Here is a 72089-nt window from a genome sequence, read left to right as displayed (position 1 = left end):
TTGGGACAACCCTTGTCACCTGTCTCTTATTGACAGTTTTTACATTCATTCATTTCAATTCAATAATGAAAAGTTAACTATATTAAAGTTAAGTCACTTGGGGCAACCTTTGTTACCTGTCTTAATAGCAGTTTTAAATTACCTCATTATTCTAATAAAAAAAAATAATGAATAATCATTACTTTTTCCTCTTTTCCTTGGCAATGTGTCAAAAATTTGACAATTACATCATGCCTCCCATTGTATTTGTTTTAGACCAATCAAATTGATCGATTGTATTTGCTGTGGGGTGATACACTTTGGCATATTTTTTGTAAGCGCTCTTTTTTAGTTCCACTCAAGCAAACGTGGGACAAGGATGGAACATTGTTCCAGCAACAATCAAGAACACTTGTGGAACTCACATTCAGCATATGAAGCATTTGCCCACCTCTAACCTTTGTCTCCTTAAGACTTCAATTTTAAACCTAAATAATTAGGCACACTTATTATTATTTGGGTCTCCTTGAGACTTATTTTTTAAGCCACACTAATTAGGCTCCATTATGTGTATCCAAGAGATTTTAAGGTCTGAATTGTCGACCTGTTATTAAGCACTTTCCTTCTAATGAACATTAAATATGAACTCTTGTATGGTCGACACGAGACAAGAATTGAATCCTTTCATAAGGAGGAATCATACCAACCCCCTTCAAACGGCTGTATTCACAGATCTTCAAAGACAGATGAACCTGCATCCAGTTGTTGTTGAAGATAGAAGACTATCACCTTTCGAGGTTGTTAACAGTTCTTTTTCAGAGACAAACAGACATTCCTTTTTTGCAACTGAAGAACTAATAAAATTTGTATTGAATTTTAAGGTAGGAGACAAACATCGAGATGCAGACGGTGTAAAAGAAAGGAAGAAAAGGTTTGAACTGTTAAATCTTTTAAAAGTTCAAAACAAAAACAAGATTGATAACAAAATGTTCTGTTTATTCTCAAGGATGGTCTTTTAGATATATTTCAGGCTATGACACCATGTGACCCCACTGACAGCTCACTGCCCCAAAGTTGTATGCCATATCCTTGTTCTCCATCTTCATTATTCTTATTCTGGTCATATCATCATCATCTTTTTCAAATTGGTGACCATCAATGTAGATGCACGGGTCCACAAGTAAGAAAATAAAACAAAACACAAGAAAAATATAAATAAAGAAAAATATAAATAAAGAAAAATATAAATAAAGAAAAATATAAATAAAGAAAAATATAAATAAAGAAAAATATAAATAAAGAAAAATATAAATAAAGAAAAATATAAATAAAGAAAAATATAAATAAAGAAAAATATAAATAAAGAAAAATATAAATAAAGAAAAATATAAATAAAAAAAATATAAATAAAGAAAAATATAAATAAAAAAAATATAAATAAAGAAAAATATAAATAAAAAAAAAATATAAATAAAAAAAATATAAATAAAGAAAAATATAAATAAAGAAAAATATAAATAAAAAAAATATAAATAAAGAAAAATATAAATAAAAAAAATATAAATAAAGAAAAATATAAATAAAAAAATATAAATAAAGAAAAATATAAATAAAGAAAAATATAAATAAAAAAAATATAAATAAAGAAAAATATAAATAAAAAAAAAATATAAATAAAGAAAAATATAAATAAAGAAAAATATAAATAAAGAAAAATATAAATAAAGAAAAATATAAATAAAGAAAAATATAAATAAAAAAAATATAAATAAAAAAAAAATATAAATAAAAAAAATATAAATAAAAAAAAATACAGATGCTGATGCTCCACATGTATGTCGATGTGACTGGCTGTTTTCTTCTATATGTTCAGGTTCACATCTATGTCCTGTCGAGGCTGGGTTCGTCTGTTGTCGTCAGTTCATTTTGATCTACCAAAGCTTTTCCGACCTGACACAAGCTACGGCCTATTTCCAACTGCACCCTCAACTCTGACCGTTGTAAAAAGTCTGACTCACATTGTCGGCAGTCGATTGTAAGTTGACCTTTGTCGTCTGTAAATCGTTTCTATCGTTGTTAAAAACTCATCGATTGTCACACTGCATGGCATTCCCTAGCGTCAGAAACCTAAATATCTCTATTCTTTTTTACTATCGTCATCCATCACACTCGAATTTAAATCTACCCTTACCTTTCTTTATCTACGTTAAGAATAAATTTCTTTCCTACTTTGTTTTCCCACTTCCTTCCTTAATAGCTGCAGGCCGAGTATAGTATCACAGAGCCATGAAAAAAATTGATTTGATAATAAATTCACTTTTCCTGGAGAATTGAGCAAATAAAATCGACTGACGTTTTGATAAAAAAACAATGGTTTTTTATCCAAGCTTATTAAACATTTCTCATCAAGGATGATCCTGTCAGAGAACCGTGTCCAAAGAACATTAGGATCTTGACCAATATCAGTTACAAAGGTAATCAATAGCATGTTATTTAGACAACATTGTTATGAGCAGACCACTTGGCATTGTTAATGCCACTGACCAAGTGCTAAAGTATGTCAAGAGGTGAATTGCTTGTTATCGCTGAGAGGGGGACCACACACATCCACGGCAATAATTTATATTTGAATTGCCTGGATCCTTCCTAATGGAAATTGAAATTGATAACAAGTTAAACAAAGGAGATTGTGATTATTGCAAATCTAGAAAACGCCTTTATAATTATGCCCCCCTCTTGTCAGAGTAACAGTAACAGATTGAGTCCCATGAAGAAAGGAAGAAAGAAAGAAAGAAGGGCGAACCAAAAGACCCATTGGCCCCTTATTAATCATTAATCAGGGTTTGTACTTGTAACTTAAGATGACAATGTGTTGTCAAATGCACACGGATTCTTGAGTGACTTGGCTCAGTTCAACTCCTCACTGGACCCCTTGGCTTAGGGTTGAAATTGCTAAACTCGAAAATCACCATGACTTTACTCTGCTCACTTGCTGACTCCACACCATTAAGAGACTAATCTTCGGACTTAGGATTGAAATGATAAACTCGAAAAATCACCCAGACTTCTCTTTGTTGGTCTACTGAATCCACACCATTAAGAATGACTCACTCTGTTCATATGTTGACCCCACATAATTAAGAGACTAATCCTCGGACTTAAGGTTGAAATTGCTAAACTCGAAAATTGCCCGGACTTAGCGTTGTCCAGACATAATTATTAAGAGTTTTATAGACTTGTGAATGATCACAGTTGTAAAGTTTTTCTACAAGTAATTATTGTTACTTTATCCAAAAAGACCAATTGTCGAAGTGTTATACAATCAGCGTTTGGCTTAAAATGACCTTTGCTCCCTAATGATACAGACTTTGTTGACTAATACTGGATAACAAAGACAGGATCTTTCAACACCCAAAACCGTTGCCAGATATTGAGTGACTAACCAGGACTCAGAATGGCTGAATCTGCTGACGCCACTCACTGGACATCAATGCAAGAGTAAAAGGAGTACAGTACGATTGAATTTCTCCACATTTGTTGTTGACATATGATGTTAATTTGGTATTTAAGAAATTTGAATATTCTGCCTTTTTTCTGTGAGGGTTCGTCCATCTTTGTGAAAATACAAAATTTATTTTTTTTTGTGTGTACTAACATGTCACCGTGTTCTTTTCACAACGTTTCAGTTAATGTAACCTCTGACGTTCTTTAGGTGTATCTTGTTAAACTCAGGAATCTTTCTATTGAACTTAAGCATCTGCAAAGAATTTTAAAAACGGTCAGAGATTACATCAACCCAAAGCTTTGTGAAAATAACATTCAAGATGAAAACAATAATCTGAAAAATCCAAATAATATGGATAAAAGTTTTATTAATACCCTTTTTTACTTTTCCATTTAAATTTTTGTTATTTATTCATGAAAAATAATATTATAGTTGTGAGTGGATTATTGTTGATCTGGCATATAGTATTCAACTATGCAGTTTTTTTTAGATTGTGTGATTCCATCGACTTCCAGAAAATCGTCCAGGTTTTCCATGATTGGTTGGATTTGATGCTAAAGCTTGGTCGGTCAATCTTGAGTGTTGTGCAGAGACGAGCCAATATTTTTAGACCCAACTGGCCATTACATATGATTTATATTTTTCATTAAATATTTTTGTATTTCTTCTACAGAAAATGGATAAAAAAATCATTGACATTTTAAAAACTATTGAGAATTAATAAATAATTTAAAAAGAAAACACACTTTGATATAAATATATATATATATATATATATATATATATATATATATATATAAAGTGAACATTTTGGTGTGTCTGTCTGTCTGTCTGTCTGTGTACATTTCCCTACGCAATAACTTTGTCAATTTTAAGTCTACAGACTTGAAATTTGATATACAGGGTACTGAGATTTGGGAAAATCTTTGTGATCGGTTTTCGGCCAGAAATTTGGCTGTAAAGGGGTCAAAGTTTGACCTTTGAGAACTCTATCAAACTCCTCCGACAATTTTGGGTCTAAACACTTGAAATTTTAGATAAAGGTTCCTTGGACATGGATCTAACTTTATAATTTGATTTGATCCTAAACGATAAATGATAAGGGGTCATAATTGGGGTCAAAGTTAAAAAAAATTGACCTCTGTGGTCTCTATGAAATTCCTCAGCTAATTTTTGGTCTAAACATTGGAAATTTTACATAAAGGATATTCAGACATGCAGCAAGCTTTTTAATCAGTTTTTGGGCGAAAATTTCGCTGCCAAGAGGTCAGAGTTGAAAGAGTTGACCTTTGCAGGCTCTACCAAATTCCTCCGTCAATTTTGGGTCTAAATACTTGAAATTTTAGGTTACTTGGACATGGGTCAAACATTTTAATTTGATTTGAGCACAAAACAATAAATGTTAAGAGGTAAAAATTGGGGTCGAAGTTAAAAAAATTTGACCTCTGCTGCCTCTACCAACTTTTCTCTATAGTAATTAAGGAAGCTTATATTATAAGAAATAATAATAGAAAGGCATTACAGTACATATTCACACTTTTTAATACATACATATGCACATAAAGTTATGAACAGTACATAAGGCCCGAGCAAAGCCGGGCTGAACTGTTAGTATATATAAAAGTGAAAATGTGTGTGTGTGTGTGTGTCTGTGTACATTTCCCTATCAAATAACTGTCAATTTTCGGTCTACAGACTCGATATTTGATGTTAGGGGTATTGAGATTTGGGAAGATCTTTTTAATCAGTTATCGGCCAGAAATTTGGCTGTCAAGAGGTCAAAGTTCAACGATTTGACCTTTGAAAACTCTACCAAACTTCTCCGCCAATTTTGGGTCTAAACACTTGAAATTTTAAATGTAGGTCACTTGGAAATGGATCAAACTTTTTAATTTGATTTGAGCCCAAAACAATAAATGTTAAAGGGTCAAAGTTTAAAAAATTTGACCTCTGCTGTCTCTATCAAATTACTCAGCCAATTTCTGGTCTAAACATTTGAGATTTTACATAAAGTGCATTCACATGTAGGGCAAGTTATGTACAGTACATATGGCCCGAGCAAAGCCGGGCTGAACTGCTAGTACAAGATTAGATCAACGCTTTCATACAATATACCCCTCACCCCAAAAAAAACTATGCTAACAATACATTCAATTTGTTCGGTGAAGTTTGTTAATGTTCGCCTGTCTTGGAAGTGATGTAGTACTGAAATTTTCATGGATACCTTTTTCCAAAAACGTATCATCATTAAACCTTAATAAATTCATATATGTTTTTGAATAACCTTTAAAAAAATTTTTAAAAGTAAAACAAAAAAAAAAAATCAAGCGAAAAAATGCTTTACAAAAAAACAAAACAAAAAAACAACAACTATATCCCCTGCCCTTCAAATACATCAGTTCAAACAAATAAAATGACTTCTTTTATTGCACTAATGTGTCACCATGTTATTTTCACAACGTTTCAGTCAATGTAACCTCTGACCGTCTTCCGATGTATCTTGTCAACCTCAGGAATCTTTCTGTTGAACTTGAGAATCTGCAAAGAATTTTAAAGAATGTCAGAGGTTACATCGACCGAAAGTTTTGTGAATTCAATCTTCTGAGTACATTATTAGTTTGCAACAAATCAGAGGATATGAGAGACCCTTCTTCTACAGATGGCAAGTACAAACTTAAAGAAAAAAAAAAAAGATTAAAAAGGAGAACGAATCTACCGATCAGTTTAAAGTTGCTAAATTCCAGATGTGCCAAATTTGAATTAACAACTTGAAACATGTCACTTATATTTCCTCAACATAAACCCCCCCCCCCCAAACCGACAAACCTGACTAGCAGCAAAATCCCACCTCTTCACTAGAAAGGTTCCCAGTTACTGGAAAACTTTCTACTCTAATAGCTTCTTTTTTTTTAATTACTTGCCTTTAGAATTCTGTCCTTGCTTGTACTAACATGCAGAAATTTAAATGTAATGTGAACAAACACCTTGCTGCACAAATCACTACTTTGGATATAGTATAAACTTGACCTCTAATCGTAGTAGCCCTTTGTCGTGTGGTAATATACCTTGTTTAAAGTAAATTAAAGAAAAGATTTTTTTTTACATTCTAAAACAGATTTAAGTATGAAAAAAAATTAAAATATCCAAGTAATGAACAGAGTTTAGATATGAATCCCATATGAGAACAATTAAGGAATTAAACTAAAAAACACAAAAGAATAAAAGAAATGCAGAAGTGTTTATTAATTAAAAGAGAGACGTAAAAAAAATTATCATTACATCATATTTAAGTCATATATCGGCCTTCCTTGAACAGAGGAATTTACACCGATTAGCACTATAAATAGTGCTAGTAATTCCAATACTGGTGAGAAAGATGCGACTGCACTTCAACTGCTAGCCGAGTGCCCAGCAGATATACACGCTTTCCTATCTTTGTACATTATTGTTAATACAATTGTTCCTTAACCGAATCTTGACTTGATTATTCTTATTTTCACTGATGTTCCACGACACAACATTAAGTAAGCAACAAAAACATATAAACATGAACATAAACCAAAGATGGAATTCTGTCGCCACATCTGGGGAGGTGCTGCACAGAGTAACCTTTCCTGCCTTGACACAGTATGAAACTGACCCTGAAATCTGGTGGGATGTTTCTTCTCTTTCCTACAGTCACCTTGTTTTGTATTTTTTTTTTTTTTACAGAAGAGCGGTTGCTAGTCTTTCTCTACTCAATCATCATTTTCATTGTAAATGCTCGACTGAGCTCCAATCTATTGTTCTTAAACTCGTTTACTAACAACTGTAAATAATTTCCCTTTCTCCCTCTATGTATGTAAAACTAAGCTGAACTTTATTGAGGAAAGTTTCTTTCCAAGAATAATTTGTCTCTGGAACACAATACCACAGGGCTACTTTCAAGCTGACTATAGCATGGTCATTTTCAAATCCAATGTTAACAAATTCTTATTGTATCGTCTTTTTAATTAATCTGATTTCTGGCCAGTCTCAGCCATTGTTAACAATCTTTATGTTGTAGTTTCACTGTTCTAACAAACTCATAAACTTTATCCTTGAGTGGCCTATGTGCTTTGATAAGTGATGAGTCATTAATATAGAATTAAAAAAATAAATAAATAATGAAAAAGTTATGAGACTCTATCTCCTCCTAACAATGTAAGGATGAACCAAGGTCTTGTATCAACATTGTATTTCCAAAGTATGCCATGGAAACACTTATAACTTAAAAACTATTTACGCGTTTGATGGTGGTTACTATTATCAAAGCGTATCACATTCATAAAACAAATTTCAAAGTTGAAATTCTGTTAAAATTTCGACTATAACGGAACTTTTCAAAAATCAAAATCATATAAGATGAAAGACATGAACTACAATATGAGCCAACTAGTAAATCACTATGATGAATCAAATCAAAGTTATTACCAAAAATATGACTTTCACTTTTTCTGTGATCTTAACTAATACATATAAATCAAACTAGTTTTAAGTTAAACAATGTCTGATGCTATGATAAAGTTTCATAACGATGGGTCAAATGAAGTGGATGCTTGGCTGTACATAAATAAATGTCCACAAGAAAGCTCGCAAACAGTTTGCTGAAGACATGTCAACAAAACCCATAGACTACTGGAACCATGTCCTATGGTCTGATGAGACGAAATTTAATTTGTTAGGTTTAAGCAGATGTGGCGGCGCCCAGGTGAGGAGTACATAGATAAGTTTGTCATGCCTACAGTCAAGCATAGCGGTGGGACTGTCATGGTCTGGGGCTGCATGAGTGCTGCAGGTATTGGAGAGTTACATTTCATTGAGGGAAACATGAACGCCAACATGTACTGTCAAATAATGCAGCAGAGTATGATCCCCTCTCTCCAGAAACTGAGTCGCAGAGCAGTGTTCCAGCATGACAATGACCCAAAACACACATCCAAGACAACCACTGCTTTACTGAAGAGGCTGAAGGTAAAGGTGATGGATTGGCCAAGCATGTCTCCAGACTTGAACCCAATAGAACATCTTTGGGGTATCCTCAAGCAGAAAGTCTCAAATATCTGGCAGCTCTGCGACGTCGTAATTGAAGGGCGGACGAGCATTCCAGTGACTACATGTGAAATTCAGGTAAACTCCATGCCCAAGAGATGAAAGGCAGTTTTGGATAATGATAGTGGCCACACAAAATATTGAGAGTTGACATGTTGTATGTTAATATTGACAACTTTTTGTAAGGAGTGTATTCACTTTTGTTGCCAGAGATTTAGCTTTTAATGGCTATATTTTGAGTTATTTGGAGGGGAAAATAAATTAACTCTATGCTGCAGACAGACTACTTTTCATTGTGTCAAAAAATCATTTTTTCAGTGTTTTCCCATGAAGTGATATACTTAAATATCTGAAAAAATGTGAGGGGTGTACTCACTGTTCTAGGCAACACGGTGAGTAATGTGGGCACATTTTTTTTTAGTTTTGTAAGTTTTTTGTCTCCTCCCAACTGCATCCTACTCCCCCACCAGAAAAAATATAAATAAATAAAAACGAATATTATGCATATTGCTTTCATTCTTTGCTTATATATATATATATGTATATATATATAAAAATATTGTAGGTAGAAGGACCTGAACGCTCAACGCTTCACTCGATTTATGCAGGCTTTTTCAAGAGGGATGGTCATTGACGAGGAGGTCGGAAAATTTGGGACTATATATAATGATGGGGGAAGAGGCCATCTTTCAAGTTACTATGCTATTTTATCCCAATTCAATTGTCTCTAATTTTTAAAAACTCCCTTCGTAATCTCGTTTCATTTTCTTATTTTTCTATTTATTTAATCTATCATGGTTATATTTCTAGACGCAATCTTTTAAATCCCTACAATATTTTAGCCCAATTAATTTTCTCATCTCATTTTATTAATTTATTTATTTTATTACTTGTTTTTATTTTTAGATGCAATCTTTCAAATCACTACGCTAGTTTACTCCAATTAATTATCATTAGTTTCTATAATCAAAAAATATATATAGGCATCTAATTTACATAAGAAAACATGCTGCTCTTCCCCCATCATAATATATAGCCCCAAACCTTCTGACCTCCCTGTCAATGACCATCCCTTTTGAAAAAGCCTGCATAAATCGGGTGGAACGTTGAGCGTCCAGGTCCTTCCACCTCCAATCATATCGTCGGATTTCATCCATCTTAACAATCATATATATATATTATATATAAGAAGTATATTTAGTTAAAAAAAAAAGGAAATATGTGCTCAATACGTTTGTAGAGCTAAACATGTTTTTGGTCCCCCAACAAAAGGATGGTGGACCTGTAAATTCACCCTTGTCCGTTCATCCGTTCGTCTATCTGAACTTTTCGTAATAACTACGCTTTGGAATTTTTTGAAATTTTGCACAAACATTAAACATGATACGAGTAAAAAAGTAACAGAACAGATTTTCCGAGAAAACTCCAGGGGTGCCTTTCAGGTTAAAATGGCTAAAATTGACACTTGTGCTTATTTAAAAAAAAAAAAAAAAATTGATGCCTTGGGTTTTTATAAAACTTTCTGAAAAATTGTAACTAACTGATTTCTATATAATTTTGTTTGTCTATATTTTGCAAAAACTCTTGGGTGTGCCCCAGGGCTCTTTTAGGGATAATAAAAACACTCCATTTTTTGGATTATTTTATTTTATTTATATAGTTGTGTTCGAAATTTTCTGTGTATGTCTTTTTAGCAGTTTTGCATGGTGCTGAATTCAAATTTAAACATATTAAGGCCTTGGGGACTCTTGGGGCTAAATGAAGGGGGGGGCAATCATCATGTCTTTTTTTGCATAGTGCAGAACTCAAATTTACATATGTTAAGGCCTAAAACTGCACAGTTTGTTCATTTTCACCAGGATTTGATGTCCCCTGGGGACTTTTGGGGCTAAATGGAAGTGGGGCAAATGCTGAAATTAGTCATTTTTTTATGCCTCGTTCACTGTGCACTCGCGGGGAACCATGCCTGTTTCATTTATTATTATTTTAACCTTGAGTGTATTAACCTCATTCATTGCAAGTTGTTTCAACAGACGGGATAAAAATTATCCATCTATATCATCAGATGATTTAAGTTAAAATAAATTAAAGGAAAGATAATGCTTTTTGATTATATATGAATATTAAAAACCAAAAGAGTAGGAGTAATGGATAGAGAGGGGAGGAGGAGGAAAAACTTGAGAAAAAAATATCAATAAAAATTAAAAAAGGAAAGAGAAAATAAAATAATAAAGAGAAAGAAAGGGGATTGATGATTGAGAGTTTTTAAGTAAATTAAAATTAAATAAAAATTAAAGTAAAATTAAAATTAAATTAAAATAAAATTAAAATTAAATTAAAATTAAATTAAAGTAAAACAAGAAAGAAAGAAAGGAAGGAAGAGATAGATGGGATTTATAATTTTGCATATCAAAAAGATATTATTGTCTTTTAAACGGTGACTTGCCTATGTCATGAAGTCAGAATTGGGTTAAATCATTGGCGATAATGGCAGTGGTAGGGAGGACAGAGAGAACCAAAATGCATCAAGTTCAGTTGGGCAAACAGATGCGTCCAATATAGCTTATATAGAATGTTTTTGGGTAGGAAATCATTGGGTATATTTTTTTTTTTTGTTAGGATTTGAGTCAAGGTAAGGGGAGAAAAATATGTTATGGAATTATTAGTGAAGAATATTGTGCCCAAATATAGGTGGAGGTGTAGAATTTGGAGGTTGGCCGTAATTTCCTATCTTAGAATTTTTTAGTAAATGGAAGGTGTGGTAATTAAAGGTATAAAGAGGATGAGATAATCTCAACTGAGTAACGTATATAATTATAAATTAAAGTTTAGAGTTAAGGTAATCTGCGTGGAGAATATAGTTATGAGTTTTGATGGGTAGTGTAGTAGTGTTGAGAGTGTGCAGTTATTTGGATGGGTTTATTTTGTATCAAATGAACTTCAATAGGGTGTGAAGTTGCTAAGGAGGTGGGATTTGTAATGTCTGCAAACAAGTGACATTTCATTTCTAATATTTAATAATTTATCTTTAAAGTTACTAATAAAAAATTTTTTCATGTAGACAAAGAAAGCAGGGGGAATATAGGGATTTAAAGGCATTGGATTTTTTTTTTAGAATTTCCCATTTAATGGTGTGTGTGAGATTATTATACCAAACAAAATCTATAATTGATTTCCTACTCAAAAAGATTCTATATAAGCTATATTGGACGCATGTTTACTCATTTGAACTGGCTGCATCTTGGCTCTCTCTACCCACCTTAACACCATCATCGTTGCCGATGATTGTCAATGTCTTAATCCAATTCTGACTTCATGGCATACGCAAGTCACCGTTTAAAAGATATCTTTTTGACACGCAAAATTATAAATCCATCCATCTATCTCTTCCTTCCTTTCTTTCTGGTTTTATTTTAATTTTTTAAAATTAAAAAATTTTTTTTTTTATTTTAATTTACTTAAAATCATCAATCCCTTCTTTTTTTTTTCTCTCTTTTTCATTTTCTTTCCCCTTTCCTATTTTAAGTTGAGGTGTATACTTTGTGAATGTGAGCAGTAGGGTTTTTTGGGAGGTGTGGTGAGTGGAAGGGGAAATACTGTGTTTAAGCTGTCAATAGTAAGGAGATGTTAGATGATTCTTTTAGCTTGGCGGTTATTAATTGCCCTTGATTTAAAATATCTTACTGTTTGTATAATAAACAGACAATATATATATGTGTGTGTGTGTATGTGGATACGAAATGAAATACTTCATGTCCAACTCTATTAAAAGACAAAACAGAAACATATCAAAACTATTTCCTATGGCTTTTTTATTAATGTCATTAGATTTAAATTATTTGAAGTTCAAAATTGATTCTTATCTCCGGCATTGTACACGTTAAAAGAAATCCGATTGTCCCAAATGTTTGTCCTATTTTCCATGATACAAGAGGGTGATGTCAATATTCAGTTGTGATATAAACAGCAGTTCATGATAAAATTCACACCTTTCTTCTAGGCCAAAGATTTATGTGTTTTTAAATCCTGATAGTAAAACTTAAGTCAAAATCTTATGCAATAAGTCAACATAATTTAGCTGTATTATCAACAGTTGAAAAAAACCCCCCAAAAAACTATGAAAATTATTTTTTTAGCAATTTCAAAAAGTTGAATTTTGTAAATATATTTTTTAACATAAAAAACATAACATGTTATTGATTACATAAAAACGAAATCAATATTCAAAAGTTTTCCATTTTATTAAAGTTTATTACAAATTGTTTTAAAAAGAAATTTCACATGTACAAAAAAATCTCAAAATATCTGAACATAATTTAGCTGTGTTATCAATAGCTGAAAAAAAAAAACAAAACAAAAAAAAACTATAGAAATTATTTTTTTCAAGCTATTTCAAAAAGTTGAATTTTGCAAATATATTTTTTAACATAAAAAAGCATAATATATTTTTGATTTCATAAAAATGAAATCAATATTCCAAATTTTTCGATTTTTTTTTTTTTTTTACAAACTAATAAAAGTAATCTCACCTGTACTGAAAAAAAAATCCCTCAAAATATCTGAATAAGTGAATACTTTTACTAATGATGTAAATCAAAATTATTATGTGAACTTATTTTGTAATTTAAATTGATAAGACTATAGAATTTTTTTGCTTATTTTTATTGAAATATGTGCAAAGTATTCAGCTTCAGTCATTAAGCATTATCAGCATTTGATGGAGATGTTATTTATGTAAAGGAAGAAAATATCAGAGGAAAGAAACTAAAAAGAAAGAATTTTGAAGAAGCATTTTAATTAAGACTTTTTTAAATTGCATTTCTATTGTATGTTGTTTTTTTCCATTGTTTTGTAGGTAAAAAAAAAAAAACAAGATGAATTCTCGTTTTTCTCCATTTTTGTGATAATTCATTCAAGTATTGTTTGTTTTTATTTAGAGAATCATTTTTTATGCATTTTAATTTTTATTCTTACTTAGGTTAACTTTGTTAACCATGCTTTGGGAAACAAAAGCAACAACTTATTTCTTTTGATAAACTTGGACTTGATTACTTTCTAGGTCTAGTTATTATTTGCTCCTTTTTATTGCTCCTTCGTTGTTCCTCACTTTTTTCATTTATTGATAAGGACCAATAAAATCTTGTCAAAATAAAATAGGAAAACTTATGAATATACTTATTAGCAAAAATAGTGCACGTCAAAAATTACGAAAAATAAGAGTAGAATTTTAACAAAAATTAAAATTAATTTACCATTTGAAATCAACAACTCCTGAGCAACAAAACAGCATGGCATCTTCATATTAAAAGAAGGGAGATAATCTTCTCCAACATTCTGGTTCGATGCGAATATCATTCAGAGTTAATTTTATTTTTTATAAAAAATTGTACTTGCATATTTTCCACAGGATTTTTGGTGAACACAAATATTTTTCACTAAGTAAATATTTGCACAAGTTTTCCTGTTATATAATTTTGAACTGCTATTTTTTATTCACATCTCAAACTAAGCACCAAACCTGAAATGGAAGACTTGTCCATGCAATATTTTTTTAAAACAAAAATAAATTTAACTACAATTTTTCGCAAAATTTGTAGTAATATTTGATTTTAAAAGAGTTAGCCTTCAAAACAAATTAAAACAGCTTTCTTGGCAGCTTTAAAAAAAAAGAAAAAAATTCTAAGTAGGTTATTATCATCTGATAGCATTCCAACTATCTTTCTTATTGGTGCTTTTCCATAATTACACTTCAATTAAATATCAATGTCTCAAAAAAAAATAGCAAGAAACGTGTGGTCTAAACTGTAAAGGCAAATAAAAATGCTGTGATAGAATAAACTACTCATAAGCGACATCATGTCTGTTTCAATTGTCAAGTGACAAGATCAAGCAAGGAAAAAGAAGAAAAGAAAAACGTTAGTTTGTGAATGCGGTATTAATTTGCACATGAGCGGGAATAACAGCTACAAGAATGAATTGGAGAGGACAAGGCGTGGGCTTTTTGACACCTGATAGAGAGAGCATAGACATGGAGAGTTAATGTTGAGAATTGACTTAAGAGGAGTTGGTACGAATTGTAAAGATGAGAAGTTCTGACCAGTTTTTTTTTTTTGTGTGTAACGAAACCATCATGATGTGACAGAAAATAAATAACGTTCACTAATAATTATGTAAATTCATTCAGTATTTTTGTTTTTGGAAAATAAATTCGACTAATAGTTGTACATAGAATATAGCCAATACTGTCATGATTCAAGGGAGATGATTCTTCTCATTTTTTGCATTTAAACAAAAAAAAAACAAAAAAGGTGGATTTCTCTTCCCACAAGTTTGAATGATCTCCCTTGACCTTCATAATAATGCTGATAATAGCAGCAATATTTTGCATGTGACTAAAGTTTGGAATTTATTTTATAAAAACAAAACTACGAGATAAATTGCTGTAAGTTTTAGTGAACTGAATTTACTTTTTCTCACAAGTTTCTTGCTATGTTTCTTTTTTTTTTTTTTTTTTACATCGATATTCAATCTAGGTGTAACCATGGAGAAGCACTTAACTGGTCATTAATGTGTAGCATCCATTCAAAAGCTCTTGTTGAAATATTTTTCATTATATTTCAAACACAATTTTTCATTAAAAAAAAACAAATCTGCTAATGATGTATCTATTTATTTATTTATTAAAATAATTTAAAATTTAATTACAAATTAAAACAAATTTATTTTATAAAAGATAATTTTACAATAAAATGGATGTTAGTATGGTTAATTCAAAATTTTTAAAAAGACATATCGTAGATGATATTTCTAATGTATTTTTTTTATAGATTTATCATTTTTTTTTTTTTTTTTCATAAATTTCAGGCTTTCTTTTTATTCTAAAGAAAATCTTAAAAGAACATGGTTTTGAATTTCTCATCAAATGCTTAATGTCTGTTTGTTTTCATCCAAAACTTTGATCATACCTAAGGTTTTTTTCTATTATTGTGGGCCTATATATATATACATATATATATAGGCCCACAATATATATATATTATAAATGAAACACAAAGATGTATAAATTTTCCTCCCTCAAACTTGTGTATGAAAAAAAAATGTCTTTATACAACTGATGCATTTTATTTTTGTTGGATATGAAGGTTTTAGATCAAATATTGTTACACATGATTTTTTTCAGAAAGTTAAAAACTGCAATTAAAAAAAACATTTGCTTTTTGTCCTTTTTCAAAAAATTTGATATGTAAAAAAAGTGTAAAATATTATGAAACAGCCTGCAAAATCAACAGTTTTGATATTTAACCAGCAGTGTAAGAAGATTCATAAAATAGTGATATAACCGTGACGGAATATGTAGCAATATACAGATTTTATAGACGAGTAAATATTGTGATAAAAGTTCCACTGCAGAGATCAAGGTCTAGAAATACAATGAAATTATAAAGGATTCATGAAATTTGAATAAAGTTTTTGTTCATGTGATTTGAGGGAAGTTTTAAGAGTTACTTCCCTTGTTTAACAATCTTACGTCATCATCATTAGCAGCAGTTTATAACTTGGAAGTTCAGCAAAACTTTAAAAAAAAAAAAAAAAAAAAGAAAAGAAAAAAAAAGGTTTTTAATTAGATTTCATATCTGATTATCAAAATTATTTATCAAACACATGAAAGATTTTATAAAAACATTTTTGGATCAAATGTATATTCAGCATCTCAATTAGGCTAATAGTTGAAAGGAACATATTTGACATCACTAAAACAGTACATTTTTCCAATTATTAGAAAAAAAAACAAAAAAAAAACATGCATATAAGGCTCCCAGAATCATACAATACTGAGTGCCATATATAGAGAAAACGAGTTATGTATACCACCGTGTTCCCCAAACTCCTCTACATGAAGTGCAGGGCTGAAGATACAGAATGTGTGATAACATAGTCAAAATCCAATGTTTATAAATGTGACTCAACACCACTTTGCCAAAAAAAGACAAACTGGCTGATGTGGAGATTCTGCTCATCTTTGTACTACTGGCACATGCCTCTTATCTCCGTGGTGTTTTAGATAAATAAAAAGTTCTTCATTAAGACATGATAGAAAACTGTGGCTGTCAGTGAAGAATCTGGTGAAGCTGATGATTCAAATGATAATGCATTCATGGACTATGTTGACACAAAACGTCAGTACAGCACGATTAAGAAGCAATGTAAGTGCAGTAAAACTTTATTTTGTTTCTTCAACTTCATTAAAGTTTATTATCATGTCTACAGGCAACATTTCATTGTCACCGTTCTCACAATAATCATCATTACAACTCATCATTGTTGAAATGACATAATAGCTAAAACAAACTCTCAAACTAAATATCTCTATTAGTTTCTATAATACACAGGTTACAAAGTCACAAAATTTGAACCTGTTTTCTGACATTTTTTAAAGGTGGCACTTTAAAAATTATATATATTATTTTTAAAGTGCCACCTACTGCCACCTTTAAAAAATGTCAGAAAATACATATTCTTTTGATTTTGTTTCTATTTGGAAGGTGTAACATTTGACATCCTAGTATGGCATGCATTCTAATTTATCTGGCTTCCTGCGAAGAAAGAATTTTCTAGAGGATATTAAATCCACAAGCAATCCCTAGTCACATATGCATCCCACTCAAATGAAACAATTTTACCAAGACTAGTTTTTGCAGGGAGGTTTCGCTGTCCTCCACATACAGCAACTAGCAAATAGTTATCCATCTGGTACTGACCAGGTTCAACATTGCTTAACTTGAGTGATCTAAGAGAATCAGTGTGTCAATGTAATAATGCCATACATGAGTAACATCAGATGGTGCGATGCCAAAATCATTTAATGTTAATTTCTAGCATAATTGGAGTGCTGTAAATACATTAGGTCAAAAGAAAGGAAAAAAAAAAAAGGGATGATTTGGTGCTTATTTAGAATTAAAATATTTTCAAAACAAAAATAAAGAAAAATCTTTAAAATAAAAATCATGTCATATTCCAAAAATCATATAACTTGTTCAATTAGTTTTTTTTAACTAAACGCATAGTTTATAAAGGGGGAGACAACTCAGTTTGAACTATTAAGATCAAAATAAACCTTGTAATGGATACAATTTACTATTAGAATCACTAAAAATAGTAAGAAAATGATTTTTAATATAAAAAAATACTTGATGAATTTACATGATTTTTCGAATATGACATTTTTGTTCCATGACACGTGTGTACATCAAAGATTTTTCTGCAATTTAGTTTTTTCAAACAGTTTTAATTCTAAAGAAGCAAATTTTGCTTTATTGCAATTTTTTCTTACTTTTTTCTTTAAAAAAAAATGATGATTTTTACTTTTTTCTGTATTTCATGCTTGCAGTTAGGAGCCGATATTTACAAACATAATTTGGATTTTCTTGGCATGAATTTCAAAAAAACATTAACAGACATTGTATAATATACCTTTCCTTTTCTTTAGCATCTGTTCTACTTTTAGAACATAGATTTTATTCACCAGGAAGAACACATACTTCCATCTTTTTTTTAGGGTAAAAAGATGGTCTCAGTTAAGCTTTTTTTTTTCTTAACACTCACTCTAACTGACTATTATTGCTTATTGATAACAATAATAATAAATTAAAAATCGTATAAAAATATCTCAGAAGAGGAAAAAAGATCTTTTTTTTTCTGAAAAAAGAAAAAACATCTCTTTTAGTATCGCACGAAAATCGGATACTATCGTAGACAGCTGACACTTTTGATCTGGGAATGATATGAGTTGAGGGGATGAATTAGAGAGATACAAACAAGATGGCGGATGAGAGGGTGGGTGTCTGTACATGTTTTGTAATGAGGGTAAAGGGACAGAGACATGGGAGGTGGGAAACATGGTGGGAGGGTGAGGTCTGCCATCAGAAAAGTTCAGTTTTTTTTTTTCTCATTGTCATCCTCAGTTGGATCTTTCGGATTTTGATTTTGGTCTTCTACATCACTTTCACGTTCAGCACATTTTCTTGGGAACCAGCCACGCACACGCGATTCTTCTACAAAAAAAAAAATAAAATAAATAAAATAAATTAATAAATGATCTATGTTTTTTTAAAATAATTCTAAAAAATTAAAATAACATGTTCATACTATATCAGTTTCGAAGAACATTTCACAAAATTTAAATTTAGTCTGATATGAAATATTAAAAATAAGATGAAAAGATAATGGTGTAGATTGGCCTTCCTTTGTTTACAAAGCCATTTGACAGAAGTGACGTCAGACATATTTTTATCTACGGATGGCCAAAACCGTATAGAATGAATCTTTTTTGTTTTTTTTTATAAGTTTTATTCAAACAGTCTTTATTTGAACTTAAAGGACTGTTTTTTTTTTTTTTTTTATTCTTTTTATCAAACAAAAAATAATGACAAATATATTATGGACTGTTTTTCAAACATCGAAATTTTAAAATTAAAGTTTTATTTAAAAAAAAAGACGAGGTGTTTTTTTTTTCAATTAAATTATAAATTTTATTTGAACTTTTCAACAAACTTTTACAGACATAAAAAATAGACTTTATAGATATTTCATAATATTTTTAAAAAAATATATTTAACGAAAAGTTTTTTTTTATCATTTCATTGTTGAATAAAATTTCAAAGTGATAAATGGTGAAAAAAAATATCTCAAAAAGAAAAAAACATTGTCTTTTTTTTTTTTAAATAAAACTTTAATTTTAAAATTTCGATGTTTGAAAAACAGTCCATAATATATATGAAGTTCTATTTTTGTTTGATAAAAAGAATAAAACAGGTAATAAATACAAATCAAAACAAAAAAAAAACAAAAAACAGTCCATTAAGTTCAAATAAAGACTGTTTGAATAAAACTTATAAAAAAAAAAAGGTTCATTCTATATAGTTTTGGCCATCCGTAGATAAAAATATGTCATGTCACTTCCGTCAAATGGCTTTGTAAACAAAGGAAGGCCAATCTACACCATTACTGATGAAAATTACAGATGGCATTGAAAAAGTAAAAAATTCATAACGTAAATTGATCAAAGTTTTATTTTTAAATAAGAAAATCAAATTTTATGGCTAAATGATGAGCAACGATCTTCTAGTGCCATTTTTAAAACAGTCTGAAAGAACAAGGGAGATAACTAAGTCAAACTTTGAGATATTTATTTTTTTAAATAACACGGTAGAAAGACAACATTATTCAAAATAATTAAAATTTTTGTGATTATATATATATATATATATATATATATATATATATATATATATATATATATGTGAAAGAGTCCTATAAGTCTTAATATTTAAAATTATAGAAAAAATTTTTTTTTAGTCATTCATTGGAAAATTATTTTACCAGTAAGTCAATTAATCTCCTGCAATCGCTGAATCAATTTGTGTTCATGAATTTACAATAATCCTAATGTTATTTCAAAGACCATCAATTGTTTACCATGAAACACTGTTTCATGGATTTAAAAACAAAACAGTATATTAAATCATAGTCACTAGCGGTGTAGATCAAACATCACCTCCCTTAAACACAAGAACAAAAATGTTCTGGATATTGGAACTAGATTTTTGTTCCAGAGTAATTAGGCTAGCCTATTCATATTATCATATATATATATATATATATATATATATATATTGAATACTATAAAAACTAAAATTCATCACTGTTTAACATTAACAAAAGCTCTTCAGAAATGAAAGCTCAGAAACAGCTATGTACATATTCATAATACCTACAAAGCCCATAATTTGCTTAAAATGAGTTTCTTTATAAAACTAAAGCTACTTGATCAATTTAAATGATTTTTGGTATTTATTCATTTATTTATTTGCGGACTGTTACACTCGTTTTCATAGTTCACAGTCTCCAAATAAAAAAATACACAAATTACTCATCTCAAAGATTAAAAAAACAAAATATTCTATAATGATTTTGGTGTATATTTTGTTTTCATCTTTTCATATAGAGTTTTATTTTTGTTTCTTGATGATAGGAGGGGGTGACAGTTCTGGGCAAGCATCGTCAATTCACTTTAAAAATTTATGTACATATTTATAAAAATGTGTAATCTTTTACAAACTGCCCAACTTTGAAAATAATTCTGACAGAACTTAATTGTAGCTCATTTTTCCCTATTGGATTCTTGATAGGCTTAATTTAAATCCATGGGATTCAACACTAGTAATTGTGTCTCTTTCAAGCTTAGTTTGTCCTGAAGTGATTCTGCTTTCCTTTTTATTATTATGATTAGCTTACATCAAGCAGCTTCATAGCTTGTTTGGAGTGACATAATAAAAAAAAAAATAAATTTCTAGCTATCATCCAAGGCAATACCATGTCCAGTATGATGTCAGCAACATCTAAGTCTTTATAAAAAAACAAAAAGAACTTTATCGTCATTTAAGAGTTTGTTATTTCTGGTTAGACCAGATAACGCACTGGCATGAACATTCTCATAACAGTTTTATAAGCCTTACTACTTCCAGGCTGACTCATGACAAATTGGAAGTGTGTGTTTTGTTTGTGACTAGAAGATTACCATACATGACTAATAGGCTCCCTGTGTGGTTTGCTTTTGCAACAGAGCCCTCCTACCTTAGATTTATTGCCTTCATCATGGCTGAAAAACTACCTGTATAGTAACCCTCCAAAATATCAGAAGAAAGCTAACAGGTGCTAGAGTTTGCTCAAGGTGACCTCGAAACTGTGCAAGGCATGAAGGTTTATCTCTCTGAAGTATTACACATATCTGTTTACCTGAATACATACAGCGCCTAATATCCCTAAATGGACACCCATCTGGTACAGGTCAGATTCAATGTTGCTTAATTTAAGTGATTTAATGAGAATTTACTTCTTTCTAATCATTTGTTTATCTACTACTACTACTACTACTACTACTACTACTCTCATCTTGATTGATTGACTGATGTAACCTTTGACCTTCTTTATGTACATACATTTCATACTAGTTTCCAAGTTTGAAAGGCCAGAGGTTACATTAGCTGAAAAGTTGTGAATATAACAGGTAAGATAAGAATAGCACAAATTAAAAATCCTTATCTAAAAAATTCTACAACTAATTTGTTTGTCCATAAGAAAGAAAATTAAAATGACAAAAATTATCTAAACATGCTTTTCTATAAATACTATTATGGCATGTGTTCTTTGCAATTGTCTGATAACATTCTTCCTTTGTTCCAGTTCATTTGATTCGTTCGTCTAATGGTCTCCACCAATTCACTGTTTTAATACCTCATTGTAATACAGTTTCCTATTCCAGTAGCTTCTTTCCAAGAACTGCAAACTTGTGAAACTCTTTCTGTTCAGTTTTCTTCCTACATAGACTTTTGGTTCTTACAAAACTAAGGCCAATAGGCATCTCCTGTCTTTGTGATAATCATCTTTCGCTTTTGTTAGCTTCTTACACCAAGTGGCTTCAGGCTTTGTCTAGAGCAGTTTCCATTTTCCATAAAAAAAAAAAAAAAAAAAACATGTTTCATGCTTACCTGGACTTCTATTTTCGGAAACTTTATTACCATATAACCAATGTCTGAAATGAAATTGAAAAAAAAAAAAAGATAGTATTTTAGCATTTAAAACGGAAGGGAATTTATATCAACACAATTGTTATGCATTTAAAGTCAACACACATTAAATTCCTGCAGGGGTAATCTATTTGAAGTCAGGGTTGTATAAGCAGCAGATATATCCGAAGATGGAGTATTGTTACTACACCTGGTGAGATGCTGCTCATCGCACACTTTTCTGCCTTGTATAAAAACAACTTTGGAATCTGTGCATTCATTCTTAATAGTTGTTGTTGTTTCACAACTTATCCTCTGGCCTTCTTATGCTGCCTGTGGTGCAGCGGATAGGGATGTTGAGTCTCTACAGTTCTAAATGAGCATTGTTTGACGCTAGCGGTTTCAATCCTACCTAACAAGGCCAGAAGATTAGTTGAGTTAGACAACAACTATGGAAGGCAGTAATTACAAAACTCAGCATTCCTATTCTGTCGCAGTTAATCATCTGAAAAAGGCCAGAGTAGGAGTTAGCCAAAACGTCATGAAACAACTATGAAGATGAGGATAACAATCCGCAAAAAAAAAAATGAATACCCAAATCATGAAACCTCATCTCAAAGGATTCAAAAAAAAAAAAAAAAAAAAAAATTGGAATTTAATGGAAAAAAAGATGTTGCTAGTTTTCTCTACTCTGTTACTTTCATGTTAGGTGCTCGACTGAGCTCCAATCTATGGTTCCCTCCTATAAAACATTCCCAACAAGAACCCATCTATCTACAACCAGTGTAAATAATTTTCCTTTTTTCCTCTACCTAGAGCTAAATATAACTTCCATAAGCAGAGTTTCTTTCAAAAACTACCTATCTGTTGAACACAATACCACAGCTGACTACAACATGGTCATTTTCAAGACCAATGTTAACAAATTCTTGTTGAGCGGTCACCTTTAGTAATAACATATTGCAGAGTTTCAACAATCATTACCAATTGTCAGTTTTGCCTCACTGCTCATCTGATGAACTCAATAATCTTTATCCTTGAGTAGATTTTGGGCCTTGATAAGTGCTGATGCATTAGTACAATAAAAAAAAAAAAAGGTTGTGAATATGTGTTGCATGGTGATATATGAGTATGATATGATGAATGTGTAATGTGAGTATGAAATCCCTAGATCTAAGAAAGCCTTCTACTTTAACAGTTTGTTCCCCAGAACTGCTAGACTTTGGAACTCCCTTCCGGGATCCTGATTTCCCAACTATACTGATATGCAGAAGTTCAAGTGTAATATGAACAGACATCTTGCTGCTCAACTCCCTACATAGTATCCTCGTAACTTATGTCCCCGATAGTAGCCTCCTACATCAAAGTGGCACTGTGCTTTGTTTGGGGTGAAAATGAAATTAAAAAGCTGGCATTTCATACAAAAGATGTGTTACATAAACGTAATCCTGTAGTGCATCACTACAACATCTACTTTTCCCCCTTTTACATCTGTTTCCTTCCTTAGATTAACTTCAATGCTTCACCGTATAAAATGTTGAGTTCTATTTAATAAAGCTCATTTTTCCAAATGAATATGATCAAACAAATCAACCAAAATATCTTGATTCAATTTTACTGATGTATTTGTGACCTTATTTCTACTAGCATTTTCTCCTGCTTATCCACTATTCCATAAACTAATTTTTCACATTAGGGTATAGTAACTTCATGAGTACAAGTAGTTAAGTTATTACTAACCATTCAGAAAATTAAATAGCGGGATCACCTGGTGTTGCCCAGTTGGACATAAAAATATGGATAGTTCAGAATATTGTATAGGATATAAATTAAACATTAATTCAAGTTCATGAAATCATGAAAGGAAAACTAACAAGGCTCCTCTTTATTTGAATCGAAATTTAACAACTCTCAACTTCAATATTTTCTCTCAGCTGTCGAGCACTCAACTCCCTATCCTACTCCAAAATTTAGTTTTGTTTTTGGATTTGCAGAACATGATTGAGTTTTGCAAAGAGAAAGGAAAAAGTAATCGCATCAATGTTGGGTGCATTTAAGTCAGTGAGCCAATATTGAGACCTGGGTTTTACATTGCAAGTGAAACAGTTACATTTGCAAGGTATTTTTTTCAAGTGGCAACTAGAAATAATAAAACATTTATCTTTTAGCGACTGTGTTTTTTACACTAACAATCTCCCAAAGCTCATTTCTGAGTAAAAAAGGTCTTTTCAACTTTTTTTGATTAAATAAAACGAACAAAGTCAAATTATTTAAACAATAAAAGTTTAATAGAACAATATACTTTTTTTTTTTTTCTTTTTTAAACAAAAGCTGTTTAAAAAAACATCTGGAGAAATTCAAATGTTTATATCGTCAAGTCTAAACATAACATTTGGTGCATATTTAGAATTACACTTATTAAAAAAAAATACAGAAAAATCTTTACAATGTATATACTTGTCACAGAACGAAGATGTCATATTCCAAAAATCACTTGGGTTTAGCTAGTAACTTTTCTATTTGACTAGGAAAAGAAAATATTTAGTTGTCAAAGGTTAACTAAAGATAAATTTGTAAAGCCATGCAGACAATAACACATAAGGCGTTTTTTTTGTTTTTGTTTTTGTTTTTTTATTTATTTATTTTTTTTTTTTAAGTATTACAGATTAAGAAAATATAAGCAACGATTTTTGAAACATTTTATGTGAAACCATTACCTTTTTCCTCTTGTTACTTCAATGTGGTCCCCTATACGGACAGGAATTCTGACCTCATCTGAACAGGGGGTGTTGTATACAACTTTACAACCTTTACTGATGGGTAACCAAGAACCGGAATAATCCTCAACGATCTGCACCAAAACAACATGTTCTCGTTTTAAAGCTTTTTGTTTCAACTGCTCAGCCTGGAAAATAGAGAGAGAAAAAAAAAGTGAGATTTGTAAAATTTTCTGTCACGATTAAAAACTAAACTAAGATTAAATTTTTTACATTTCCTTTCTTTTCATGTATTAATTTCTTCTTCCAAATTTACAGTGTTGGTAATGAGTTTGAAATTTTCCCATAATTTGAGACAAATCATTTAAATTGGAAATTGAAATAAATGTAACTATTTTTTTCCGTTTATCTAAACTATATTTATATCAAAAACTAGTTTTAGAATGATTCCAATAATTCCGTTCTAAATTTTAAACTGATTCTAAAATCGCCTAAAAAGGTAGAATTTCATTTTTAAGGGGGGGGGTATAGTAGTAGAGAGTCATCATCTACTTTTAATTTTTATTTCGAAAAACTTAAAGTTTTCGCTTGACTTATTTAATAAAAGACTTTGATGAATTCATTGTGAGATTTTCATCTATATTTTTCCCTATTTATTCTTTTGTGTCATTTTTACCTAAATTCATTATTTCTACTGTTATATAAAATGAACTTCATGTGTGTGGGTGTGTGAGTTCATTCCCTATGGACTTGAAAACGACTGTGCTGATTTTTATGAAATTTCCCACAAAGGTACATTATGTGCTTGGCAGTGTTCTTACATAGGTTTTGTATTGGAAATGTCTTTGATAAGTATCGATAATTGATAATCAAAATAATCTGATGAAAGAAGAAACTGACAATTTTGACCGAAGTTAACACCTTACAAAGTCTAACATCACAAGTGCATTTGAGGAGTTTTATTATCACACAAGCCAAAAAGTCCAACACATAAAATCAACAATAGGTTCTTTGATATGACAAGGATATGTCTGAAATTAATGTTTCTGTTTTCATTTTAAACTTAAATTGAAGCCATTATCACTGCACAAGCAGTAGGTTCTTTGATATGATAGGGGCGCATTCGAAATCAATGTTTCTGTTTAGTGCCCAACTGAAGCATGATACTTGACTTTTGCATTTTAAACTTTAATTCAAGCAATTATATATAAAAATAATTTTATAAAATCAACAGCAGGTTCTCTACAGTGCAATGTAAACTATAATGTATTGTGGACTAAGTCACTGCGAAGAGGCATGTGAAATTTCCTTCAGGTGCATCCCAAGATGGGTCCCCCACAGTAGCAGACAATCGATCAATTTGATTGAAAAGCGGGCGATTCTACTGATTTCAATAACAATAAAAATATGGGAGTGTGAAACATTCGTTAATCATCATTCAATGACAGGCAACATCAGGTCTCCTTACTAGTGATCTATAAGTTTTATTGGTAGTCTAAAATCAATAAATATTGATCATTTTATCATTAGTACAAGTAATGGAAAATTAAGTTTTAAACAAACAAAAAATTAAAAGAATCGATTTGAGAATAAAAAAATTAAGCTTATCTTTTTCTGCTTTCAATACTTCAAAAAGTCCCAATTTTTTCAATTCCTGATTTCAACTAGTCTAATCAAAACACAGACTTATTTAATTCAATGATACAAAATATTTGGAAATCTATTATAATAAAGTTGAATTTTTGTCTGTTTGCTTGTTTGTTAACAATTTGATTAATATGTACAAAAGACACACTGTTTCAAAAATTAATTTTAATACCGAAAACGGACTTTATACACTTTAATTCCAGCATTTCTCTCTCTATATATACACTATTTATTCAAAGGAAATATACATTAAAGAAAAGCTATTTTAATAATTAGCTCCATGTTATTAATTGTTTGTTGCAATAGAATTGTCTTCATTCTTCTATTTAGAAATATTATTTAAAGTTGATTGAATTCATTTATTTTTAATTTAATTTATATTTAATGCAACTTAATTTAAATTATTATTAGTCGACATCACTTGCATTTTAATTGGAAGTTTGTTTATTCAAGCTATGAGAATTACTTCTCCTTTAACCTATTAGAGTTATTTCCTGTTTGATTTTCATAGAGACAGATGGATGTGTTTTATGCTTCTCTAAATCCAATGTTCACTTTCAGGAAAATCATAAGTTATAATATTCAGGGTATCTTAAATAATATGTGACTAAACCCTTCGCACGACAATATATTTCAACCTGGCAATGCCGGGTGTATACATGTATACATACATACACACACACACATATATATATATATATATATATAGTGATCACTAAACCACAGTTGTATCTATTTCATTTATATATTTACAAAAGCATTTAAAAAGTTCGTAATCTATATAAATAAAACAGTAAATGTATATGTGTGTACATAAATATTTAACCAATAAACTCTTAAACTACTGATCACATAACACTGAAATTAACAGGAAATAGTAATCATACACCAAGGATGTTTTATAACGAGTAAAATCTTTGTTTGGATGGATGAATAACATGTACGGAAATATGTTGACAAGTTGAAATGCAAAATGTTCATTTCAACTTGCTGACATATTTTTCTAACTTTTGCACATGCAAAAATGCATTCATAGCTTGAAGTGGTTTAATTTTAAATCTTTATTATCTGTGTGCGTATATCTCAAATGGTAAGGAATGCGGCTGGAGTGCTAAATGTTTTCAAAGCTTGAAGTGGTTTTATTTTAAACCTTTCTTATCTGTCAAATAAATGCCAGGGAACACAGCTGGAATGCTAAATGTTTTGGTTTTGATTTTAGCTGATGACACCCAAGTCATTTTATTTTTAATCCTTTGAAATCAGTACTATATATATATAATATATATATATATATATATATATATATAATATTTAATAGAGCATTGACTATATAATAATAAATATGAAATTTGCATGCATTAAAATATATTTAAGCATATTTTATGATCAGGCAAGGCCGGACCCCCTGCTAGTTTAATAATTAAAACAAGAAGACATTTAAAAATAAGGAAAGAAGTGACCATATAAGGAAATGCATATTCATCAAATTTTATCATATTTATGACACGATTATTTACCAGAGAGAGTATCTTGGTTTAATAATAACACACACGCACATTATATATAATAAATATTAAACAATTTAATGACAAAAAAAGAATAACATTCTGAATGACAACTTTCAATACATTTACACATGAATACTTACATACGGATAAACTAGATTTCTTTGAAATAAATTAAAAAGAAAAATATACTCTGCATTAAACACAATGACTAACAAAGTTTTTATTTAATAATTAAATAGATAATAGAATGTGCTCTGATTAACTCATCACACTTGTACTCCCTTGACGTACATACTCCCAACAAACCCGTTTAGCAACAAAGTCCCACCATAGATGCAGGAAAGTCTTCTACTCTAATAGCTTCTTTCCTTGAACTACTAGATTTTGGAATTACTTCTCTGCTTTCCTAACTGTACCAACATGCAGAAGTTTAAATGTAATGTAAACCAACATCTTGCTCATCTTGCATCCTGTAAATAGTAGCCCATTATGTCCAAGTGGCAATATGCCTTGTTTGGAGTGAACAAGAGTTTAAAAAAAAAACATTGATTAACAAAATTTTTCTTTTAATAATGAAATAAATAGGTATATTTTTAAGCTAAATTTTTATTACATTTGTGAATTTTTGAGATTAGGATTAATTATTTGTATTATTTGAATTCTTTGGACGACTGTTCAGATCTTGAGTGTTATTTTCACAACATTTCAGTCAATGTAATCTCAAACTTTCTTCAAGTGTATTTTGTCAAACTCGGGAATGTTTCTGTTGAACTTGGAAATTTGAATGGAATTTTGAACAGAACCCTTCATTTACATCACAGGGGTAGCATGCTCTCGTTCCATCAACCATGACTAGATAGAGGTCCTAAGTAATTTGCAATTGTATTTTTCAGTCACCCACACTAAGAATTGAACCTTCATCCTTCAGGAGAATATCACTTTTACAATTAATTCTTCCAAGTAATTTAACAATTGCACCACGCATCCTTGTGTATTCCAATTCTTGAGTTTGAGTTTGTCTGAAGAAGATTGGAGGTTACATAGATCGCAATGTTGTGAAAATGATACTCAAAATGAGAACAGTAGTCCGAAGAATCCAAATGATACGAATAGATTTTTATTGTTTCTTTGTTTTTCTGTGAAGAAAATTAATCAACTAGATTAATTGCTTCCCAGAGATGAGAGTAGTATTTTTTCTAGAAACAGGAATAAGATTTGAGAAATAAAAATAAAAAAAAGATTTGAATTAATCATTAAAAACAAAACAAAAAGAAATTACTTTATAAAATCATTATACATGGTGGGGCATAAAGATCTCCCACATTAGTTATCGTCAAAATGTTGGGCAGGTCTCAATCAATTGGTGACAATCTATTATTTTTATTTTCTTCAATTAGTATAACAATTTCTTTATGAGGAAAACATGGTGACCCACAAGATCATCAGATTAAAACCCTTATGACTTTTTCATTTGAAGATACATAAAGTAAATGGTTTTCAACATTATTGTTGTAATCTTGACGATTTAAAGAATGGACAAGAAGGAACATAAATTTAAAAACTTCTAGTTCTTATCCAGAATTCTCCCTATATTAAAAAAACAAAAATAAAAAAAAATCTGTATGATATATGTACCCATCATAGAACAAAAATATCATGCTATAAAAAGAGATTTCCTAATGTTGCCATCTTGTGGAAACAAGGGCAGATAAATCAACAATAATTCAAAGTTGTGAGATTAGTCTAATATATCTACGATTTGCCATTAATGGCTTAAAATTGTTTAAAAATGATTTTTCTTTATAAAATAAAACTACTTGATCAATTTATGTATTTTTTTGAAAATGATCTTTTCATTCTGTCACGGAAGATTTTTCTGTATTTTTGGTTTTTAATAAAAGGGAAGTTTGGACAAACACCAAAATTCCACTTGAGATTAGATAGAAAACTCCTGGGAATTATTCTGTCATTACATTGTCACCATGTTGTCTGATAGCACTTTTAAATCTAATTAAAAGAAAACTGCACACACATGGATTTGATATGGATTCTGAAAAGGAGGCTTTACCCTTGGAATATTAGAAAAACGTAAACACACAATTAATTGGAGATAAAAAAACTGTCAGTAGAAAATAAAAGGAAATTATTACATTACGTATTGTCTTTTTATGTCTATTAGCATTTCATTTTTCACTCAGACCTTCTTTCAATTCACTCAGTGCCTTACAAACCTTACATCACATTACCACAGCTTCTAAACTTATGCAGTACTTCAAACAAACTATAACATCCTTCTAAAATTATTTTTGATAAAATTTTAGTAATATAAACCATTATTTCTTTTCTTTAATGGAAATTGCTGGAGACAAAGCATAGAGCCACTTGATGTAAGGGAGCTAACAAAAACAAAAGATGATTATCGCAAAAACAGGTGATGCCTATGGGTTATAGTTTTCAAAAGACCAAGTATGCAGGGTGGGGGAAAGCAGTTAACAGAATGAGAATTCCACAAGTCGGCAGTTGTTGGGAAGAAGTTATTGGAATAAGAAGCTGTATTATAACGAGGTATCAAAACAGTGGATTGATGAAGAACAGCAAGTCAAATAAGCTGGCATAAAAGAAGCAGGAAATAGATCAAACAATTCTGAAGAACACATGCCATAATACTATTTATAGAAAAGACTGAGACTAGCAACATCAAGTCTGTGAGAGAGAGGTTGCAGGGAATAAAAAAGGGTGGAGACAATCAAATTGTGAATACGTTTCTTCACCTTATTATTATCAAGAACCCTCAAAAGGGAGAGATATTCACCAGCACAAGTGTGACAAAATTTTCTTTTCTCAATAGTTGTGTTCCTTTTTTAAATCCATTCAAAATGCCTGAGCTCATTATGCTCCATCCAACAGAACAAGAAATTGACAAATACGATTCATTTTTGGACACTGAAAAATTAGCATCAAATTTACTTGATTTATACATAAATTTTAACAATTCTTTTTAATGATGAAATCGTTTTAAAATCATCTTTGATTTTGAGAAAAATATCAATTGTTTCTTTTTAATTTATAACTTATAAGTATTTAGGATAGCCAGGATGACAAAGACAAATATGAACATTGTTGGAGAAAAGTGCATTCGAAATGACAATGGGGTTCTTGAAACAAATGAAAAGAACAAGAGAAATGCTTGGAATAAGAGATTGTTAAATACTGAGTTTTCATGAATAGAAAAAATTTACAGATTGCAAAAACAGTTTCTGGTTCAGCTATGAGAATTAAGAAATGCTAGTGGGAAGCTGTAGGTAAGATGAAAAAGTATGAAGCTGCAGGAGTGTAAGACATTGTTGCAGAAATGTTGAAAGCTGCATTGAGAGCGTCATAAAAGAAGAGGTCATACCAAATGACTAGGAACAGTACAATTATGAATTGTTACAAGCATAAAGAGGAAGCACTAGATACAAGAGGAATAAAATTGATGGATCAGGTCCTAAAAGTAACTGAGATAATAACTGAACAGTAAATAAGCCAGATAAGCATAGATACAATGAAGCTTGGTTCTATATGTGAGCAAATTACTACACATTAATATATATGAAAGAGAATAATTCTTAATAAGAACCTGTATTTTGTTTTTCTAGATTTAGAGAAAGCTTTTGACAAAGTGCAAAGAGATGTTGTCTGGTAGGCTTTACATAAACTAGGGGCAAACAAGTAATTAGTGAAGGTTATTCAAGCAATGTACAGAAATGTTCAAAGTTATGCGAGAATTAACAGCACATTTAGTAATGTTAAAGTGGAAGTAACCAGGGTTCTGTAATGAGTTTGTTGTTTTTTTATTTGTGTCTTGGAAGAATTAATCAGTGAGTTTCGTACAGGTTGTCCAGAAGGGATATTATATGCTGATAATTTAGTACTTGTGTGTGAAACTGTACTGACACGCAGAAGTTCAAATATAATGTAAACAAACACCTCACTACATAGTATTCCTGCAAATCTGGTCCCAAACAGTAGCCCTTAGAACTTAGTGGCACTGTGTCATGTTTGGGGTGAATAAACAAACAAGAAATTAAAAAAAAACAATGAAAAGTCTACGTATAAGTATAGCATTTTTAAAACTAAAACATGACTTCTATATATACTATTTATTCAAAAGAAATCTACATTCAAGAAGGAACCTTATTTGCATATTACATTAAAGAAAAGCCATTTTAATAATTAACTCAATGTTATTAATTGTTTGCTATAACAGAAGCGTTTGTTTTATTTAGAAATATTATTTAAAGTTGATTGAATTAATTTATTTTCAATTATTATTAGTTACTATGTAGGGACTATGGAAACTAAAAGTCTGAGAGTGAATGTTATCAATGCCAAACTGATGATCAGTGGTTGTACTTTTGGTTAATACTATGAAAGAGGAAAGTTCGATTGCTCAGTTTGTGGAAAAAAAGTTGGATGCAACTCAATTTTTGTGGTTCCTGTAAGCATTACATACAAAAGAAGTGTAGTGGAATTATGAAAGACGATAACCGGTTTGTGTGCAACAAGTGTAAGACAATGGAGATTGATGAGAATCCAGATGTGGAGAAAGTATATTTAGATGGTGAGTTTATGAGGTCGTGAAGAAGTTTTGTTACCTTGGTGAGACATGATCATTGGTCAGATTTCATACTGAATTATTCAATTTTACTTTTAACCAATGGACAACATCACATATGAAGGTTTTCATTTCTGGACCAAGCATCCCAGAAATAGAAAAGAGCAATTTGGTGCTGATCATGTGATAAAAGGACTATAAAAAAAAAAGGACAGAGCAGGTTGGGTCAAACTGACACACACATATACACAATGAGTCAAGAAAATATATCAACAATCAAATATTTTGTTATCACAGCAAATGAGAATTTTCTATTTTTATCATCAACACACAGAGTTCTCATACAGGTCATTATCAGATGGGGGTGGTGTTCCCTGGAGTCTTGATGACAACAAGTCACCCCCACTCCCCTTGATTAAATATAGTTCCAGGCAAAATTCTAGAGAATGACTGAAAGATTCCTGAGTTCAACAAGATACACCTGAAAGAGGTTGTAGGTTAAATAGGACGAAATGTGAAAATAACACTCAAGATGGCAACAGTAGTATCCAAATTATACAAATTGTGAAATAATTTTCATTATGAATTTATTAGCAATGTTTTGTCTAAAGCCCATAACTTACCGTCAATGTAAATTGGTGACAAGATTCTTCGACAGGCCAGTGGATGCCATTGGATGAAATTTCCCCTGATGGCCAAAAAATAAGTTTCAAATTTTTTTTCCAGCCAAGATGGTAAGGAAAGACAAACTCTCCTTCCGATTCAAACCGTTCTCGTGTTTTTGCCTACAATAAAAGAAATACAAAACAGAAATGAAAAACAGTGTTTGAAGAGTTATTCAGTTTTTATTATTACAGCTTATTAACCCTTTGGACCCTGGCCCAATTAAGCAATAATTAGCCAGAAAGATAATAGGCGATTAGCAAAATTATTTGATAATGTATTATTAAAAGGCCAAAATATTGACTGTATCATTTTTTTTTAGCTATCTCGTTAAGGCTGATAAATCTGCCATGCAGGGTTGGAATGGTTACGTTGTTAATAATCTTTAGAATGAGAAGAATAAAAAAAAAAAATTACCAAAAATAAAATGAAAGGAAAAAGTGATTACATGAATTATCTCCCCTATGGAATATATTTAGAAATCATTAAAATAACAAAATGATTTCATTTGTTTCTGTGTAAATTCACTAACCACAGGACTATAAACACATGCGCTATATAAAATTCCAATACAATCAAGCTTCCTAGCATTACTTGATGCATATTTTCAGGAATTACTATTTATATCCGTTTATCATATAAATTGTACTTAAACATATTTAAGAAAACACTAAAATCATTGAAAATAAACAAGCTAAAGCCATAAAATGGAGCTTCTTTAAAAAAAACAATACAGTGTATTATTAGTTTTGAAAATGTATATTTTGATAACTAGTAAAAATGAAATGCTTAAATGTGAAATCTACTTTTGATTTTTTGAGATATAGTCTTGAAAATCAGTATTTAACAATTTCTTTAAAATTTGAGTTGTTTTGTTTCTAATGCATTAAACCCTGGATCACATGATACTGGGGCAATCAACCATTGGTTTAGCCACGTGATCACTCATATAAAAGGCGTTACTTCAAAGTCCACTACCTTTTTTTTTCTCCCTTTTCAGTTTAATCATTGTCTCCTGCTCCTATTATATCCAGACTTGTTCAATGACAAATGGTCAATCTCCTCACCAAAGCAGATCAATTCTGTCAACATGATCCTACACATCTTTTCATAAATCCATGTATTATGAAGATTGTCATTTCTCTTAATTGTTTTAGATGAAAATTGATAATTAGTATTATTTAGTCAATTGTTTAATGGTATATCAACTATTTTTGGGTCATTTAAAATGCTGAATGCAGTAATTTGGGAAATGGTTTTTACGCTTCAAGTTCTTTATATTTTCAAATATTTCATGAAGTTGGAGTTGGTTGTTTTGTTCTACAGCATATCAATCCATCTCGAGCTATCCAATGCTGAATTTTAGAATTAGAAAAAGCCTTCATACTTCAAAGATATCTATATCTCCAAATATTCACTCATAGAGTTTGGTTTGGTTATTTTGTTTTATGGTACATCAACCCTTTTCAAGTTATTTAATGCTGAATCCAGTAATTTTGGAAAAAGTTTTTATTTTTCAAGTTCTTTATATCTTCAAATATTTATTCATGGTGTTTGGTTTGGAAGTAATTTTTTTTTTTTTTTTACAGAACATGACTGAGCTTTTGCGAGGGCGAAGGAAAAAAACAATGACATCAATGTTTGATGCATTTTGGGTCATGAAGAATCTGATCTGGTAGCATCAGATGTCCTAACAGGTATTGCCACTCTGGGCTAAAGTAGACCATGGAGCAATGGTAACTAAGGGACAACTACACATTCTCCACAGCTAATAAATGGGGGATCATCACTGGATGTCTTAAGATCATACTCAGAACCAGTATTGTTCCAGTTGTTTTGACTACTGTTATCATTTTTAAAGTGTTAATCTCACAACTTTTCAGACAATGTAACCTGCAACTTTTTTTCAGGTGTACTTTGTTGAATTCAAGATTTCTTTTCTTGAATTTGGTAATTTTGAATGCAAGTACTCATGATGTAATGGATACAAAGTAAAGTTCACTTCTAAGTGACATGGTTCTGGAGGTTGAAGGTTCAATCATCAGTGCAGGCGATACTAATACAGTTGTGAATTATTTTAAACTTCTACCAAAAAATGGATGATAGAACAAGAGCATGTTACTCGCATGGATTAAATAAAGGCTTCCATTTGAAATTCCATTCAGATTCCAGAGTTCAACAAGATACACTGAAAGAAGGCTGGAGGTTACATCAGCCAAAAGGTAGTGAACAGTAATCCAAATAATATAGAAGATTGTCATGTCTGAAAATTCCTGCATATTACTTGTAAGTACAAATAAATTCACTCAGATTTTTAAAAGATTTTCATTTTTTTTTTTACATTTTATGTGAAAAAGCAATTAAGAAACGGATAATAATAATTAGTAGTGGGGCCTGTAGAAATTCCACAGCAGCATCTTTCATATTTAACATATTGCTGCTGGGTATTCTGTGGACGCCAGCATGAATGGAGACCCTGTGATATTATTGTAGCCGTTATGTTAAAACTGTAAAAGTATTTATCTATGTAATCTGGTTAACGTAGTATCAGAAAATATCTAGTAATTACGGTTTTTCTCTAATACTGTATTGGAGTTTGTGACATTTCCATTGTATAGATGACTGGCACAAAAGGAAACTCCATGATATCATTATAATATCTCCAGACAGAACAGATACTACCCTTGGATCCTAGCTAGAACACGAAGAAAGTATATTTCAGTTTCATGTACAGCCCAAAAGCAACATTTTTTTTTCTTATACTGCGTCTTCAGTACTATGGTATTAATATATAGATAACACTAAATAACAAAATAAACATTTTTATTTATGTGAAAGAGCAATTAAGAAATGGATAATTATGACATTAAATAACAAAATAAACATTTTTATATGCAAAATTAGTGACTCAAAAGGTTTTATCCTAAAATTTAACAAAAATTAGTTGTAAGCCAAAAATGCATAATTTATTAGTTGTAATCCAAAAATGCATAATTTATACCACAATTTTGGCCTCAAATTTATATAAATTAGAGATTGATACATTTTAAGGTTCTTGTTCAAAATTCCTCCCATATTAAAAAATAAAGATCAAGTAAAAAAAATATCATATTCCAAAAATCATGTAAATTGATTGAGTAGTTTTATTTTTTATTACAAAAATCATTTTTAAACGATTAATGAGAATTCGTGGACATAACATAAATCTTCCGTTTGAATTATTGAGTTATCTCCCTTTGTCTTATTTTGTAAAATTGTTTTCAAAATGGTGGACAAGACAACTGCTCTTCTGTTACTCATAAAATTTGATTTTCTTATTTAAAAATAAGACTACTTGATCAATTTATATTTTTGAAATATGATATTTTCGTTTCGTCACAGATACATACATCATACAGATTTTCATTGTTATTTTTAGTGGAGGTATTTGGACAAGAACCAATCTTAAATCTAAACTGTCAACCTTGAAAATGTGTGTTTACACAATTTGACTGATTATTGACAAATATAAAACTTTTTATTTTTTTTTAAATACTAACTTTTTCAATTATCCAGGTTTCGATTCCAGTTTCATTTTTAAGAACTCCATGAAACTACAACAAAAGCAAATATACAAAGCAATTATAGCAATGAAATAATATGATGAAAAATAAATTTACAGACACAAAATTAAGATAAAAATTAAAAAACAAAATTATCTACAATATGTTATTTAAATAAAAATAAAATTATCTACAAGATATTATTTTTAAATGAAACAATTTGAGTAAATAAAATTTACAACTAAAATGTAAAAAAAAAGAAAGAAATTTCTATGGTAAGTGTTTATATATTTTTTCCTTTTCTGTAACTGATGTCTCCAATAAAGATAAACTTACCTATGGAATCTCAGTTAAATTGGAAGCAAACTGAGAGCTCATCATTCAAACTACTCAACCTAACATTCACAGGTAACATGAATTGGAACAAATATATAATCGAGGATATTGCAAAGAAAATTGGCTTTCTCACTTGAGCTACAAAACTTTTCACACCTGCCAACATCCTATATCTCCACAAAGCCACAATTTACCCATGCATGGAGTATTGTCATTACATCTTAGCTAGTGCACCAACTATTAGCCCCCTCCCCCTTCTTGAACCGGGTCCAAAAAAAGAGTCAATAATCTAATAGGTCCCACACTAACAATTATTTTTATAGATTTGTTTTTATCCACATAATAGTTTTGAATATGTATAAAATTATAATTATACAATTAGAAATCATTCATCTCATTAACTTAAGCATAAATCAGCTTGAAAAAAATATGTTAACTAGCTGTACCAGTCACTATGCGATTTTATTGTGTGTGTGTGTATATATATATATATATATATATATATTTAATTGAGTATTGAAGTAAATTAGATAGGTTATAGGTGAATGGTCTAAAGTATACAAGAAATTATTTTTTGATAAAAATAACATCGTCTGAAATAATAGATAAAAACTTAACAGAATTGTGATCGAATTTTGAAAGTTACATCATAATCATTATCGTAGTGCGATTTCATGTAATATGCTTACATTTTTTAATTAGTTTGTTGATGTCAGTGTTGAAGTTATCAATGACTGTAAAACTGCTAAAATTTATTTCTCTTGTTCCATATTTATACACATGGATCAAATACCCCTTGTTTGGGTTCTTCTTCATTATAATAGCAAAAAGTGAAATATTAAATTAAGTTTTGCAAAAAAAAAAAACAAAAAAAAAAACAGAGTTCGACTGTTAACAAAAAAAGGTAAATATTTTCTGGAAACTGAAAATCTTTGACCAATTTAGCAAAACTCAATTTTCGCTAATTGTCTTTGAAAACTATTTTCATTAATAATGAATTTTCTACCTTATTTTTCGTAATTATTGGATATTCTCATTACTGTGACATGACAATTAAGTAGATATTATTGGTTTTACTTGAAATTCAATATTTCGATTTTTGAATGACGAAGAACCTTTGTTCTATATAGAAATGAATTAGAATTATCTGCTCTTCATTGCTTTTATTTGTTAAAAATTTCTGTGGAGGACTACTTTTGACTAATTTCCCTTAGTATAAATAGAATGATCACCTTGTGCATGAGTTATGATGAAACACATCTATGTGCTTTTTTAATTCTCTGGTCTGAAATATGAAGTTCACATAAAATAAGGAATGTTTTCATCTGATCAATCCATCTAATATATAAATAACTACCACTTTGGACAAGATTCAATGTATATAATGCTTAAATTTATTTTGGGTGCAACTAAAGATAAATGAACTCATAATCTTCAGTTTGTGAGTTTTATGTTTATTACACCCCGACTTCTTTCTCCTCCTCCTCCTCTCTAATGTAGCCAGTATGCAATAAACAGATTATAAGAGTTTTAGTATTATAACTGGCTATTTGTGTAGAATATGGATCATGTGTTTTTTTTAAATACGATTTTTAAGTTAAATGTAATTTTCACAGTATCTTTTGTTTATTAAATTATTAGGTGAAAATTTAGAATATTTAACAAAGCCCCCTCCCTGCCATGTTAAGAATGAGCTTCGAAATAACCTTATTCCAGTTTGGTCTGTAGAAGTACCTTTCAGGGATTTGATCCTCTTGCATTTATTAAAGCATCAGATTCCAGTATTATAAACCTGTTTTGGGATGGATATTCTTTTATTGAATTTATCCTCCAATCTGGAATATCAAGTCCACATAAAACAAGGTATGTTTTATTTAATTGATCCTTGAATTCATAAATAACTATTTTTTAATATGTTTTTTTAATTTGTTCAACTTCAAATCTGGTAGAATTTTATATTAGATTTACCTGAATAAAAAACAGCATTCCTACAGCAACAACAACACCAACAGCCAAGCCTATGGTGAAAACGACAATAACAAAACTCAGAATGCTAAGTTCCACCATGGACTCTCCGTGAAGATAAATACGAAAATATTGCTGAAATGACAAAGAGAAGAGATTAGAGAAAAATGGCCAAAAACAAAATAAATAAAAATCAAATGTTTAAATTTTGACTTCCTGTTAAGTGCACAAAATGCATCCTTGATGCATACAAATCTGAAAAGACTCGGTAAACTCCCTATCTGAACATCTGATTATAATTTTAGACAATTTTATTCAATTAATTTAATGATACTGTGAATGATTTAACTTTCTCAAAAGATTTGATCCAAATAAACAAACAAAGGAGGTTTTAATATTGTCTATTATTTACACAATGATTTTCTACATCAATTGAAAACTCCCAACGATTGCAAATTATTTTCAATTTTTATTTTACTTACTGTTGAATCCACATTTTATTTTTTTTTGTTTTCATTTGCCTTTTTCAAAAATTTATTCTGTTTCAAATTTGTTTGTTTCATAATTGAAAACGTAATTTTTTTCTATAATTTTATTTTTAACCAATAGTATTTACATATACCTGTTATTTATAACATGTTGTACGAATAAGGACATGCTGTTGGGTGACGGGTTTAGAAAACAATAATCGATATAAATAAAACGCTAGATGCATGTATGTGTAAAAATATTTAACTGATAAACTCTTAAACTACTGATCACATAACACTGAAATTAACTGGAAGTAGTAATTATATGCAAAGGATGGTTTTATAATGAGTAAAATCTTTGTTTGGATGGATGAATAACATGTACAGAAATATATTGGCAAGTTGAAATGCAAAATATTTCTTTCAACTTGCTGACATATTTCTATTAGTTTTGTGCATGCACACATTCATTTATAGCTGGAAACTTTTTCTTTAATTTTTAAAATCAGTACTATATAACATTCAATAGAGAATTGTCTCTGTAATAATAACTACAAATTCTGCACAAATCAAAATATAAAAAATACATTTTAGTATATAGCCCCCAACCCTATTTCATAATATATTAAAAGACACATCCTACTTCAGAATAGAGAGGCGTTTCATTCCTGAACATTGTAATCACATCCTTGGATGTAGATCAAAGGTTAGATTTTGGAAGGCATAAACATTTTGCCAGTTTCAGTTGTTAAGCAGACAAAACGCTGGAAATACAATAGGAATTATTAATTAGAATTGGGAATCATAACAAATTGAAATGTTCTGGGGAATCAGACTCGAAATCCAAATCATAAAAAAAATACTGGTGTTATCTCATCACTAGTATAAACGCTCAAGAATCAGTTTCCATCTCGGACTGACTCGCATCACACACAAGGAATCATTTTACTTTAAATTTCAGAGATGGTGGGGGATCAGGTTAGAAAATTCATCTCAATTTCAGCTTTGTTTGCCCATTCACATCTCCGCATTACAAATCCATTGTGTTATTTGCATATAATTTCTTGCCATGCAACACATTTGCACAAAATGATAAAACCCCAGACCTTATATATTCGAGGGTTCTGAAGCAATTGTGTGTGATGCATTTTGAGTCCAAGATGAAAGTAATTATTTATGGTTTCTACTGTATCTCCATGGAATTTTATTTAATTAATTATAATAATTAATAATTAGAATTTTGTCTGCTCAACAACTGCAACTGATATATTTGTTTCAACTCTAAATAATTTATGTGACTGAAATGAGAATTAATTAACCAAACACATCTTCAATTGCTCAGAAAATTTATGAAAAAATTAAATTGCATACTCCCTTGAAAAAGCTGTGTTACAATTGTTTTTATATGTACTAACAAGTCACCACGTATCAAGTATCAAGACTCAAAAGCCATTCAAAGATAAGAATTAATGTATTTGTCTGCAGGATTGGTAACAATGGTTGGAACTGAGCAGAGCTTGATTAATTAAGAGGACAGCTCCATATGATCAAGTATAGAATTCTGCAGAGGGTCGATTATTCTATTGTGTAAATACATGTGTGGTTTTTAGCAAATTATTTTTATTATATTTCTTGTTGTCTGTTTTAATTTTCCTCAGAAATTACTGAGCTGATCTGGCTAAAATTTTGTGTGGACCTTTGTTATCATAAGGTGCAGCGAACTAAGTGTTATGGTATCCGTTTCATGCACAGTAAGGGACCAATAGGGATTAGTATTTAATGCAAAAATGAGTACAAATTTAAACATATTCAACCATCAATTTGGCATAAAGCACTTATTTTTGCAACAGGCTATAACTTTTGTTTGTTTTTAACGCATTAAATATTTAGTATTCAAATATTTGGCGAAGGCATTTTTAGAGCAGTAGCTTTTTCTTTATTCAAGGTTTTGTTATCCTTCCACATACAGTGTTTGTTATTCTGAAATAGTCACCCATCTGGTACTGGTCAGCTCAACATTGCATAACTTTGATGATCTAACCAGAACAGATGTATCAACATTATTATGCTGAATATTAGTTTATCAGTCGCATAAACCTTTTGGGGGCCCTTTGCTTGAAATTAACTCGTCTACTCCATACATAGGTTACAGGTTCTCAACAAGCACAGTTCGAAACATACAAATAACAATACATAATCTCAGAAATATTCATAGTTATACGGAGAATGATACGTTTTTTCTGTAGTGATTGCATCGGCATATTCCATCAGCATACACAAACCATCGGAATATAGAGAGCACTGATCAAGTTTTAAAATACAAGAAAAAAAGAAACATCATTTATTGTATAATAATTTCAATGAAGAAAATGAAATACAATAAAAAAATCAACCTATAAGTTTCTTGAATAAAAAATTTTTTTTTTTAAATAATGTGTAGCAACTAATTGTTTTTTTATAAATTTCTGAAAATAATTTTTTTTTTTTTTGTATTACTGCTATAAAGAGTTTAAAAATTATTTTTCATTGCCTTGCCTTCTTTCACATCCTTTCCACATAATTTGTCATAGCCTTCGTCATGGGGTCTACAAAATGAAAAACAAGTCATTCTCTGCATAAGTACCATTTTGTTTTGTTTGTTGTTGTCCCTAAATACCAGAAAGCTTTCTACTCTAATAGCTTCTTCCCTCGAACAGCTAAACTTTGGAATTCTCTTCCTGCTACCTACTTCCCTGATTGTCCTGATATGCAGAAGTTTAAATATAATGTAAACCAACATCTTAATCTTTCCTAGACATAGTTCCAAATAGTAGCCTCTTACATTCAAGTGGCAATATGCCTTGTTAGAGGTAAAAATGAGTAAAAAAAAAAAAAAAACTTTTAGAATAAGAAAAGATTTCACATTTAAAACTGTTTAAACTTACCAAATTGAGTGAATGAATCGAAGATGCGATGAGGATGAAAGCCCCATGAATGCATCCACAAGGGGCAAATAGGAGGAAGTAAATGAAATTGGCATGGTTCAGATAACCACAGCAGGTGTTGATCCAAGGACAGTGATGATCCATTTTCATCACACATCTGAAATAATCAAAAACAGCAAAACAAAATAAACTTGACAAAAAAAGACTACATGCACATATATACAGCATTATCACATTGACACACCAGTTCTCATTAGAGGACCAAAATTAAGCAACATTGAACCTGATCAGTACCAGATGGGTGACCATTTGGGAATACCAGGCACTGTATGTAGGAGAACATCGATACCTCCCTGCAAGAACGGAAATTTTAAAGCATTTATTAAGTTTGAAACATGAGTAATGCCGAGTTACTAAGTTAGAACAACAAGATGGCAGACATGAAACTGCCATCTTTGAAATCTTCATAATCGCTCAAAATCGAAAATGAAATAAAATACTGATAGAAATCCACCCAATAAATGTCACCGCAGTTTGTTGTCTATAATAATAAATGCCCAGGAGTCTCAACAGATTAGATGTATTTATTATTCATGTGTAGCGAAGAGTCACACTCTTCAAAAGCTAACTCTGTTAATATGTGTGAGCATAGACAGAACACAGCAAATCTAGGAGTAAATCACGATAAAAAATCCTGTTAATCTGATGGATAGCAGTCGTTCCTGTGGCGTCAAACAAAAGCGTGGTAGCACATCAGAGAGGAGCGTGGTTGTGTAGATGATCATATTCTTGACAATGGACAAACACAATGCCAGAGTTGGCAAAGAACTAGGGCGAGATGGTGCCTTGGAGGGATTAGTGTTACGAAGGGCATCAAGTCATAATTTGTTTGCTTTTAAATTTAATGAAAAATGCTACTTTTTATTACAACATTCTTTTTACAATTTTGGTATTTTTTTAAAATGGAAATCGCCCGAGACAAGGCATGAAAACACTTGATGTAAAAAACTAACAAGAACGTAAGTTGATTATTACAAAGGCAGGAGATGCCTATTGACTTTAGTCTTGAAAAGATCAAGATTGTAGGTTGGAAGAAAACAATGAGTAGGAAAAAAATTCCACAACCTTGCAATTCTTGGAAAGAAGCGACTGGAATAAGAAGCTGTATGACAATGAGGTATCAGAATAGTGAATTGATGAAGACCACTAGACCAATGAGTCAAACGAGCTGGAACAAAGGAAGTAGGGAATAGATTTAATTTTCTTTGTACAATTGGAAGATAGTGTACAAGTAGGAATGTTTTTTATCTTTTTTACTAATGCAATCATGTGACATGCATACTACACTGGTCTCGATATACATTTAACATTATATTCCAGAATTTTTAAGATGAGGATTAATAATTTGGATTATTCAGACTATTGTTCTCACCTTGACTTATTTTTATATTAATCTTACAATAATCTAAATATGTTAAACAGCCATTTCATGAAATGTGTTCAAATAAACTTACTGCATTTGTAGCTCTCTCAATAAAGAAAGTATTCCAGATACACTGGACTAGCAGTAAATACCTCCCCTTCATGGTAGAAGTCCCTAGATACTGGAAGATTGTCTATTCTCATAGCTTCTATCCCCAGATTACTTGCCTTTGGAATTCCCTTTCTGCTCTCCGTTTCCACCAGCATGTAAAAATTTAAATGTAATGTGAATAAATTTCTTGCTGCCTAACTTTCCTCTCCAATCTGGTCCCAACATTACAATAATTCCTTATCCTTCAATAGCAATACTAAGTTTTATGCGAAAATTTCATGTCATCATTTTTTTTTTTTTAATATATACTAGGTGGTTTCATATGGTAAGACCACAGTGAAAATATTTGATAACTATGGGTAATTATCTCACTTGTTTATTTTAGAGTTGCATTGTCGGTAAAAATTAAGACAGTAAACACAGTTTTATAAAAGATACAGTTTCTTTGTTTATTGTCCAACAAATCCTGAAATAAAGCTCTCCTGAGTTTGTGATATTTGTCGGTCGTTGGTTCGAAAGGATGCTCTTAACACAATATTTAACAGGGTAGTGAGAGTTTGTTGAAAAAAATTCTCTCAAGCAAGGTGGTAAGAATTGGTTGGTTGGCAGTTTGATTAGTTTCCATGAAGAATTTTTTCTTATACATCCATTTCTGTTAACATTCGTATTCTCTTTGATTCAGTGATTGTGAATCTGAATAAAACTGCATTTTCTCATACCAGTAGTCGTACATTTGTCATTAATCTTGTCTTCTAGTACTATCAGATCAGGCAGTTTGAAGATACTGGCTTCCTGACCTAAAATGTACTATTGATGTTATTGTATTTTTCTTTTATTTCTTTCCCTTTGCAAAACTAAATCATGTGCTACAAAGCCAAAACTAAAAACAATTTTCCTCTACAAAACAAACAAACCAAACACCATGAATAAATATTTGAAGATATTGAAGCAATAAAACTTGAAAGCAAAATTTTTTTTCCAAAATTACTGGATTCTGTATAAAATAACTTGAAAAGGGTTGATATGCTGTAAAACAACTTTTTGTCTGAAACCCATGCATTGATCCTCCATAACCTCTAACCTTCATAGCTATGTATTCATTGTCCTGACTTATTTGAAAATATTGTTATAAATTTGTTGAATTATTTTTAGCATGTCACTTTTAGGTTCAGAGTGAGTGATGAAAAAATCTGCTCTTTTAAAAACAGGCGTATGGAGGTAAGCCACCTCCATTTTCATAGGACCATCAAATTAGTCAAGTAAAACCTTGAACATTTTTATAAATCATTTATTTTAAATATTAAGATTTATTTAAAAAAACAAAACAAACTTAAATGACCAAAAGACAAAAAGACAAAAAACAAACTAATGTGACAGATAAAAAAAAAAAAACTTGAGTGTGACTGGCTGACATAAAAATAAAAAAAGCTTCACATCAAGTGACAAGAACGTATCTTGAAAGTAGAATAAGCATTGCTGAAAAGCCAGCTGTCACATGTAAAATAAGGTGTTGTTTTCGTCATTTAGAGCAGTTGTGTTAAAACTTAGTATAGATATGGAAAGATGATTAATGGTATAGAACTGGTGAGGACAATTTATTATTGATTCATTTTTTTTTTTTTTTTTTTTGAAAGACATAAATCTACATTTCCACTCGGATAAGTAAATACGGAATGGGTAATCAAAACTCGTGACGATGTAAAGCAACCCATCCCGACCTCATAAAATAACTTGCACTTTTTTCAAATGATCTGAATGAATCCTGGAGTTATTTCCATCATCTGCTTTATCTCAAGCCTAAAGATACCTTGAGTTTCATTTCTTTAATATAATGCCGATCAACAGAAGAATTTTTGAGAAATATATTTAATCAAAACTGAATTGAATTTATAAAGATCTTACCTTTTACATTTCCGGCAGTGATGTGATCGTGGAACTTTGAAACCTTTACATTCCATGCAATACTGGAGTTGTTGTTCATCGTCTGGGTTTTTCTTAAAAAAAAAGTTTAGGAAGTTTTACATTATATGACCTGCAACGGTTTTGTTATAATGACTGCACAATAATCAAGCAAATTAGAGGAAAGAACACCTTGAAATATGCTTCATCAGAAACTTGGTTTGAGTAGAATTATGGATGCCTTATGTGCTTGGTGAAAGAATGAGCAAGGAAAACATTCCTAATTGGTTTGTGAAAGATTGTGTGTTTAGAAAGCTAGGAACTCTAACTCTAATTCTCATCTTAATGTTCCAAGAAAAGACCGTGTTAGACTTGAGTCAATTATTTCATGAGATGTTGCTGAGGTTCAATAATCTATTCCAACAAATATAGATCTTATGTTAATTGAGACCAACTCATTTTTTGTCATTTTTCTGTAAATGATCAGTAAAATGTTCATCAATCTTAACACTGGAGCATAAAATACACAACGAATTTATCTGCGGTTGCAAAATGAAGTAAAAGACTCCTTAACACTTGTTTCATCAGAAACTTAGTATTGCTAGCATTATGGATGCCTTATGTGCTAAGCACCTTATGTTATTTGTCCTTGTACAGCATACCACCTATTGCATCAACTTCATAGCATATTCCCGGCATCAGGGAGCATGGTAGACCGAAGAAGAACCCCTTTTATATGTAATTTATCAGAAACTTAATATTGATGGAATTACGGGTGCCTAATGCACTCAGTGTTTCAGGCAGTTTGGCCACACCAACAATAATATGCTTAGATATACCAAGCACCAAGAAGTGATAGGACTCCATGCAACTTGACTAATGTAAACCCTTTGGATTGGAATGCATGTAGAGCAGGTGTAAGAAATTGTCTGGTGTTGTCTACCATAGAGTCAGGGACACTCACAGCACCCTAGATTATAGATGCTTTACATGTTCAACATCTCAGGTGGTTTAGACATGTACAGCATGCCACCTCTTATATCAACTCCATAATATGCCTGGATATCCGAAGCACTATGGAGTGTGGTAAACCTGGCTTGTGTGCGCAAGAAGTGATATGACTGCTTGTAGCTTGACTAATATAAATCGTTTGGATTAGGCAGTATAGAGAGCAGGTGTGAAACATTACCTGATATTGCCTATCAGAGTAAGGGGCACTTGCAACACGCTAAATATGAAAACTGGATGATAAAGTAGGGTATAAATAATACCTTACCTTAACACACAAGAATCAATGTAAACTAAAAGCAGTAGGCATCCTTATGATGCATACAAATAAAATGAGGTTGGATAAGATGTACTAATAGACATGTATTTAAATAAATAATCTACTACTATCAGGTGACCTCAGCATTGCCTGGCAATGAATGAGGACCTCTGCTCATAAATGTGAATCTGATATTACTCTTTATTCTTGAATTTCTATAATTTTCCATTTATTCTATTATATAAAGGGAAGTTGTCTCTGTGCATCCACCTACAAATCAGAAACTACACAAGACACAAAGCTGATGTACTTTTTCAGACAGAATATAAAGACATTTTTATTTATAATATTCATTCTTTTGCAGTTCACCAGGAAGAAACTTAGAGAGGACAGGTGATCGATATTTGGTATGAAATGGTATTTGTGATAGAGGAGAAGAGGAGAGAAGAGAGATAATAATAGAGTGGGAGATAAAGGTGGGTAAAGAAAGAGAAAAGTTTTGAAAGACAGATGTTATACATACTTTTTAGTACTTTTGTTGTTTATGTTTCTAAGCAATACGTGGTAGCCATGTTAGTTTAAATAAAATAAAATTATGTTTATGAATGTTAAACATAGATGCAAATTCTACACCAAACGCCCTAATAAGGAAAAAATAATGCCACTATCGAATTTGTTGGAAAGTTTTACCCAATAAAAGCTGTTTGATCTTGGTATAGAGCTTTGATTTCAATTGTATCACTGAACAGAAGAGAGACAAAGACTCCACTAGTTTTGTGTAAATTCTTTGGAGATTTGAAAACTGTAAACTGAACAATCCATATTCATACATGCATAGCAGAGGTAGCATCAAGATTATACCAATGTTTCAAATTCAAGATTATTCCTACCTTTGTACACAAGAAAAATGCTTTATAACAAACTTCACACTAGCATTGAACAAATCATAACACACACAGCATTTTAAAAATCATCAGATCTTGAAGAATCGCAAAATAAATATTGGCATTTGCAGATTTTAGATGTCAAAATGGAGGCCTAAAAATACATCAGTTGCAATATTTTGGTTATGAGTCAATCTAAAAATGTAATTAAATATGCTAAACCTATGTTTTTGTAGAGGGGGGTGGGTAAGGAAATTATTGGTGGCATCAATATTTTCATTTTTAAGAGATTTTATTTTCCAGAAGTCAATGCAAAGCAAAATTCCACTCACAGCTACGAAACTATAAAAATTTCATTTAGTATGTCTATCGAGAAATGTTTAACAGTGGTTAGTCGTTTTATGATAAATTTAAATATTTATTGCTACATAAGTAGCAGATAGCTGAATATCCATTAATGACCACACTAACAGTGAGGTAAACAGAACATTACATCCAGGTAGCTACAGTAAGGCAGAAATGCCCTTGTGTAGGTGGAAAAATAATATCTGGCAATTATAAAAAACAAAAACAAACAAAAAAAATGACAAAAAAACCCCACCTAGATGAAGTAGAAGCGTTGCAGCTACCTGCATAAAGCAGAAATATACACATTTGTTTAATAAACAATACATAGCTGGAGGAAGTTGTATAGGCAACACATCAGAAAAGGTTTGACCATGCAAAGATGCATGGGTGTTCAAAAATGTTATATTAACTGGTCTTATCGTCAGATTTGCAAGAAAGCAACTGGTTAAAAAAATATGAAATTCAGATTCGTGTGTGTGTGTGTGTGTGTGTGTGTGTGTGTGCATATGTTTTTGTCCAGACATGCACACGATTATTTTCTTATGTACAGTATGTTGTGTGTGTAGTATGATTTGTTCAATGTAGTCGTGGTTTTTGTTATAAAGCATTTTTTCTGGTGTAAAGAGGTAGGAATTATCTTGTTTAAAAAATTGTCATGTTTTTGACAGTACTTTCACTACATGTGTGAATATGGTTTGTTCAGTTTACAGTGACAAATCAATCTATACTGAACAAATCATAAACATATACCAGCTCTACTAACAACCAACCTAGTGTTAAACACTGACTTATTACCTGGTAAAAAAAGAATGTTCTTCATATCAAAATGATTACGAGATTTCATGTGCACAATCTCGAATGTTATGAGAAAGAATGAACACTGTCCAAAAATAAAATTTTCAGTATTCTCAACGTTATATATTTTGAGTAATTTTATTCATTTCGCTTCATATTTTGAGAAAGAGCAATATCAAAAGAAAATATAAATTAAAAACAATGACATTGTTTTCATGCTTCTTACACTAGTTATAATCTTGAAAATACTTCTCCAGAAGCATATGTGGAATAACAAATTTATACATATACGAGGGGTATTTCAAAAAACTATCCTCCTATTTCTTTTTATTCCATCTGAATGGATCAGAGGGGATTGTTAATTGCATTGTTATGATGACTGAACCTATGTACTCATGATTTGAATATTTAATCTCTCTGTTGCAGATATTGACAGTGTGAGACTTTAAGAAAGCAACTCCTGTCATGGATGTGCATCAGGAGCAGAGATGCATCATTGAATTTGTGGCAAAAGTGCATTGAGAACTGGGGTGATTATGTAGAGAGATAAATTTTGGAGCACAAAATCATCACTCATTTTAATGGTACCACTCCCGTTTTCGTAACCCTTCAATTTTTTAAGTTAAAAAATAAAAATGGGAGGCTTTATTTTTGGAACACTCGTATGACAAAACACGCTCCGGACAGCCATCATTCATCTCTGACAAAAGTGCACTGAGAATGGTGATAACTATGTAGAAAATAAATTCTAGAGCATGAAACGTCACTCATTTTAATGGTATTGCTCATGTCTTCGTAGTTCTTCACTTTTTTTAGTCAGAAAAAAAAATGAGGCTTTACTTTTGGAACTACTTCATATATATATATATATATATATATATATATATATACACACACACACACTGAAACAGTCACAGTATATATTTTTATGGTTGCTAACCAGACGATGTCATCCCTATATTCTTTAACTAACTATACTGTTATCATGTTTTTCCTTTTTTTTCTTTTTGCATCTTTTCTGCAAACAAGGCAGCTCAGAAAACAATGGCGAAAACCAAGATGAAAAATATAATAAAGAAAACTAGAAAAACTTTCTGACTGTCGAACTTAAATGTCTCTCTGTAAATCCTATTTAAACTTATAATCGAAAACCAATGCAAGAAAGAAGTCTCAAATGACTGCAGAAAGTGTAGACAGAATTATAATGGCAAAAAGCAACTTTCTTTTGAAGAACAAAGAATTCATTTTTTAAGTTAAAATTTAGCTTTGAATCAATATAAATAAATGGAGCACAAAAAATAAAAAACATTGTTGGGTTGAATGTGAAAACAAAACATTGTAAAAGGGAGAAATGAAAGATGAACAAACATCGGTCAGGTTCACATCAAACAAAAATAGAAACGGGAACAAAGACAAAAGTCAATAATAACAGGTGACTTTATAAAATCAATGCTAAACAAAAGATGACTAATAGATATATCTGTATAAATTCATTTTTAGAATTTGATTAAATATAATGGCACCATCAAACTTTACACGATGAAATGAAAATGTAAAACAAGTAAAAAATAGGTCACATAAAAATTCAGTTGGGAGTAAAATTGTGATACTATCGGTGTTACCCCTCTTCACCACCACCAATATTAGGAAGTAGGGGAGAAAGAGACAAAGAAATATGGCAAAAAAGAAAAAAAGAAATAAGTTTATCAGTAGAACAATGGATAGGAAGTTGTTCACAAGTGTACACAAAAGAAAGCTTAAGTAGGATTGTGAATCAGAGTGCATCTGCGAATGAGAACAAAAGAACCGGAGATATATTTAGAGTTAGTTTGCTGGCACTGAGATGAGCAGCAAGTCGTTTTATGACAGTTAGAAACAGTGGAGGACAATTGTAAGTTGGAGCAGTCGAAGACAGATCATGACTCTGATCGAGATGAGCTGATGGTAACAGATGCAGATGGGACCTTAGTGTTCAAATGGTCAGTGGTGTCCCATGCACACACCCAGAGTGCAACTAATAGTTGCAGAAAGTGTCAGAGTCTGTGTTTTCTTTTGTTGGTACTCCTGCAGTATTTTACCCACCGATTTCACGATCTTAGCCGAGCGTTGATCGACATCCGTCGGAAAACGCCGGAACATGGCGAGCGGTACGATACTCTATCAGCCAATCAGGGCGCTTCAAACGAACGCGCAGCAGACGAATAATTTTCATTGAAATTACACACATAGCGTTTCATTTCAGTTATTTTATTGTTCAAAGTAAAAATACACAGCCTTTCATTTCAGCTATTTAATTTAGCGATAAAAAAAAAAAAAAAAACCGGGAGCTGTTGGAAACATATTTATGCGAATTTATGTGGAGACAAAAATTTGGACAACCCTTTTGTCTCCATAATAAATCAAATCGCGGAAGGCTACCCGGTTTGGGAAGGAGCTTCTTCCTTCCACATCCTCTGAAAACCCTTTGCTCCCTACTTTGCCTCTCTACAGTCAGTAGAAAATCTTCCAGTCGGAACTAAAGATAAACAGTGTTGTTGTGTCCCCCCCCCCTACAAACATTACTGAAAAAAAAAAACATTGTTGTTACTGTTTAATAACGTTTTGTTAAAAACGAACAAGAAAAAAAAAAAAACATTGAAGTGTTTATTACTGTTGCTTATCCCCCCCCCCCCCCAAAAAAGCTATCGGAAAACAAAATGAACCAAAAAAAAAAAATATTCAACAAAATAAATTTATTTTACTTTAAAAAAAACTTACCGTAAGTGTTTGTGATTTATTTTATCCAAATTTTTTGTATTAATTTTATCCATTTTGTTGTGTGTAATATCTTTTCCTTGTAATGTTGTTGCTATTCACATACTTTTAGCGTTCTTGCACCGTTAGCTCCGAATTCTCGGCTTTCGTCGGCGTTAACGCCGAAAGCGTTCGTCAACGCTCGGCTAAGATCGTGAAATCGGTGGGTAAAATACTGCAGGAGTACCCTTTTGTTTCTCTTATTTTATTTTAATACTCATGGACCACTCAGCACACCCTTCAGCAGCTGCTAATTTTATTTTTTTCTTTGCTGTTTATTGCAACTTTTTGTAGCAAAAAGTAGAACTTCAACTTATTTTTTTTATTATTGTTTTGGTCACCAGTTCTCAAGGCGAAGAGCCACTTGAGGATAAGGTTTAATGAGATAGAAATGATCATCAGCTGAAAGATGAGAAACAATTGTATAACTCTGCCTGTGACTACAACTGACTGCCTTACCCCAAATGCATGTTTTATGGTTCTTCTTTTTTCTTATGGTTTGTGTCTAAATTCTGGTGGTGATGTTGTTGAAGTATAAAGCCTCAACAACAACACCGTTTATATACATAATAAAGTTTATATACATAATAAAGTTTATATACATGATAAAGACAATAGCACAGACACTGTATACAAGCAACTGTTGGACACACGTGCGTGTGTTTACGAATCATTAGAATACTGTTGCTGGTGTCTTAAGTTCGAGCTAAATCTCTCATTTCTCTTAAAAACTCTCTACTAAGACTGACTGTCCTTCTCATTTAAACTGTTGTCTTCCACTCTTGAGTGTAAAGTCTCATTCTTGAAATAGAAAAATGTAGCTCCAAGCAAAAGAGAATGGCAGCATAAATCTGGTTAGAGAAGCTTTTTCAGGCAAAGATTGAATCCAGTCACCATCAGCAGAAGCGTAGCGATCTTCTTGTTTTGACACCGAGATATAACATTGATGAATTTAACAAGGTTTAATTGTTTTATAAAGTTGTTTTGGCATCTGATTGGCACATTCTTACCACATACGGTTATAAATACAATCATTCAAAATTTATGAGGGCATACACTGGCATTATGCTAAAAATAATGCAACACTCACCTCCTCAGTCCAACTCCTTTTTCATTGCATCGTTTTTCCATTTCCTACATATCCCCTCCGATTCTACTTTCTTTCCTGTTTAGTCTTCACTTTGTCTCTTAGTTACTTCTTTTACTGCAACTGAAAGATTTTCCTTTTCCTCAGCTTGCATTTGCCTCAAATTAAGAGATATCAGGGTTTTTTTTCCAAATTCCATTGGTGCCCCCTCCCCTCCCCAATAAGCTGTTAATGGCTACTTGTAATGTTGTAATGGTGTCACTGGTCTGTGGAGTATTTTTACTCATTCATAGATTCCTAGCTAATCTATCCCAGTTATGTGGAAGAGCGACCATTCCAAAGTATTACACAATATGAACAAAGATCGATTACTTATGGAGCAGTTTATGACAAGTTTATTTTTACGCTTCTAAAATTAGAATACTCTTGTAAGTTATTAATAATTATTTTTGTACAATTATGTTTTGGAACGATCCTAGCATTATGTTATCTGTCAAAAGCTCATGTGTGTATATCAGGGTTGCAGAGTTGAAAAGTAAAGATGTAACTTCGGCTCAGATGATTCTAAAATTCACGCTCCGACTCTTTATTTTAAAGTCTTCCAATATTCAGACTGTGTGTTGATTCTTCGGAGATTAAAAAATCTGATTATTCATATTATTTGGATTCTGCAGATTACTCTTTTCATCTTTAATATTATTTTCAGTGTTTTGGTCCGTGTAACCTCCAACCTTCTTCAGGTGTACCCTGTCAAACTTGGGAATCTTTCTGTCGAACTTGATAATCTGCACAGAATTTTAAATGGAATCCTTTATTTAATCCACGGGGGTAGCACACTTGGGAAGCGTGTAACTTTACAACTGAATTTTACCAAATACTTTATTCATTATGTTACTCTTCTGGAGGTTCAAGGTTTAATCTTCAGTGCAAGCAACATTCAAAATACAACAGCAAATTAAGTAGGACTTCTACCCAGTTATGGCTGATGAAACGAAAATCCAAATATGAATAATTAATCCTCATCTCAAAAATTCAGAAATGTAAAAAATGTTGAGCTTCATGAACTAATTATCATTTCTTAACCTATTTTTTTTTTTTTCCACTCCAATTCACGTGCATCTAATGATTACAAATATTAAAAAAAAAAAGTTGCACCGAACTTCCTATTTACATAGTTTTTAGATGAGGATTATTTGGATTCATCGGACTACTGTTCTCATCTTGAGTGTCATTTTCACAACGTTTCGGTTGATGTAACCTCAGACCTTCTTTAGGTGTATCTTGTCGAATTCGGGAATGTTTTTTTTCAAATTCTGAATTTATTTCATGGGGGTAGCAAGCTCTCATTCTGTCAGCCATGATAGGAAAGAGGTTCTAAGTAATTCGCAATTGTATTTTTCGGTCGTCCACACTGAGAATTAAACCTGATGGAACGAGAGCATGCTACTCCCATGAAGTAAAGGGTCCTGTTTAAAATTCCATCCAGATTCACGAGTTTGACAAGATACACCTAAAGAAAGTCGAATGTTAGATCAATTGAAACTCAAGATGAGAATAGTAGTGAAAACACGCTATGCGATATACAAATATCTGTGCATGATGTTGCCAAGCTAATCAAAAACTTTGATTCCAGTAAAGCAACTGGCCTTGATGGCATTTCTATTATAGTGCTCAAAAAGCTTCAACCAGAACTAGCTCCTATACTTACAAAGCTGTTTAAGCATTGTCTTAAGGAGAATTTCTTCCCAACACTCTGGAAAACCTCATCAGTATGCCCCGAATTTAAAAATTCAGGTGATAGGTCATCTTGTTCTTAATACAGATCAATAAGTCTCCTGTGCGTCATAAGTTGATGGAATCTGTGTTAAATAGAAAAGTAGTCAACCACCTCAGCAAAAATAACCTTAGTGACATGCAATACGGTTTCCATTCTGCTAGATCTACAGCAGATGTGTTAAGTTATATCTCATATGATTAGCAAATCTCTCGATGGAGGCTTCCTTTCTAGAGCAGCAACACATATCAAAGGCCTTTGATAAGGTATGGTATAAAGGTCTACTCCACAAAATCTCCAGCTACGGTATAACTGGAAATGTTTTTTCAATTATTATATCATTTCTCTCTGATAAGCTCATAAAAGTAGTGGTTGATGGGCAGAAATCAGAAGCTCACAGTATTAATGCTGGAGTCCTTTAGGGATCCATTCTGGGCCCAACTCTCTTCTTGATCTACAACAATGATCTAAATCACATCCTTACATCATTTGTAGACATTTATGCTGATAACACTACCATCTATGGCAACATATCAAAGGCCGTAAGTGACCAAGTTCTATCTGATTCTCTCTCCTCTTATCTTGAGTACGTGGTGCAATGGAGAAAGAGGTGGCTGGTTACATTTAATGCATTAATTAAACCAAGCTTCTATCTTTACATCATCAACGTTCTGATCCCCATCTAGCATAAATTGAAATGAATGGCTCTCGTCTTGGGGAAGCTCCATGTTTTAACAAGCTTTTAGATCTGACCTTTACTTTTGATCTGAGATGGAACACATATAACAAATCCGTTGCCAAGGCTGCTGGAAAAATGGTGGGATCATTCTACTGCTCCAGTAGATATCTCACTGCTGATGTAATTCTGCTGATGTAATTCTCTATCTGCATAAGAGCCAAGTACATCCAAGGATGGAGTACTGTTGCCACATCTGGGCAGGAGCTGCTAGAAGCAGCTTATTCTGCCTTGACAGAGTTCAAAATAGACTCCGTAGGCTTTTCTCTTTCCTGCAACCACTTTCCCACAGAAGAGATGTTGCAAGCCTATCTCTGCTTTATCATCATTTTCATGGCAAGTGCTCGTCTGAGCTCCAATCTATGGTTCCTCCTGACCTGACATTCACGAAAAACACTCGTCTAGCTGAAACACTTTTCCCCCACTCTTTATCTGTTCCTAAACGCTAATGTAGATTCTATGAACAAAGCTTCTTTCTTAGAACTGCACGCCTGTGGAACTCTGTTCCATTTTCCTGCTTTCCAACTGACTACAATATGGTCATCTTCAAGTCTAATGTGAACAAGTTCTTGATGATCCATCCTCTTAAGTAATCCAATTTATCAAATGTCCACTATTAACGATGACTACAACATTTTCCCACTGACTACTGTACACTCATTAACCTTAATCCTCGAGTGGCCGCCGGGACTTGTTAAATGGTGACTCCTTTGTCGAATAAAAACAAAAATAGTCCGAAGAATCCAAATAATATGAACAGGAGAACTTTTCACTTTCTGAGAGCTTTCTACAATGACAACTAATCATGTCTTTGGTCTTGGTAATATTCACTTCCAGACATGTGTTTTTGATAGTTTATACATGAGGGAGCTAGTGCATGTCTATCATGTTATCTAGAAGTTTAGGAGTTGGAAACATTGCCCTGTGATGCTCAAGCATTCATGTTACAGGTTGAGTTTCACTGCTAACTACTTAAATAGTCAGTACAATACAAATACTCAACTTCCGGGGTACCTTTTTCTGATTTGTTGAAGTCTGATTTCAGTAACCAATAGAAATCGAATATTTTGTAAAATTAACTCATCAGAATTAAGTATTTATGGAAATTGTTTTGCTGCTGCTAGAACAGAGTTCTACAGACTACAGAATGTAAAATAGAAAAGTATTTTTTAAAGTTTGCTGATTATATATATAAAAAAATTGAATAAGACTTTCTTCTGAAACAAAATATTAATTGTAAGAAATAAATTCAGCTTAAATAACAAAATACACTTAGACAAGAGAAAGGCGGGTGGTGAGAGAGGATGACACTACTATACAACAAATTTCCTTCCTCTCTCAATGTGTGCTTATAAAAGGCACAATAATTCTGAAAGTGTCAGAAAGGTAAACTCTCAGTCAAGTGATCAAGTTTCAATTCAGAGTTTCTTTGATTTGTTGTTTATTTATAGATAAAATAGTTATCCATGGACACATGCTTCACTGTATCTATGGCTCATCAGCATGGCTGACTATATTGAAGTTCAATCCTGCAACCACAAAACCTGTAGTTGTGTACATTACTGTTATGCTACGAAGCCTCAGTTGAAATTAATATGCTATCTTATTGCCTTAAATTTATACCATTTTTGGTTATTTTTTCCTGGCAATAATTGTATTCAGTATGAGTTACCACCTTTAGAGTTTTTATGTTTTTAAGAAGAATTGTCTCCCTTATATTCTAATTGCTCAACATTCTAGGAACGTGTATGAATACATGTATATAAATATATGCATATAACATATTCGTTGTTTTATGTATTTATTTATTATAGATGAAATAGTCAGCCGTGCTGATGAGCCATAGATCTGGCAAAACACATGCTGTGGATAACTAGTTTATCTATAATAATTAAGTAAATGCATAAAGCAACGAATCTACGTCTATCTGTGTTTATATTTACATATGTGTAGATATTTATATACATGTATTCATACACTTCTGTAGAATGTGGGGCGATTAGAATGTAAAGGAGACAGTTCTTCTAAAAAAAAAAAAAAAAATCCAAGGATGGTAACTGAATACTAAATACAACTAAATACTGAATACATTTATTGCTAGAAAAAATAACACAAAAATCAGCATAAATTTAATATGGTGTTGTATTCATATAAAAATACAAAAATAAATAGTTCTAAATCTACTTTTAACCTTAAAAGAGACTGACTATTGGATCAATCTGGTTGTGAATATAATGCACTGAACCCAAATGTATGTTGCTTGACCTCACTCGCTTTTATTTTATATGAGCTGCTCTATCACTCTCTCTGTTTATTAACAGTTTAAGGTAATAAAGAGAAAAAAATAAAGAGGTTGGAATAGTCCATTATAAACAAAAATGGATCACATAATTTATTCTGTAGAAAGAGAGAGAGAGAGAGCGAGATAAAGGACAGGTTAATTTCGGATTTTGTCATTATTTTTGTTAATATTTTGTAATAGTTTTGTAAACTCACTTTTCCTCATGCAAACAATTTAGCCCAAGCTTAATGGATGGCCCAATGGGTCTCAGTTTAGTGCGTGTGCAGTATACTAGGTTTTCCAAGAAATACATTTCAGGTAAAAACATGTTTACATAGCTACGCATCATGTTGAAATTAATATAAAATCCAAAAATTATAAAAAATAATCCAGTAGAAAAATAATTACAAGTAAAACTAGAATTCATTGAATTATTGAATTGTATCATATGTGGAAGAGTAGTTGAATTGTATCATATGTGGAAGAGTAGTTTGACTAATTCTAAATGACATGCTGACTAATTTCTCTTGCTTTCCTTGAAATCCGCCATTGATAAAAATAGAAAATGTCTGATCATTCATCTCTACGATTTTTTCCTGAAAAATAGATTTAGAACATTTTCTACCAGATTATATTTTTGTAACTTTTGGAATTTATACTAATTTCAACGTGAAATGTCAGTATCTAATAATGTTTTCACCTGAGATGCATTTGTTTGAAAACATAGTATACTGCACAAGCACCCACATTTTTTGTAGGAGCTATATCAGACACTTTTCATGAGAAAACAGATTAGAAAAAGAGATAGTATGAAGCAAAGATTATATATATATATATATATAAGTAAATATTTCTGATATTGTCATCGAAAAACTTTGTCATCATTATGTTAAGGTTCAGTCAATTGTGAAGCGGTCATAGTGGAGAACACATTTAATGCTTTTATAACCCTAGAAAGGTTACGTGGCTTTGCCCAAAGTCTTAATTTCTATAAATTACATAAGTTAGAGAAAAAAAATAAAAGTAAAACCAAACTATTTGCTTTTTATTCTAATTTGTAATGTTTAAGTTGGCAACAAAATTAGAATGAAAATAATCATGGAAATCACAATCTTTTTCTGTAAGTACAACATGCTAAGCAATTGAGCTATGTCGCTACTATTAACTATATAAAGATACCAGGTTCCTCCAGTCAAATGTGGATTAAAATTAGAACAGATGGCTTTCTTTCTCTCAAATGTAGATCAGTGAAAGCAATGAAAGAAAGGATAAAAAGAAAATGAAAAGAACAAATGAAGACTTATTTCTCTCTTTTTCTTATTCACAGTGAATCTCTAAATTTTATCCCATTAAATTTCTGCATGGTGTTATGGGTGGCAGAGAGAGTAAATGTAAATGTGAGATTGAAACCTTCCCCCTGTTCCCTTATTTATGATGAATCAAAGATAGAATAATGATCAAGATTAAATATTAAAATCGATCAGAAGTATGTTTATTTTTATAGAACAGACCAGAAATTTACCAGAAATCACTGATGAAACAAATTCATGTAACTTTTGTGAGGAAAGCTATTCAAATCAACACAATAAGGGAAAACTGTCTTTAAATATAAAATATAGGAACCAATAAACACCTAAGAAATATTTATTGTTGTTCATTTTAAGTTGATTGTTTAATAGTTGCTTATTGCTTAAATTTAGATTTCATGTTTTGCAACATTTGTCTTCTGCTTCAAACATACGTAGTTTTACATGCATAACTTTTTTTTAAAATTAACTAAAGTTCAGTTTTACTATAAATTGAATCATGTTCCTTTCTTTTCTTTTTAAATGTAATATAAAAGTAAATAATGAGCGTATTTTAGTCTTTAAAATCCACAAAACAACAAAATGTTTAATTACTTTTAATGCATAAGCACACAACTTTTCTATCTTGAATTCTTTTTTTAATGTTGAACGAGTTTTAGTACAAATCATTATGGTCCTTATTTTTCTCTTTTTTAAATGCAATTTTTAAGTTTTCTAATGGTTTTTGTGAAAATCTTTTTATTCATTACCGACAGTCTGGCTATTCCACAAATTTTACTTACTAGAACCTCAGCGATGATGTCATTTTTCAGCTCAAGGTCCTTAATGATATATTATGAAGGTCGTGATCTAGGCTATTTCTGAAATGGATTAGACTGTTGACTGCTAGTCCTGTTTAGTTCTAGTAAGCTCACTTTCCCAGGCTTTGTCTTCTCTCTTTAAGAAGAGGTTAGTTTATTGCTAGTCACCTGAGGCGTCCCTACCAGAAAATACCAACGAGGCTGCCCAAGCATTTTTTGCCGGCACTGGGTGTTCCGAGCTTTGTGTAACATCTTCCAACGGTGAGAGGAAGAGAAATAAATGCTTTTTGCGACATCAAAGTAACACAAAACAAAGATAAAACTGCATTAATAATATCACTGATAGATAGAAAATATACAGAGAGAAAGAAATAAAGTGCAGAGAAAGAGAGTCATGATTGGGTTCAGCTATTTTGTTTAATGAAATATGAACAAGCAGTTCCTAGGACTTGGGAGTGGTCTATTGGCAATTATAGTCGCAGCTATTTCCTTTCATGCAGAATGATTGATACATTATCCAATATGAACATTTTGCGAGGGAGTTCCACTTTTCAGCAGTTGGATTGTAAACGTCAAACTAACAACTACAAATAAAACCATCTCAAGTGGATGGTAACATTTAACGCTACAAAGACTAGGCTTCTTCCCTTTAACAATTACAAATAAAACCTTCTCAACCATCAATTGCCACAACAAATACCCTACCCGAGAGCCTATCTTTCAAACTCCTTGGCCTAACATTCATAGGCAACATGAATAGAAACAAATACATTGAGGACATTGCCAAGGCAGTTGCAAAGAAGGTGGGCTCCCTTTACTGTGCTAGAAAATTAATCACACCAGAGAGCATCCTATATTTTTACAAAGCACAATTCACCCATGCATGAAGTGTTGTTGCCACATCTGGTCTGGTGCATCTACCACTAGTCTCCCACTCTTAGACAGGGTTCAAAAAAAGAGTACCTTCCCACTTTTTCTTCCTATTAAATAGACTATTCTACTCTACAGGCTCATTACCTGCAATTAAGATGTGCCTTGTCAAACTTGTAAATCTGTATAGAATTTCAAACAGAAACCTTAATCCACGGGAGTAGCTTGCTCATATTCCATTAGCCATGAATGGATAAAAGTCTTAATTTGTAATCGCATTCTGTGATAACTTGGAATTGTTAAACTTACCGAAGGTGGGTAGGAGGGGAAGCAAGACACTCGTGTGGATGATGCTGAACCATTTTTCTGTAATTAAAAACTGGGTGCCCGGATTTGATGCATTATACAGACATGCTAGTATTATCAAATCTTGCTGAACAAGAGATCAGGTATATAAAATATCCTACACTTGGTCTCACTTCAGTAGTTAATGTTCGGTTTTTAGACAGAAGACATGTGTGTCTACGTTAGCAGGTTGTTATTGTTACAAGAAAAGAAACAATGCCATTTCATTGCAAGTGTCTTCATTTACTTGTCGATAAGATAATTTTATAATTTTTAATATTGCCCATATTAAGGACTGACCAGCTAAGTAAGAATCAGTTCGAAGTAGTAGTCTTCTGGAGGTTGAAAGTTCAATCCTTAGTATGGACAATAAATTACAAATTACTTACTAAAAATTTCTACTCAATCATGTTTGATGGAATGAGAATTACTCCTGTTAATTAAATTGGAGTTTCATTCAAAAATGCATACATATTCCAGGGTTTAACAAAACGAACCTGAAGCAAGTCGGAAGTTTCATTGATCGAAAAGTAACATCCAACCAAGATGAGAATAGTAGTCCCAATAAGCAAAATTACGATACCTTATCTAAAAAATTTCCAAATACAAATTCTAACGTATCAATTGGACCCTGAATCTCGATTTGTGTGAGAAGTATTAATATGTAAATATTAAATAATAAACACATATATTCCAAACTATTTGATGAACTTCAAACTTAGCATAAAGCACTCTTCTTGACATCAGATCAAATGTCTAATTCTACTACTTAAGACAAATTACTTTTATTCAGAGAGGATTTTTTTTTTTTGGGGGGGGGGGGTCATAACAGATTTTCTCCAAGATGCTGAATCCCCACTTTCACTTTTTCCATTCCCATATTCCACTCCAATTTCATTTCCGCTCATGCAAGTTCCACTCCCATTTAGAGATCTAATTGCTTGTTTTTGGTTCTAAACAAACTGGAAAAACAGTGAGCGGTGTCTACTTTTTAGAAAGGGTTGGGATGATTATTAGTAATTATTTTTTTGTGTCTTTTTAGTTGTCCACTCTCTAATTTTTATTCCTATGAGAGTGAAAATATATAAATTGAAATAAATAGGGATATTTTAGGTAGGTTAGTCTATAAAGTAAATGTGGTATTATGGTGTTTACTGAAGTGCACAGACAAATAGGGATAAATAAATTTTTAGTTTAACTGCAACAACACTCACCTTCAAATTGACGATTTTTATAAGTTTTCAGGTCTGCTGAAAACGAAATTTAAATTTGGGGCAGACAAATAGTTTTCTGAGTATTAAGACATTTTTTTTTTTTCAATGTATTACTTAATGAATTTCAGTGGCCACTATCATTCTTAACATGGGGAGGGGCTGTTTTGTAACATGCATGTGCATTAGTACATGTTCAGTTGGGAAAACATGGCTTCCATTGAAAGCATAAGGAATTACATTAGATAATGAAGGTCTTAATATCCAGAAAACTACTTGTCTGCCCCAAATTTAAATGTGATATTCGTTTTTAACACACTCGAAAACCTTAAGAAAGTCGTCTATTTAATGGTGAATGTTGAATTGCAGTTAAAGTAAAAAAAAAAAATACCCAAATGGTTAGCGAGGAGTGTAGTGTAGTATCTGTTCTGATACTACACTTCCCCTTTTCTGTTTTCGGTCAGTGAAGGAGAAATCCTTCTAGACTGAGATAATTTTTATTTTTGTTCCTATCCAGAGTGGCCTTTTTTGAGGAGCTGGATTTTCCTCACATTAAAAACTGACCTTGTGTCTAACTCTGCCCTCGTGGGGAGGCAAGTAAAAAAGAACAATATTTCTCTTATTTTTGTTTTACTTCAATAAATTCTCAGAAATCAAGGGAGCCCTGACTTAACAGTTCTGTTGGGCGTACCATTTTTTAAAAAAAACTATTGTCCACCTAGTGATGTGAGGGGGTTACTATTTGGAGCCATGTGACTATTCAGTAATGAGATATGTCTTAAAATGCAGATATGTCTTAAAATGCACTCTGTCATGGTGTGGATGAGAACACCGCTTTCCATTCAAACAAAAACAAACAATGATTATGTTTGTTGACAGAAACAACCATGTGACTGATATGTGCGTGGGCATGCGTTATGTCGACTTTCCTTTTGTCTTAACTACAAATGGAGGAAAAAACATAGAATATTCAATAATCAATAACAGCAAACTTTTGATTTCAAGCTGAACTTAATATAAACATATTCAATATACATCTAAAAAAGGAATTAATTGTAATCATTTATTCATTTATCGACTAGGGATTTTCTTTGAGAAGGGATTAGTTAGGGCAGAGTGCCTCTCGTCTGGGGCGCTGTCTTCTCAATTCCACTTTCCGACTCTGGTGTCTAAGTTCTTGCAGTGGGAGAGAACTAAACACTGATCTTAATCCAGTTAGGAAGCAGGAATCCTCCTGAATCACAGTCAAGTTGTTTGAGCCCAGCAACTGCTGAAGCAGCAGTAACAGTAGTTCAAACAGTCCTTTTCAAGGCTACCTTTTCCACCCTACTTGTATGCAACTACTACTATCTGCCTGCCTTCTGAGACTACCCTCTACAACCAATGAACACCAGCTCATTCCTGCGGCTTCCAGTGTTTCCTGCAGCAGCCTTTGGTGCCTCTTGCAGCCACCCATTTCAGTGCCTGTTGACATCCGGCGACTCGTACCAATGCCCACTGACATCCAGACACTGACACTGTTGTCTGGTTGCCTGTTCCAGTGCCTACTTACGTCCAGCTGCCCTATTTTAGAGGCTGATCCTGTCTCACTCGGACTGATCACAATCTCCAAACCCTACAAATTTATCACTTTCAGTTTTACTTGGTAATTAAAAGACGATAACCATCGTCTTTAAATGAATATCAGTGTTTGTCATCCTTCTTTTGCTATTGACGTTATCTTTTTCCTGTGTCTATCTTGTAGTTACTGCCTCCTGACCTGCTGCAACATATTCTATAATCTTTAGAAATGTACATTTATGCAATGACGTCATGATCTAGCCTGTCCATGTAGTTAGTATAAACCTTTGTATAAAAATTGTTATATCAAAATATATAGCATAAAAAATGCAAACTCTTCTGTAAGCAACAGCTACAGCTTTGAAATATGGAAATATTGGTTAATTTTGTGATTGTGCAGCAGTCACAGAGAACTATTTTCTTTGGTGAATCAATGCCCCCCCCCCCCTCTGAGTTCTCCGGTCGAAGGCTGACCAATCAGCTAACAGGGCGCAATGATTCATCTGCTCCCTAAAAGTCTTAAGGGAACGTCAGATCCAGACTGCCAGCCTAGCAACATCTATCCTCTTTTGTCTCTTGTCCACCGGACATCTCGCTATAGCATTGACGGTCTCGATTTGAGACAACTGCTATCCAGCCGGGGACGACACAGTACTGACTGACCTTCCATGACCTTAAAAGAACTTTCTTTTACTTCTTCCCTTTTAGCAGCCTGACCTTCCAGTTCCTGCTACAAATAAAATACTCTTCATTGTTATTGTTTAAAAGGAATTTTGTGTTTCTTTTGTGCCTTTGCTATAATTTATTAGGAAGGTAAAACAATTCTCGCTAAAATGGTTATCGTCATTTTATGATGTCATAGTTAAAATCTTTGTGGAGATCAGATTTTGGTAAACTTTTAGTATGTTGTTTTCCATATATAATAGCAATAAAAGAAAATTATAAAACGCTTTCTTGAAATTACCTATAGAAAGGGCTACTATTTGGAACCATGTTAATAAGGGACTATGTAAGGAGATGAGCGAGATGTCTGTTCACATTACATTTAAACTTCTGCATATTCGTACATTCAGAGAAGCAGGAAACGGAGGGAATTTAAAAGTCTGTTAGAATAGAAGGCTTTCCGGCACCTAGGAACCTCTACAGTAAATGGGTTGGATTTTGCTGCGGGATGGGTTTGTCGGATGTATGTTTGCCGATGGGGCTACAAGTGCAATAAGTTCATCAGCATATTCCATTAAAGTAGTTGTAAAATTGACACAGAAATTCAATATTATGGCGATGAGACAACCATATGAATTTCTAGGAACATGCAAAATGAATCGCCGGTGCTGAAAATGTATAAACATTTTGACCCCTCTTAAAAATTCACCAAAAACTTCATAAAAAAAAAAAAAAGAAAAGAAAATGTATAAACATTTTGACCCGCTTAAAAATTCACCAAAAATCAGGAAATTAACTAATTTTTTATTAAATTTTCCGTTTTTATCAAATAATGATCATGAAATATAACGAATCCATTATTTGTATTCGAATCTTCATGGAAATGTATTATTTTGTTTAAATAAAAATACCTTTACTAAAGTTATGGTTTTCAGTGGTAAAAAAAAAAAAAAAAAATTAATTTATTTTTGCTTTTTTTTTTTATCAAAATAAAGCATTGTCGAGAGCACTCTGTTTTGGGGTTGTTTTGAAAATGGCTCGGAAATTTAAATTTTGTTCAGTTTTAATCTTTTTTTAAAATTGCGAATCTGCCAATACAATCAAAAGTAATCCAAAGAATTCACCAAAATGATTTTATACTAAAAAAATAAAAAAACGAAAAATTTTTTTTTTATAAAAATAAAATTTTATTAACAAAAAGGAAATAATTTAATTTTTAAACGAAAAAAGTCAATTTGGTAAAAGTTTTGGTATTTCTTGACATTAAGTCCAACTCGCCGTTCACATTCAAAATGTCAACTTTTATAGGTATGCTGACAATGAAGAACAGCTTTCAGAATAGACATCCCCACCCTCCTCATGTTAAGAATGGCTTTTGGAATAAACACCCCCAACCTTGTCAGCATGTCCGAAAGCCTATAAAAGTTGACATTTCAAATGTTGTAGTATACATCATTCAACATGTGGTAAGTCTCTCATTCTTTCGAGTTCCTTTTGTAATTTTTTCTTTAATAAAAAAGGGATTTTCCGTGGAGGGTTTATGACTGGCTTAATTTCTGGATCCATTGTAATAGTTCTCTAAAACAGTCCTTAAATTCCGAAAGTCATGTTTGCTTGTTTTAACTTCACATATTTTTTCATGAGATTGAGACTACAGGCCTTGATTCCAAGTATCGGAGATGCATCAATGTCTGCTATGATGAATGTGACATGATACTTCAAATTATTTCTTGTTATTTGAGCAATAAACTTGCCATGAATATGCACTGCTGTGTTGTTATAGGCAGAGAGTGTTGTCTTGATTGGTTTTAGTTTTGGAAGACTCGATAACCTGTAGAAATCTATGGGAAGAATGTTGATTTGACTGCTTGAGTCTATTTTAAATTCAATGTTGGTCCCATTGACTTGCAGTTTCACATTTCAAGCTTCAGATAAGGCATTATTTCTTACTTTTTTTTCCTTTTCGGGTTGAGGATTTAGCAGAGATGCAATCCACATAACTTACAGATATATCATCATCTGTAGAAGATGCCTCACTGTGTTTCTGATGCACTTTATGCACTGATCTTTTAGCAAGGCATCTACTGGCAAAATGATTTTTTCTGTTGCATTTGTTGCAAGTCTGTCTGTATCCATGAAAATGTGAGAATGCACAGAATCTGCAGTTTTTTTTTATCTTTTCGTTATTGCAGTTATTGTTCGAAGAGCTTAGCAACTCACTTCTGGGTCATTGCTCTATATTTTTCTTCCTTGCTGGGCTTTTTTTGTAAAATTGACCGACTTTAAATCTCTCTGTAAGATACCCATTCTTTGTCTAGTTAATTCAGCCGTTCTACCCGCTTTTATGGCTTTTTCTAGAGTTAAATTTGATTCGGCCAAAAGTTTTTCTTGTAGACAGGAGTCATTGGTGACTATAATTATAACATCTCTAAGCTTTCACAGAGTTTACCAAATTCACATTCTTGGCTGAGACTTTTTATTTTAGTGACAAATTCATAAAATGCTGCACAGTGAGAAACTAAAAACGAGAGAGTGTTACAAAATTCCTAAAATTTATCAAAGACTGTTAAAAAATTAAGGCTGTCTTCCTCAGACTGAAAAGTAAAATTTCTATAGATTTTACGGCCTTGTTTGGCGAGGCACTGCAGAAGAATACTTGTTTTGACTTCATTACTTTTTTCTAGCTTTTCTGTCGCTGTCAAATATATTTTAAGGTCTTGTTTAAATTCTTTCCATTTTTCAGAAAGATTTTCTGAGGAAAAATTTAGTGGAGGTGGTAGAATGAAGTGAGATTCCATTTTATTATTATTTAGGTCATAGATTTCTAAAACTACTTCTGACATCATGTAATATATGTCGTTGAACACGTGGTAATGTGACGACGTTGTGATAAACAAGGTTTATCTCTTTATAAGTAATGTGGAGATGAGATAAATAGTCTTACCATTGGAAGATGAAGTTATTTGAAAGAAAGAAGAAATCATAATGTTTTTACAACAGATAAAAGGAAGAAGATAGACATTGGAGAACGTTTATATAAGTTTTATTCCAAGAATGTCATTACTGGAAGATCCGACCCCGGACTTGCCAGAAATCCCAAAAAAGAAAGTCCGCAGTAACTGTCCTTCATATATAAAACAAATGTGAATGGAAAGTTTTCAATTTTGTTGGTGCATGTACAATTTTAAAAGAGATTAAAACGGAATAAAATTTAAATTTCCGTTCCATTTTCAAAACAACTTCAAAACAGAGCATTCTCGACAAGTTTTACAGAAAAATTAATTTTTTCAGAAGAATTACGAAAACCCCCCCCCCTAAATTCTATATTAATGAATTCGATATAAATCGAAAAAAATTAATTTCTTGAACTACTGATATTATCATTGAATTAAGCATTGCTTATTTAATATTTTCACACAAAAATTATAATTGCAAAAGTATTTCTATTTTTTTTTTTTTACTACATTTTTTGCGTTATTTTTTATATGGGCGGACCTGTATGAGAGTGTCCACTCCCTAAAAATGCGCATTTTACATCGTTATTTAACTTTTTTTTCAACAATTATCACAGATTACAGACTTAAGTATCATAATAGCAGAAAAATGTTTGAAAAAGAATGGATTGTCCGAAAGCCCAAAATGTCAGAAAGTCAAAAGGCTATCTGAAAATGACGTCAGGTAGTTGGACGGAGGCAGGGAGTGCTGGTTCCCCCCCCCCTCTTTAGCCGCGCACCAATGCACCATACAGTCCTATCATGAACGTTTATATAATTTTTGGTGCTAATGCACTTACTGATCCGATCCGCGCTATTTTTAAAATCATATTTCCAAGCTTAATTAAAGTTTTATGATATGTTTTTTTTTATTCAATTGTAAGGTTAAAGTACAGAACAGGTACAAAACAGTAAAACACCCTCCCCTCTCCATGTTAAGAATGGCTTTTTAAATAATAACGTTATTATTTTAGCATGGATCAATAAGTGAATGAGTACAAATTACTTAATTATCATAATAGTAATATATGGAAAAATTACGAAAATTCATAGTGATGGACTTTTTTTTACTAAAAATCTTTGGATATATTACTGTTTTCGATATGTCGATTAAGTATTGTTGTTTTTGCTTAACAACATCGATCTGTCGAATCTATCTTTACAAGTACCCCCACCCCAAAAAACAAAACAAAAAGATACTTACCGGCCTCCATCCATATGGGACGAATCCGGGTCCATTAAAAACGGCCATAAAATAATTGTATAGTGTTAATGCATCCCACATCATGAAGACCAAGAGGTTGATTAAGCCACCTAGGGTATTCACGGGCCACCACATCAGGGTACATGTTACAGACATGAAAGAGATTAAGAATATTATGAAAAGGGCCAAAGCAGGCCCCCAATGCAATAAACGTTTACAGTTTTTGAAGGCACTTGTTGATATGGATTTACTTTTGTAGATTACCCTGGGTTCCGACGACGTGCCAGCTGCCATTGCGATATATATATATATATATATATATATATATATATATATATATATATATTTTTTTTTTTTTCTAAACTACTGTAAAAAGTTAAACAGGTAAAGTTTTTTTTTTTTTTTTTTTTACAAAAGATCGTTTTGTTGTAATGTAGAACTGGTTTTAAAGGAAAACGGGGTGAACTGAAGAAAGGTCTTTATTTTAAGTGTGTTGAGAATAATCGAATATTTTAAGGAAACAAGAAAAAAAAAGTCAATGCAAGCCAAGCAAGCCCACACCAGAAATTAAAAAAAGAAAAGAAACAATTCTTTCTTTAAATTAAATGTTTGATTTGTGTTCATAGGTTCATTCTAGTTATTTTAAAACTCATAAAAATGATTTGCTAAATGCACTTTTTAAGAGAAAAGTTTCCAAACAAAATACTTAATAGATTTTAACTCGAAATGATCTCATTTACTAATATTTAACAAAAAACAAAATCAAACAATACTTATCGACTATAAACAATTTGACATTGCAGTATGTTGTTCAGGCCACTAAACTGCGGTTTTACCTAATTTCGCCTTTTATGTTGTAAATTGTCTTTTTTTTTTTAAATTATTTATTCTTTAAATACTTTCAAATTTATGGCGATTGTTTAACTTCAAAACCAAACACAGCTGACTAAATTTATAATAAAATGACTCTATTTTCCTTAACTTCCATATTTTTTTACTATTAAAAAATATTAAGAAAATTGTTATATACAAATAAAATTATGTGATGCCAGACGTATTAAAAAAGTGAAGCTTTAAAAAAAGTTTCTTTATTAATTAACAGACTTTTTAATAATATTTTATGCACCTTTTATATAGTTAAAAATAAAAACAAGAATTACCAATAAAGAAATGTAATGTCATTTTTAGATTATTTAATGTAGGCATATATAAGAAAACTAAAAAAGACATTAAGTTTCTTTCATTTTTCAGTAACCATTACGATTACCACCAAAAATTAATTTGATCGATCACTTTTAAAACGAAAAGTATTTAGGAAAGGCCAAATTCTTTCTTCCTAATATCTTTCTTGTCATTTTTTTGCTGTTGTTAGAATCGTCTTTTTCTGTTTGACTTCAAATAAAAGCAGAAACTGTTTTTTCTTTCGATTTCGAGAACTCCCCTCTCTTTCTCCTCGCCACTCGTAACTAAGTAAAATATCCAGTGTCACCTTTGTTATCGAGAAGATAAATTCTTCATTTCAATGATTTTTCTTTTTTATAGACATTCTAAAAAGCCGCTTGAACATTACGATTCGATCAGTGAAGCAAACGAAAAAGTTTTACATTGTATTTCCTTAAAGCAAAGCTCACAACAAACAAACCAGCCGACAGAAGACTTTTAAAAAGCCCCTTACGACATTAACAACCAACCGGTGCATTTTTTAAAAAGTAGCTTTTGGAATAGAGTTCTGCCTTAATTGAAGTTTAAAATTTACTTATTTTCTTAAGAAAAAAAAATGCTTCGACAATGTTCACTCGTTATCTATCTACGAGGGATATATTACTAAAATACAATTACCACAGTAATTCAATTTTTATGTAGTAGTAGTAGTAGTAATAATAATAATAATAATAATAATAATATTAGTAGTAGTAATAATAATAATAATAATAATAATTATTATTATTATTATTATTACTACATTTTGTGTGTGTCTGTCGGCATTGCCGATTTTATACTGATAGGCTGATCATAACAAATGAACATAGGCTAGTAACATTTTTTCTCAATCTTTCAGCAATTTCTGCAATATTCTGGCGGTTCCCAACAAGACAGTCTTTTGAAGTACTCCAACATTGCAATGGATCCCAATTTTCTCAGCCCACTTGTCAAATCTTTTTGCTACACTCCCCACAGCTCCCAGCACAATAAGTACAACTTCTACCTTCTTCAACTTCCACAGTTTTTTTATCTGCATTTTCAAGTCTTGGTAATTTTTTACCTTCTCCTTTTCTTTTACATCCATATTCACATAAGCTAGCACTGCTATATTAATGATTATTGCCTTATGTTCCTTTTTTTCCAACAAGACTCAATCTAGTCTCCTTGCTTCAATCACATTATCACATTGGATATTCATATACCATTAAAATTTCACATGATCACCCTCCACCACCCCTTCTGGAGCATGCCTGTAACATTATTTTTTACTGCATTCCAACCCTCTTTTCTTGCATATATCCCAATGGACCTTTCTCCCAATATTGTCATGTCGTCTCTTGTATTCCTTTTGAGCTAACTTCTCACAACTACTGACAAGGTGTTGTACATTCTCACCTTTCTGTCCACACAGTCGACATAGGGGATTTGCAGCCATTTTATCAATTTGTCCTGTACGCTTGCTCCTGCATGGCACATATAAAGGCTTTTGTCCCAACCTTCAAGTCAGATTTTGAAAACCATCGCCAGGGTTTTCCTTTGTCCACCGCCTCTGGTAGATCTCTATTGAACTGGCCATGCATTTTCTTCTCAATCCACTTGTCTTTCGTTTTTTGTTCATTTATTATCTTAAATTTCTTGCTTTTTACTACTTTGCTCTCTTGCAATTTTTCAAATTTTGATATGCCCTTTATAAGCGTTTCTTTACAGTTGGACACGTAAACTTTCGGACTATTTTCTTCTTCTTTTACACATTCGTCCTCGTTCCCCCTCTTTTCTTTTCACATATAACCTATCTTCATCATTCTTTACTATTAGTATTATTACTATTAGTACTATTACTATTAGTACTACACCTATTAGTATTATTATTAGTAGTACTATTACTATTAATATTATTAGTATTATTACTATTAGTACTATTACTATTAGTACTATTACTATTAATATTATTACTATTAGTACTATTACTATTAGTACTATTACTATTAGTATTATTGCTATTAGTATTATTACTATTAGTATTATTACTATTAGTATTATTACTATT

The 72089-nt window shown here is 31.5% G+C and overlaps 1 protein-coding gene across 1 annotated transcript; it reads right to left on the bottom strand.

The window, feature by feature from the left end:
- Window positions 1–13498: 13498 nt before the first annotated feature.
- LOC145293119 (palmitoyltransferase ZDHHC6-like) lies at window positions 13499–70545 on the bottom strand. Its single transcript, XM_080139509.1, has 9 exons — window positions 68840–70545; window positions 45925–46016; window positions 42489–42645; window positions 39098–39229; window positions 36791–36844; window positions 33212–33373; window positions 24837–25024; window positions 22102–22145; window positions 13499–18606 (listed from the first exon to the last, which is right to left on the bottom strand). The coding sequence occupies exons 1-9, from the start codon at window positions 69131–69133 to the stop codon at window positions 18485–18487; spliced, it is 1245 nt and encodes a 414-aa protein (XP_079995635.1). The 5' UTR covers window positions 69134–70545; the 3' UTR covers window positions 13499–18484.
- Window positions 70546–72089: the final 1544 nt, after the last annotated feature.

Source organism: Euprymna scolopes, chromosome 14, assembly GCF_053919585.1.
Source record: "Euprymna scolopes isolate OS-2025 chromosome 14, ASM5391958v1, whole genome shotgun sequence".
NCBI lineage: Eukaryota > Metazoa > Mollusca > Cephalopoda > Sepiida > Sepiolidae > Euprymna > Euprymna scolopes.
This window is presented reverse-complemented; position numbering and strand designations above follow the sequence as displayed.

Coding starts and splice junctions, on each gene's coding strand:
- LOC145293119 (XM_080139509.1), bottom strand. CDS start 69,133: ATGGCAGCTGGCACGTCGTCGGAACCCAGGGTAATCTACAAAAGTAAA. Junction 39,230..42,488: donor CGATTCATTCACTCAATTTG/GTAAGTTTAAAC, acceptor TTGTCATTTCAG/CAATATTTTCGTATTTATCT. Junction 25,025..33,211: donor GTCACCAATTTACATTGACG/GTAAGTTATGGG, acceptor TCTATTTTCCAG/GCTGAGCAGTTGAAACAAAA.